Here is a 72,089-nt window from a genome sequence, read left to right as displayed (position 1 = left end):
CCCTTTTTAAGTACTAATGTTGGAAAAAGAGTGTTTTTGTCCTCCTTTTGTATTTTTAGGATTAAATGAGCTCAAATTCACAAAAGAAGCAAAAAGACAGCTAATTCTAACATAAATACAAGAAAAGGAACAAAAGTAGACTGCCCGAACCCTCAACGGCATCCTCCCAAGCAAAGAAGAGAAAACAGAAGCCTGAACACGCCCCGTGCTCAGCCAGCACGGGGCCGTGCCCAAGAAGTAGCAGAAAAGACAAACCTGTAGAAGCTTCTATTGCCCACCACGGGGCCGTGTCCAGTGAGCACGGGGGCGTGGCGAAAGTACAGCAGGCGCATTAATTGTAATTGCGAATTACAATTAATGAAGAGAGAGTGTGTCAGACGGGCACGGGGGCGTGTCCAGCGGACACGGGGCCGTGCCCAGCCTTCTGTTCAGCCTATAAATAGGAGTGCTTGGTTTCATTCCAACTCATCCCTTGGCACACCACCTCTCTCACACTTCATCCACCACCCACCACCACCATAACACCATCATCCACCACCATCATCCATTGTCCATCGTAGAGTGTGTGAGTCGTCTCGGGATCCAAGATTGATCGTAAGAGTTCTTGACAATCAAGGCCATGTTTGCCTAAGTCTCTTACATCACTTGGTGAAGACAAGTGTTTAGTATAATACTTTTTATTTTTAATCTTTTGCACTTTTTATTTGGTTTTGTATTAATGACTTTAATAACTAGTTGCTAATGTTGAAGGTGATCTTTCATTATCGTTTGTCCGTGGTGTCTTGGCATTATTTTACTGTCTATATAAAATAAAAGATTTTCACCATTCATATCTCCACGGTCTATATGGAGGTATGTTGGTTACCTGGTCGGGGGTTAAGGGAACGGTTTGGTAAGGGTCTTGCCCTTGTTCAGCGTTTAGAGGTCCTGTAAGGGACCTGGGTCAAATTTAGTAGGATCTCCTTCAATGCCCGTAGGTATTGGATGGCGGGGATCCAAACTCTTTGACCCCCTCATAAGTTAACTACTATTAATACTATAACCCGGCTATTTAGGACTGTATCCCTGCTGACTCAGACTACTTAGCCGAGGGTAACGTCACCGCCAAAAGCGGGGCCTACCACAATTTGCATTAATAACTTAATTCATTATCTTCCAATAATCCAACCCTTTAGGATTGTATCTTTGCTGACTCAAACTACTGGGTTGAGGGTAACGTCGCCTTCAAAAGAGGGGCCTACTACAATAACTAAGATAATCTCTTAAACAAGTGCAAAAGTGCAAAAATAATCAAAGGTTATACTAATACACGAGTCGGATCCAAGTGATTCATCATGTCTATCTGTTTTTATTTTATCTTTATTTTTCAGCATTTAGTTAGTTTTTATTTTTCTAGTTTAAAAACCTTTTTCTAACTTTTTGATTTGATTAGACGTTGAGGATAAACCGGTACTAAAAGCTCTTGTGTCCTTGGACGACCTCGGTATCTTACCAACACTATACTACGTCCACAATGGGTGCACTTGCCCATATGTGTGTTTAGTGTTAGTAAATATCGTGTTTTATAAATTTAAAACTTGGCTAAAAGTGTAAAAGGGCTTAAAATATATATAAAAAATATAACACACTTCACGCACATCAAGTTTTTGGCGCCGCTGCCGGGGACACAAGGATTTTAAGAAAGTTAGGAATCGACGGCCTAATCATATTTTTATTTTTCTTCTAAATTTTTAGGATTTTTCAAAATTTTTCAGCTTCTGCAGAGCTCAGCACGGGCCGTGCCCGCTGAACATGCCCCCGTGCTCAATCATTGGAACTGGCAATCCTGTTTTAAGTCAGACAGTAAGCTGAACACGGGGTCGTGCTCACTCAACACGCCCCCGTGCCCAAGATTCTCTTACTGAAAACAGAACCGTTAGATCCCGGCGGTTGGTAATTTCTGACATAAACATGAGTGATAGTAATTCTTTTTACTTTCGGCACTCTTATGGTATGTGGTGTCAATTATGTGGAGGCGAACATGAAGAATTAAAATGTTACTTTCTAAATTATAGGCCCCACTATATAGACCCACCAATTCCTTGTAACCTTAAGAGGGGCGAAAGTAAAAATAAGCACTATCTCTCCCTCGAATGCGCCCAACCAGATATTCTAGGGAAATGCTCCTTGACGAGTTATTTCAACTAGAAGAACTAATTCTAAATTGGTCAAAAGAACTTAGGAAGGATTTTATTGATCCGCCCCAAGACGATGACCATGAAGAAATGTTGGAACCGTATTTCGACAACCTCGATGCTCCCGAAAATACCTTCATACCTAGAAAAGACTTGGACGATAGTCGTCCCTGTGCCGATTGTGCCGTGAAGGACTCTCCATCGACTTCGTTCGGTGCATACATAGACCTGAGCGATTCGGCATACACCTTCTTTAACGAGAGCCCGGGAAAGGGTTGGACTTGTCCACCTAGAATGAAAATAGGAATTACCCTCACCGACAACCTCTTGCGTTCTCGCCTTAGTATAGGACAATTAAGGTATCTTAGGCACTTTGGGGTTGTTCCAACCAATCAAGAACCACCCGATATCAATAAGATCCTTAGGGACAACAAAACTCCATAAGACAGCCTCCAAACACGGGGCCGTGTCCGGTCAACACGCCCCCGTGCTCACCTAAAAGATTCTCTGCTGATTATGTCAGAATACGGACAAAAATGTGTCAGGATTTTCTCTGCACACGGGGCCGTGTCCAGCGCACTGTCGTTTTCTTTAAATGCAGCCTGATTCCTGCTCATTTTTTACCACTTCACTAAGACAGAGATTCCTGGGATCTTCACCTATACCATCCTAGGTAAGTGCTAAAAGAAGGTTCCCAAGGACCATCTTGTCCCTTCCACTTTTGTTCATTTCCCCTTCTTTCAAAAATTTTTTTCAACATCTCCTCCATGGAAGCTTGGAAACTCCATGATTCCAGCCTTCTATGTAGAGTTTGTAAGATTATTTGCTACGGATTCTTGTTTAAAGTTAGTTGTATAACTTTGTTTTAAATTATCTAAGCTTAAACCACAGTTAAAAATCATGAAAATAATTTAAAACCCCAAGAATCCTTAGCCAAAAATACTGCAGACAACTGAACACGGGGCCGTGCTCAGCGAGCACGGGGCCGTGTTCGAGGTACTGTTTTGCAAAAATTTAGCTTTCTTCGGTTTCTTTCACAAAAAATGGCCAGCAGAACAAGCGGATCATCTTCAAGAGGTAACCGAAATGGGAGAAGGTCGTCCACAGCAGAAGACTCCCTGGTGAACTACGTTTACGCCTTGAGGGAGGCCATAGACGAAATGACGGGAGTGGAGGAAGCGTTAGTGGACCGTATTAACCATCTAACGGTGGGGTTGGAGGGCTGTCTCAGAGAAGTAAACCTCTTGCACCAGAGGTTAAACCTTCTCGCTTCCCCGCCTTTGGTTCCCATAATAACCCAAAGAGCGTGGAATGTAGTACCCGAGGTCATCATTCCGGCCGAATGGTATGCCATGCACCAAGAGCCTCCGCAAAGGGTGGTGCAAGGAGTCCCGGTGAATGTTCCTCCTCAAGCCACTGAGGAAAATGAAGCCGCTTTCTTCCTTCCAAGGGAGATAGAAGAGTGGCTTTGAACAACATCCGAAGAACCATCGGCTAAAGGTCTTACTACATCGGGAAACTATTCCCGAAATTTTCTTAAAGAAATAGAACCCTTTATGATAACCTCGTGTATCTCCTTACCTATTTAGTTAAGTTTTTATTTTATTTTGTTTAGAAACTATATGTATCTCTCTATGTTTGCAATGAAATGATGGTTTCTAAAGTTTGATGGTTTATAATAAATAAAACACACTCACGGTGGTAAAGGATGAAAAAGGGAACGAGAAAAATGGCCCCATGCATAAAGAACGAAGCAACCCGACACAAATCTCTATTACAGAAGGCTCAACACGGGCCGTGCTCAACCAACACGGCCCCGTGCTGAGCCACCTGCAGAAAAACGCCCAGTTCAGGTAACTGGACACGGGCCGTGTTCACCAGACACGCCTCCGTGTCCAGGCTTCTATCTCATTTCTTTAATTTTTGTTAGTGGCACCTGAACACGGGGCCGTGTCCGGTCCCCACGGGGCTGTGTCCAGACTACCAGTAACATAAATCTTTGCTTTTTAACACCACATTACACATCCAATCAACCTAAAAATTTATTTTTGGGACACATTGAGGACAATGTGTAATTTAAGTGTTGGGGGGAAGCTAACACCTTGAAATTTTGCAAGTCCTAACAACAAGCCTTACACAAAACTCTATTGGAACCGCTAAACACCCCAAATTTTTTTCAAAAATTTTCATTTTTTTTTACTTGTCTAAAGTTTAAGTTAGAAATCCTAAGATTAATAAGGTTATGTTTTTATAAATTTTACAACCGAGAGCATCGTGATAACAAGAACCAACATAAGAAAATTATGAAACGGCATAACAAGTCTAGTTAAAATTTGATTATATATACTTGATCACATTAAAAACCCATTCCCACAAAAGTGAGTTTTGAGCCTTTATTGAGCATACAAATTTACATCCTTAGACTAAATGCTCATTTTTCGTTTCTTGTGTGAATAGCCGCTTGGTTCTTACAACTCTAGAACTTGCCACGACGATTCATTCCCGGTCCTTACCAACTTAAACCCAAGTAAGTAAATGATGGAGGCATTAGGACTAACCATTTTTCTTTCTACACCATTATTTTTCATTTTTTTTTACCACCTACCCAAAATCCCCTTAGTTAACCCCTTTGAGCCTAAACCTTTCGTTTCTTTACCCTAAACCCTTTTTACCCACCAAAAACACTTTTTCTTTTTACCCTTTATTTTAGTAACAAGCTCGGTTTTTTCGCAAGCTCGTTCTTTTGTGTGACATCAAAAAAAAAATATATATATGATGAAGTTAAAAACAAACAAAGCTATGCAAACAAAAGCTTGTTTGGAGAAATACTTCAAAATAAAAAGTCACTAAAAACAAAGAGTTTTACGAAAACAGACGCTTTTTACGCTTTTCGCCCTTTTACTAACCACTAACCCAACCACCCACCTTTAGCCCAAGCCTAACCCTTCACCAGAAAAGTCCTCTTGATATTTACAAAGGTATGAAGTTAAAAAGGAGGAGGATTGATTGCTTGGCAAGCCTATGGTAGGCGTAAGTTCCATGCCGCTCTCGAGTGATTCACTAAAAAATACACCTTCGGCCGAGTGTTGAGTGATTTCTCCCATGAGATATGTGAACTTGTATATAAATGAAATTTTAAAAAGGCATGTTATGCCCAAATAAGTATTTTATCTTATGAAACGTTCTAAATAAATCATAACGAATAGGATTGTAAATAAATAAAAATAAAACCCAAAAAGATCTTGGATTCCCGACACTCTATGACAAGCCAAAAACCTTCTCTTCTACCCATTCCATTTGGGAGTGTAAGCCACATTTAAAGAGTTTTGCTTGAGGATAAGCAAAAGTTCAAGTGTGGGGGTATTTGATGTGTGTAAAATGCAACATATAAATTTCACCAAATGAGGCATAAAACTAACCCTTTTTAAGTACTAATGTTGGAAAAAGAGTGTTTTTGTCTTCCTTTTGTATTTTCAGGATTAAATGAGCTCAAATTCACAAAAGAAGCAAAAAGACAGCTAATTCTAACATAAATACAAGAAAAGGAACAAAAGTAGACTGCCCGAACCCTCAACGGCATCCTCCCAAGCAAAGAAGAGAAAACAGAAGCCTGAACACGCCCCGTGCTTAGCCAGCACGGGGCCGTGCCCAAGAAGCAGCAGAAAAGACAAACCTGTAGAAGCTTCTATTGCCCACCACGGGGCCGTGTCCAGTGAGCACGGGGGCGTGGCGAAAGTACAGCAGGCGTATTAATTGTAATTGCGAATTACAATTAATGAAGAGAGAGCGTGTCAGACGGGCACGGGGGCGTGTCCAGCGGACACGGGGCCGTGCCCAGCCTTCTGTTCAGCCTATAAACAGGAGTGCTTGGTTTCATTCCAACTCATCCCTTGGCACACCACCTCTCTCACACTTCATCCACCACCCACCACCACCATAACACCATCATCCACCACCATCATCCATTGTCCATCGTAGAGTGTGTGAGTCGTCTCGGGATCCAAGATTGATCGTAACAGTTCTTGACAATCAAGGCCATGTTTGCCTAAGTCTCTTACATCACTTGGTGAAGACAAGTGTTTAGTATAATACTTTTTATTTATAATCTTTTGTACTTTTTTTTTGGTTTTGTATTAATGACTTTAATAACTAGTTGCTTATGTTGAAGGTGATCTTTCCTTATCGTTTGTCCGTGGTGTCTTGGCATTATTTTACTGTCTATATAAAATAAAAGATTTTCACCATTCATATCTCCAAGGTCTATATGGAGGTATGTTGGCTACCTGGTCGGGGGTTAAGGGAACGGTTTGGTAAGGGTCTGGCCCTTGTTCAGCGTTTAGAGGTCCTGCAAGGGACCTGGGTCAAATTTAGTAGGATCTCCTTCAATGCCCATAGGTATTGGATGGCGGGGATCCAAACTCTTTGACCCCCTCATAAGTTAACTACTATTAATACTATAACCCGGCTATTTAGGACTGTATCCCTGCTGACTCAGACTACTTAGCCGAGGGTAACGTCACCGCCAAAAGCGGGGCCTACCACAATTTGCATTAATAACTTAATTCATTATCTTCCAATAATCCAACCCTTTATGATTGTATCCTTACTGACTCAAACTACTGGGTTGAGGGTAACGTCGCCTTCAAAAGAGGGGCCCTACTACAATAACTAAGATAATCTCTTAAACAAGTGCAAAAGTGCAAAAATATTCAAAGGTTATACTAATACACGAGTCGGATCCAAGTGATTCATCTTGTCTATCTGTTTTTATTTTATCTTTATTTTTCAGCATTTAGTTAGTTTTTTTTTCTAGTTTAAAAACCTTTTTCTAACTTTTTGATTTGATTAGACGTTGAGGATAAACCGGTACTAAAAGCTCTTGTGTCCTTGGACGACCTCGGTATCTTACCAACACTATACCACGTCCACGATGGGTGCACTTGCCCATATGTGTGTTTAGTGTTAGTAAATATCGTGTATTATAAATTTAAAACTTGGCTAAAAGTGTAAAAGGGCTTAAAATATATATCAAAAATATAACACACTTCACGCACATCAATGATCCTATGAACTCACTACAACTATAAATAGCCAACACCCTCACTTGTTTTCCTTGCTCATTCTTCTCATTTCTCCTCTCTTATCTGCTTTGGAGCTCTCTCAAGCTGATTTGGGACTTGTCTTCTTTGTAGAAAAGATAGCAAGGACTATAGTGAGCACTCTTTCATTCTTTTTATTGCTTTCTTGTTTAAAAAGTCAAACAAGTGTTTGACTTTCAGTTTGACCAGTCTTTGGTCAACGCAAAGTTCGGTTGAACTTTGCAACGTGATTGTAATCATGTTGGTTATAATCCTTAGCGATTATACCCGCTGATTACCACGTTAACTAGGTGTAGTGACGAGTCAAAGTTTCGGTCAAAATGCGTTTTAGTACGCATTTTGAAACGGAACTACTTTAGGGTATCAAAACACTTTGTTTTGATACCAAATTAGTAGGTTAAACATGTTTTGACATGTTTAACTCGTCACTATTAGTTAGTGCTTGTTTAGGGTCGTAAGTTAAGCGGTCTAAACAACCGCTTACACTTCCAAACCTGACCCGGTTGGTCGATCTTTAGGATCCGACCAAGCTTAGTTAGTGATCATAGTTGCATAGGGAATAACCTCAGAGGTTATACCTTATGATCACATAGGATTGGTTAGTCATTTGCTAGTTCGCTTGTATGCCCATAGGAAATGACCAAAATGCCCTTTTGAAGCATAAATCCGTATCTTGACTATGTGAACATATTTTTGATATATAATCTGATTTAGTAACATGTTTAGGGATAATTGGGCATGCAAGACTTGACATAGCACCTAAATAACCATCCGAACATAGTTTTACGCTAACGACGCCTTATAGTAGCTTATGTTACCATAATGTGTCGAGACGGGTCAAAAGCACTTAGGTAGACTTTCCAATCAGAATGTAGGGCCTACAAAATCATACCGTATGAGTTCAAAAACTCATTTGATTTATAGAACCTCATTCTACCCTATCTCCCGATTTAGGATCTGTTTATTAAGATAGTTGCCTATACTAGGTGCCGTTTGATTCCGTGATACTTGGAGCTTAAATTGGTCTTATTCTCAAGACTAATTAACAATCCCAAGTGAGTACATAGTTCCCCTCTTTTACCGTTTTCAAATATTGTCACACCCCCAAAATCCACGTGCGGAGTATCACCGCTTGGGAGCGTGACTGACCGGGATCAAGCCATCAATCATATAGAACAATGTATATGGTTAAAGTAATAGCAATTAAATCAAACCAAATCCATATGAAAGGTGTTTCCAAAACATAAGTAAGTTATCATTGTTTAGCGGAAGCGTATAATCAAAACCTAACATAATTAAGTACGAAATGTCATAAGTGTTTAATAAGATAATCACGATCCAAGCCCACAACGACCAGCTCCTCCATGTGCAAGCTCCATGTATCTAACGACCTGCAAGGCATGTAACAGAGGATCAACAACTAGTTGAGCGAGTTCACAGAAAGTAAATGCGTAATAGTAAGTTCGTATGTAACATGTGGCTCTCTAGGCCGATAGTACGTTCTATTGGTGGGGGCTTCCCATTTTGTATAACCACTAGACTATTCGTAACCATAAGTATCCTTCACAACCGAGGATAGTCGTAAGTATCAATACACGTAGGTTTTACGTGAGTATCCTTCACAACCGAGGATAGTAATAAGTATAAGTACACGTAGGTTTTACGTGAGTATCCTTCACAACCGAGGATAGTAGTAATTATAAGTCTACGTAGATTGTAAGTATGTGTCCTGCACAACCGAGGACAATGAATAGCATAAGTATGTGTCCTGCACAACCGAGGACAGTGAGTAGCATAAGTATGTGTCCTGCACAACCGAGGACAATGGTTTGGTAGTCTAGTATTAGTGTTAGTACAAATCTATTCAATCTCATTCCTTCAATCCCATTCCCAAGCCCTTGGGAATCCCATGCCTTAGTAAGAGTGTGAACTCACCTTGGTTTGCTCGGTATGTTATTGCTTCAAGGATTAATTAACTGTCTAAGTCCGTTACTCACGACCTAGGATACATCGTACGTAAGCTTGATGTGAGTGTTTTTCGCACAATTAGGGTTTACAAGTCTATGATATCAAGCAGTTGTGATCCGTGTGATATTTGTGTATAAAATGATATGATAAAGGTTGTTCGTGCATACGGTATCATCCAGTTAAGTATAGTATCATATAATCTCATACAGGTAAGGGTTAGTGGCATACTATTCCTCATACAGGTTACTGCACTTGACATCATAGTACACAGTCTTTCCACATATAATCAGAACTCAGGGCATGTCACTTAACAGATAACAAAATTCGAACCAAACACTTGTTCTTAAAACTCAGATTAAGACATAACATACAAAAGCTCGGTCCATATGTTTATGATGTAGCAAAAAAACCCGGTCAATAACCCACCCCCTTTTGAAACTCGGACATGGGTGGGGGTGTTAAAGGTCGGACAACATAGGTGAGGGGTAAAAGTCGGACAGGGGCTTGCCCTATAAAAGAACTCGGACAAACAAGTGTGTGTGTGGGGGGGGGGGTTCCTGGCTTAAAAGGTCGGACAAGAGGAAGAGTGTAAAGGTCGGACAAGGAGTTTCCTCATGAAACTCGGACCCTCTACACAAGCTCATAAAATTCGGACATGAGAGATTTCCTCTCACAAATTCGGACCAAAGGGTTCCTTGAGTAAAAAGTCGGACCTAGTGTCCATTCCATAAAAGTCGGACCAGTCTAGGGCATTATCTAGGGCATTAAAAACTCAGACCACTTATGAAGTTCATGCAAAAAAACTCGGACAAACAGGAAGGGACTCTCTTTCTTAAAAGTTCGGACAAAAGGGGAATCCATACAAGCTCGGACACCCTTTTCCTTGTGATCTCAAAGATCGGACCAAGCTTATGCTCTTTAAAAGTCGGGTATGTTAATCATTTCAAAAAAAACTCGGACCTTGTCATATGTTAAAAAAAATCGGACATTTATCATCTTAAAGAAACTCAGACAACATGGCCTCATTAAGTTGGATTTTTGCGAGATGTAAAAAGCTCGGACGTCACATGTACATATCAAATAAGTCAGACATGATTAACAACACAAAAATCGGACTAACATCAATCAACATCATGCGACCATTCAACTTTATTGCAATCGTAACAGTTACATCTTTTCACGTTTTCATGATTAAGAACCCTAATTTCATTTCATATGGACGGCATAAACAAAACCAACCAACCGATGATTAACCACAACAATTATCACAAGAATAATCTATCAAGCATGTAAATCATCATCATAATCACAATTATCCATAATCAAATCAAAATCACAGAATATTATATGAGGAACTAGGGTTTTCATGAACACATAATCAAGAATCAAGAAATCAAGCAATCAATTAGGTTTACAAGTATTACAATAATCGATAAACAGTTACCTTGAATGATTCTAGTGAAAGATGAATCAAAAGTGTGGAAATGTCTTGTGCCAATGATGATGATGGTGATGATTGCTAGAGGATTAGAGAATACAGTACTTTGGGTTTTGTGAAAAGTGATTAGTGGACAAGGAGTTAGGGTTAAGTATAGTTTAATTTTCACTAATTACTCTACATACCCTGAATTACTATATATTACACAAGCACACCATCTCACATCAATTTCACACTTTCACCACCAAGTTCACATATTTACCAAGTCTTTCACATTTAACAAACAACCATGCACAAACACACAATACGATTCATTGCATCAAAACGTATATAATTCCATAGCAATTAATTGTGCAATTAATCAACTAAACAATACAAGAACGTGCAATAAATGCGAAATGGAAATCTTGGAAATTCAAGTTGTCACATTATCCCCAACTTGAAAAAAATTTCGTCCTGAAATTTGGTACGCACTCACTGAGGAAGCTAGGTAAGCTGTATTGTTCACTGGTTTTCCTGGGGTGTCACATCATCCCCCCGTTGATTTGGAATTTCGTCCCGAAATTCCGCAGTAGTAGCTTCAGTCTCAGTAGTGGATGCATTGGTTCCGAATAACTGGGGGTACTTTTCTTTCATTTGGTCTTCGCGTTCCCAGGTGTACTCTGGGCCACGTCGGGAGTTCCAACGAACTCGAACAAGAGGGATTCTCTTGCTTTTGAGGACCTTAACATCCCGGTCCGTGATTTCAGCTGGCTCCTCGACGAACTGCAACCGCTCGTCGATAGTGAGTTCCTTAAAAGGAACTATGAGGGTCTCATCTGACAGGCACTTCTTCAGATTCGACATGTGGAATACATTGTGAACTACACCGAGTTCCGCTGGTAGGTTTAGCTTGTAGGCCACCTTGCCTATTTTCTCAATGATCTCGAATGGTCCGACATACCGCGGATTTAGTTTGCCCCGTTTGCCAAAACGAACCACACCCTTCCAGGGTGAGACTTTAAGTAAAACCCGGTCCCCGACCTGAAATTCCAAAGGCTTCCTACGCTTATCCGCGTATGCTTTCTGACAGTCGCGTGCTGCCGCCATGCGGTGTCGTATCTGTGTAATCTTTTCCGTGGCGTCCACAACAATCTCTGGACCCGTGATCTGACTATCCCCCACCTCTGCCCAACAGAGAGGTGACGGGCATTTACGCCCGTACAATGCTTCGAATGGAGCGGCTTGTATGCTCGTGTGATAACTGTTATTATACGAAAACTCCACCAAAGGGAGATGCTTTTCCCAGCCATTGCCGAAATCAATAACACATGCCCGAAGCATGTCTTCAAGAGTCTGGATCGTTCGCTCAGACTGCCCATCCGTCTGAGGATGATATGCTGTGCTCATGTCTAATCGTGAGCCAAAAGATTTGTGCATTGCTTGCCATAGCTCCGACGTGAATCGTGCATCCCGATCCGAAATGATGGAGGTGGGCACCCCACGCCTCGAAACAGCTTCTTTAAGATAAATGTCTGCGAGGGTGGAGAACTTATCCGTTTCCTTAATAGCCAGGAAGTGTGCAGACTTGGTGAGTCGATCCACGATCACCCATATAGTATCATTCCCACGCTGGGATCTGGGTAGGCCTGTAACGAAATCCATGGAAATTTCTTCCCATTTCCACTGTGGTATCCTGGGTTGTTGGAGTAGGCCCGCTGGTTTCTGATACTCCACCTTGACTTTTGCACATGTCAAACACTTGCCGACGTAAGTAGCGATGTGGGCTTTCATGCTAGGCTACCAATATGTTGTTTTGAGATCGTGGTACATCTTATCTGACCCTGGATGTACCGAGTAGCGGGACTTGTGAGCTTCGTCCATTACCAGCTCGCGTAAACCGCCAAAAAGTGGGACCCAAATACGCCCCGTTACATAGTATGCGCCGTCTTCCTTTTGTTCCATTCGTTGCCTTGAGCCGCGTAAAGCTTCAGCTTTGACGTTTTCGGGCTTTAATGCTTCCATCTGAGCAGTTCGTATTTGTGCAGGAAGACTGGACTGAATAGTGAGCTGCAAGGCTCGTACGCGTCTAGGTAAAGTGTCTTTCTGACTGAGAGCGTCAGCCACAACATTGGCTTTGCCGGGATGATACTTAATAGCGCATTCGTAATCATTAAGCAGTTCGACCCATCGTCGTTGACGCATGTTCAATTCCTTCTGCTTGAAAATATGCTCGAGACTCCTGTGATCGGTGTAAATAGTGCACTTGGTACCGTACAGGTAGTGTCGCCATATCTTAAGCGCGAAAACAACAGCTCCCAGCTCTAAATCGTGCGTCGTGTAGTTCCGTTCATGAACCTTGAGTTGACGAGAGGCGTAGGCAATAACTTTATCCCGCTGCATCAATACACAACCAAGCCCCTGTATCGATGCGTCACAATAAACTACAAAATCATCCGTGCCCTCTGGCAATGAGAGAATAGGTGCGCTGCAAAGCCTATCCTTTAAGTACTGAAAAGCCGTTTCTTGTGTATTAACCCAACGATAGGTAACACCTTTCTATGTCAACATAGTAAGCGGCTGTGCGATCTTGGAGAAGTCTTTAATAAATCGTCTGTAATACCCCGCCAAACCCAAGAATTGGCGTATTTCCGTTGGTGTACGCGGTGCAGGCCAGTTCCTGATCGAATCTACCTTTGATGGATCGACATGAATCCCATCCCTGTTCACCACATGGCCTAGAAAGTGGACTTCACGAAGCCAGAAGTCGCATTTAGAAAACTTGGCGTACAATTGCTCCTTTCGAAGAAGTTCCAAGATAAGACGTAAGTGCTGCTCGTGTTCCTCCTGACTCTTGGAGTAGATCAGAATGTCGTCGATGAAAACGATGACGAACTTGTCAAGATAAGGTTTGCACACCCTGTTCATAAGATCCATGAAGACTGCAGGCGCGTTCGTAAGCCCGAATGGCATGACTAGAAACTCGTAATGGCCGTAGCGGGTTCTGAATGCTGTCTTGGAGACGTCCTCATCCCGGACTCTCAGCTGATGATACCCTGACCTTAGATCAATCTTGGAATAGTAACTCGACCCTTGCAACTGGTCGAATAAGTCGTCAATATGAGGAAGAGGATAACGGTTCTTCACTGTGACTTTGTTCAGTTCGCGGTAATCGATGCACATCCTGAAAGTGCCATCCTTCTTTTTCACGAATAGTACTGGAGCTCCCCAAGGCGAAGAGCTTGGACGAATAAAGCCCTTATCCAAGAGCTCTTGTAGTTGCTTTGATAGCTCTTCCAGTTCCGATGGAGCTAAACGATACGGTGCGCGAGCTATAGGTGCTGCTCCTGGAGCTAGCTCGATTTGAAACTCGACCTGGCGATGAGGCGGTAGACCAGGTAAATCTTCAGGAAACACTTGAGGAAATTCGCGTACAACTGGAATATCCTCTATACTTTTCTCTTTCGAAGCTGCATCAGTAACTAGCGCCAAGATAGCTGTATGACCCTTTCGTAAACATTTCTGAGCCTTCAGGAAAGAGATGATGCCAACCACTGCACCACTCTTGTCGCCTTGAACTTTGAGAGGTTCCTTATCCGAACGAGGAATACGAATGATCTTCTCCTTACATAGAATCTCTGCCTGCTGCCTAGATAACCAATCCATGCCGATGACGATGTCAAACTACCCAGAACTATAGGAATAAGGTCGATGGAGAAAGTCTGACCCGCTAGAACGATGTTACAACCCTTGACTACATGCGTGGCTTCTACGCTTTTACCATTTGCTAGTTCTACGACATGTTTGGTGTTTAGGGGTGTTGGTGTACGTTTTAACAATTTACTCATTTTCAAAGACATATAATTCGTATCCGCACCCGAATCAAACAAAACAGTAACATAAATATCGTCGAGAAGAAACTTACCCATAACGACGTTGGGATCATTTCTGGCATCACCCTGCCCCAACACAAACGCACGTCCCCTTGCATCATTGCCGTTGTTGTTCCCACCATTGTTGTTGTTGTTGCCATTTCCCTGATTGTTGTTATGGTTGTTGTTGTTCTGGTTCCTGTTCAGCTGAGGGCAGTGCCTTTTGAAGTGACCCTCTGCACCACAATGGAAACACCCTTTGTTGCCCTGCTGTTGATTCTTCTGTGCTGGCTGCTGCTGCTGATTCTGATTCGCAGGTCGAGGGCTTCTATAATCTTTGGCCTCATGACCCATCTTGAGGCATCTTTGACAGCGACCCTTGTTACACTGGCCACTGTGGTGCCTGTTGCAGGTGTTACACTTCGGAAGGTTCCCTCGATATCCACCCTGCCTGTGGCTACCTGAAGAGTGCTGACCGGGACTCTGATAACTGTCAGTCTTTCGCTGCTGAACCTGAGACTGAACTGAAGCTGATCCCTTGCTAGAATCCCCATCCCATTTTCTCTTATTGTCACTGGGAGTAGCAAGTGTAGTAGAAGCAGTAGCGGTAGCAGTAGCGCTGATACGTTTTGGCAGTCTGTTCTGATCCACTGCCTGATCTGTGATACGATGAGCGAGGCGTTGAATAGCCTGAATGTTGTCAAGATTAGCCGATGTCACATGGCTCTGAATTTCTGGCGCCAAACCCTTGAGATACAACTCAATACGCTTGTATGGAGGGTCCACCATAGTTAGACACAACACCGCCAACTCGTTCGACCTCTTGGTATAAGCCTCGATTTCTGACCCAACCATTTTCAAATGATACAGCTCGTCTTCCAACTTATGAATATCCTCCCGAGTGCAGTATTCCCTTTTGATCAGTTCCTTGAAATCATTCCAAGGGGTGGCGTTAGCAGCTGCCAACCCTAAGATCTGCACTTGCGCGTTCCACCAAGTTAACGCGATTCCTTCCAATGTACCGGTGGCATATTTCACCCTGCGAGCCTCAGGGCATTCACACATCTCGAACACCGGCTCGAGCTTTTCAAACCAGTGGAGGAGTCCAATCGCTCCTTCCGTGCCACTAAACGTGCTAGGACGACAATCCATGAAGTTCTTAAAGGTACACACAGGTTGCTGAACGTGTTGACCTAATGTGTAAGAACAGAATGAGGTTAAACATAAGAGTTGATTAGGAACGTAGGATCTAAAGATCCTAGAATGAGTTACGACTGCAGGGTATACCTCCTGCGTTTGCAGCTGCAAGTGCCGCAGCAACTTGTTCTTGAATGAGAGCCGCCAACTGGGCTTGAGTCATGTTCACACGTCCGGACATGATCTTCATAGTAAAGGTAAAATAAGTGAGAATGGTTCGTGAGTAGTGCGATGACAGAAGAGTGTAAGCACACAAGTGTGTTCAAGCAATAACAAGTAGTGAGCAATGTAATCTAAGCATACTACGAGCAAAGTTCTATGCAGTTCTACCAAGCAGGTAATAAACATAAACCTTATTACCTAGGATGTTGAGTCTTGCACGTGGAGCGAAGCGTCGTTGTGGATCGTTGAGAGCACTGTTCTGGTTATAGTCTGGTTTTAATAAAAACGTTTTCCCCTATGAAAACCAAGTTCTCTATAACCAATGGCTCTGATACCAATCTGTCACACCCCCAAAATCCACGTGCGGAGTATCACCGCTTGGGAGTGTGACTGACAAGGATCAAGCCACCAATCATATAGAACAATGTATATGGTTAAAGTAATAGCAATTAAATCAAACCAAATCCATATGAAAGGTGTTTCCAAAACATAAGTAAGTTATCATTGTTTAGCGGAAGCGTATAATCAAAACCCAACATAATTAAGTACGAAATGTCATAAGTGTTTAATAAGATAATCACGATCCAAGCCCACAACGACCAGCTCCTCCATGTGCAAGCTCCATGTATCTAACGACCTGCAAGGCATGTAACAGAGGATCAACAACTAGTTGAGCGAGTTCACAGAAAGTAAATGCGTAATAGTAAGTTCGTATGTAACATGTGGCTCTCTAGGCCGATAGTACGTTCTATTGGTGGGGGCTTCCCATGTTGTATAACCACTAGACTATTCGTAACCATAAGTATCCTTCACAACCGAGGATAGTAGTAAGTATAAATACACGTAGGTTTTACGTGAGTATCCTTCACAACCGAGGATAGTAATAAGTATAAGTACACGTAGGTTTTACGTGAGTATCCTTCACAACCGAGGATAGTAGTAAGTATAAGTCTACGTAGATTGTAAGTATGTGTCCTGCACAACCGAGGACAATGAATAGCATAAGTATGTGTCCTGCACAACCGAGGACAGTGAGTAGCATAAGTATGTGTCCTGCACAACCGAGGACAATGGTTTGGTAGTCTAGTATTAGTGTCAGTACGAATCTATTCAATCTCATTCCTTCAATCTCATTCCCAAGCCCTTGGGAATCCCATGCCTTAGTAAGAGTGTGAACTCACCTTGGTTTGCTCGGTATGTTATTGCTTCAAGGATTAATTAACTGTCTAAGTCCGTTACTCACGACCTAGGATACATCGTACGTAAGCTTGATGTGAGTGTTTTTTCGCACAATTAGGGTTTACAAGTCTATGATATCAAGCAGTTGTGATCCGTGTGATATTTGTGTATAAAATGATATGATAAAGGTTGTTCGTGCATACGGTATCATCCAGTTAAGTATAGTATCATATAATCTCATACAGGTAAGGGTTAGTGGCATACTATTCCTCATACAGGTTACTGCACTTGACATCATAGTACACAGTCTTTCCACATATAATCAGAACTCAGGGCATGTCACTTAACAGATAACAAAATTCGAACCAACCACTTGTTCTTAAAACTCAGATTAAGACATAACATACAAAAGCTCGGTCCATATGTTTATGATGTAGCAAAAAAACCCGGTCAATAACCCACCCCCTTATGAAACTCGGACATGGGTGGGGGTGTTAAAGGTTGGACAACATAGGTGAGGGGTAAAAGTCGGACAGGGGCTTGCCCTATAAAAGAACTCGGACAAACAAGTGTGTGGGGGGGGGGGGGTTCCTGGCTTAAAAGGTCGGACAAGAGGAAGAGTGTAAAGGTCGGACAAGGAGTTTCCTCATGAAACTCGGACCCTCTACACAAGCTCATAAAATTCGGACATGAGAGATTTCCTCTCACAAATTCGGACCAAAGGGTTCCTTGAGTAAAAAGTCGGACCTTGTGTCCATTCCATAAAAGTCGGACCAGTCTAGGGCATTATCTAGGGCATTAAAAACTAAGACCACTTATGAAGTTCATGCAAAAAAACTCAGACAAACAGGAAGGGACTCTCTTTCTTAAAAGTTCGGACAAAAGGGGAATCCATACAAGCTCGGACACCCTTTTCCTTGTGATCTCAAAGATCGGACCAAGCTTATGCTCTTTAAAAGTCGGGTATGTTAATCATTTCAAAAAAAACTCGGACCTTGTCATATGTTAAAAAAAAAAACCGGACATTTATCATCTTAAAGAAACTCAGACAACATGGCCTCATTAAGTTGGATTTTTGCGAGATGTAAAAAGCTCGGACGTCACATGTACATATCAAATAAGTCGGACATGATTAACAACACAAAAATCGGACTAACATCAATCAACATCATGCGACCATTCAACTTTATTGCAATCGTAACAGTTACATCTTTTCACGTTTTCATGATTAAGAACCCTAATTTCATTTCATATGGACGGCATAAACAAAACCAACCAACCGATGATTAACCACATCAATTATCACAAGAATAATCTATCAAGCATGTAAATCATCATCATAATCACAATTATCCATAATCAAATCAAAATCACAGAATATTATATGAGGAACTAGGGTTTTCATGAACACATAATCAAGAATCAAGAAATCAAGCAATCAATTAGGTTTACAAGTATTACAATAATCGATAAACAATTACCTTGAATGATTCTAGTGAAAGATGAATCAAAAGTGTGGAAATGTCTTGTGCCAATGATGATGATGGTGATGATTGCTAGAGGATTAGAGAATACAGTACTTTGGGTTTTGTGAAAAGTGATTAGTGGACAAGGAGTTAGGGTTAAGTATAGTTTAATTTTCACTAATTACTCTACACACCCTGAATTACTGAATATTACACAAGCACACCATCTCACATCAATTTCACACTTTCACCACCAAGTTCACATATTTACCAAGTCTTTCACAATTAACAAACAACCATGCACAAACACACAATACGATTCATTGCATCAAAACATATATAATTCCATAGCAATTAATTGTGCAATTAATCAACTAAACAATACAAGAACGTGCAATAAATGCGAAATGGAAATCTTGGAAATTCAAGTTGTCACAAATATTTTGCGGTGATACACATGTACATACGTGTTACTTTCGTGCATTTCATGCTTTTATGACATAAACATGCTAGTTTCACCTAGTACACTTATAGTACATGTTTTCCATTGTGTTTTGCTATGTATGTCAAGCATGCTAGCGTATTGATTTATTACACATTTGTTTCATATGTTTATTTAGCATATGTACACATTGTTTTACATGACATTTTTGCTATGCATGTCAAGCATGCTAGCACATTGTTTTACGTGAACATTTCTACTAGGCGTGTTTATTTAGCATTCCTAGTATATGGTTTTTATAGCATGCTTACATTGGTTATGACATTTGGTATGTTAAATCAGGACAATAATACATTCATTAACATTGATCACACCGCTCGGACTTATGTAATGGTACCAAAGGAATTGACAACTCCCGTTTCCGACTTCCTAGGTTTGTTTGGAAGTTGGGAATGACAGAATCCGACTACATAATTTAGATAAACCTTTAGTTTGTTTAAAGGGTTGTCGCCACAGTCGCAAGGCTTGAATGTATGCGATTAGCATCACTGCATAAATGTTTGTAATCATAAAGCATTGTTTTTCTGCAAAGCATAACATTTGATTTAAACTTATGTTTATTCAAAAACCTTGTTTTGTACACTTTTCCTATGGTTGAGTAATTATTTGTTATTCACCATACATGACATTTGTTTCACATTGGCATCATCGCATAGTTAAGTAGATGATTTCCTACTTGCTATGCATTCCATTGGTTATACATGATACATGATACACATGACATTAAACATGGTTTATGCGTGAACAGTTTGACATTAAACATGACATTTTTGGTTGGTTGTTGATAAGTGATTTATGTGACGGGGCTATGTGTTATATGATAAAAGCATGGTGGATACGCCGATGGTACTTCCTATATATAAGTGCTTTTATTGTATTATACATTGTTGCGTTATCTAAACCACTTAGGAAAGACATGAAACATTTTATACAAAAACATGACATTGTTTTACAAAGTATACATTTTTATACAAATTCACTTTTACTTGGTTATTCATTTAACCATGCATTGTTCTTTCATCATCATTGATTTTCACATCGATTTTCATATGATTTCATAAAACATTTTACGAGGTTCATGACTACATTTTTGTTAAACACTTTTCAAACCACAAGTCATGAATCCTGCATAAACAAAACCTATGTATCTCACAGGCATTTTTATGCTGACGTACCTATTTTTACATGTGTTTCAGGTGCTAATGCATGATGTGTGTGCTTCACTTAGGCGAACTCGGGCCTTAGTGACGTAAAAGACAGTTATTATGTTATTTTAGTTTGAACTTAAAGACAATGTAACATTAATCTTAATAATACAAAACTTTTATTGCCATGGTTGTTGAAACAATAATTCTGTCGCAACTCACCTCCCCGGCGTTTCCGCCGCGGGGTTTTGTTGTTTTAACGCGGCCGGGGTGTGACAAAAATGAACCGTCTATCTTAATTAACTATACCGAATTCTCAGAATATTGAGTTAGGCTATAAGAATCCTCTATTTTAAAACTTGCTTAATCAGGGTTTCGATTCTTCCAATGATGGTACTAGCCATCTTGGAGATTTCATAATAATACAACCCTAAATGGGATGTAAATCTTAACTCTACTTGCCTCTCAGGAGGTGAACATGGTAATCTTAGGAGAAGATAATCAAGATACAAAGAGGATACAGAGATTTTCCAAATCTCAGGCTCCAGTTCATACATCATTGCTTGTGTCAAACAAGTGACACATTTATGTTACAAGTCCACGAATTCCTTATTCGGAGACATTTACTTGGAAACTCCCATTCTGGATATCTTCTTTGAATACCGTTAGCTGACTTTAGTACCATATGACTATCGGAATATCTTTGTGGTCCCATGTATTAAACCTCCATACTGATCAGGCATGGAAGCAATCTATGGAACATATTAAGATACACCAATCCTTATACGGCGCTTTTATCATACCATCTGGTATTCGCAATCGATAGAGATTGAAGAGATAACAACTATATATGCTGACGCACTTCCTCTTGAGAGAGGATACTTCTAGGATTCTATGACTGAAGGTTTCTGAAAGGAACAAAAAAATGGTTCTTATGATTTCGCCTATAAGTTTTACCTTACACTTAATATCTGGGGTTCTTACGGGAAAAATTTCCAAAAGTTTGCTAAGCTTATGGTTTTATGAGAGATTTAGCAGCACCTGAAATCGAACATAACTCTTAGCAATAAAATCACAATAAGGGATTTATCTAGTGTCATTATTAATGTGTACTGCCTCTAGTTATTCATCAGGAGGGTTAAACGCCTCCATTCTTAATCCTTTTAAACTTAGTTGTAGAATCTTTGACAAATTTTAGGGCAGAATCTGCTTTGACTGGTTGTTTCTTAATCTAAATAACGTGAGTAGCTGAGGTAGATCCATAACGGATTTATAATCAGCAGACTTTGAAATCTTAATGTGCCCTCTTGTTGCCGATGCTAACCACCAATAATTATCTGCATTAAGCTTAGATTTTTTGGTAGACTGAATAGGGCACTATTTCAATTAATGGGCTAAAGTTTGTATCAAACTGTTGACAGTCTAGATCCTTTATGGTGAGAGTCAGAAAATTCTTATTCCATCTTTTTCCATTTCGTGATGCGGATAATAGGTTTCTAATAAGGTCCTTAAAACTTGGACCATCCTTTAATGTATAAGAGGATCTTTCTTGTGGACTTCATTAATGTCCTCACTAATCAAGGGTATTGCCCTCGAACGACCGAGATGCTTACCTCACCGTGTCCCTTCCTGCATAACCGTTGATACACCTAATGGTTTCTACTTCATCTAACAATTTCTTGCAATCGATGGCCCCTTTTTATTATTGAAGTCTCTTGACTTCCAAGAGATGAAGTACTTTTAAGTACATCCTAAAAAGAAATGGGGTTCCTTGCCATATATGATTTTGTTTGGTCTATTCTTCGCATTTGAAGTATGAATATAGCTCTTCTCATGAGCAGCGACATGTGTTTTAAAGCAAGCAGCATTTGGCTTCTTGAACCTTTTCACGACTTTTCTCATAGCCTTTCTAACAGCTGTGTTAATTACAGTTTTGGAGTTTAACTCCATTAACATTGAAGTTCACATTTGATGCATCATTAACATCTGTCGCATTTCTAGCATCGCGACTGTTGTTTATCTCTTCTGAGTTTTCCATACTCGAAGCTTTGGTGTTAAATACCAAAGTCAACAAATGCTTAGGCAATCCATACCCAGTGTCTCCTTGAATTTTCAAAGGCTCATCATAAGGAGTCTTGATAACTACTTGCTTCTTATCACGTACAATATGGGCTTGGTTTTAAGACGGCCAATCCATTCCTATCATTATATCGAGTCCCTCTTATTTTAACGGTAACAAGGACAGTGGAAAAGAATGATTCCTAATGGATATAAAACATCCGTCTAATATTGCTGAAGTAGTCTCTGAGGTACTGTCGGCCAATTCTACTTTATACTTAACGCTTAGAGTTTTAACAGGCAGATTTAATAATTTACAAAATCCATTGTCTACGAAAGACTTATCTGAACCTGAATCAAATAATACTCTAGCATGGGCGTTATTGATAAAGAAATACCTGTTGTGACATTGTCATCCTAAATAGCCTCTTGAGCATCCATTTGAGAGTCCCCAGCTTTGTTCTTCTTAGCCTCTCCAGGCTTCTTGGTTTTATTTGGGCAATTAGTCTTGATATGCCCCATTTCATTGCAACCATAGCAGGTTGTGTCCTTTATATCTTGGCAATCTGAAGTCTTGTGCCCTTCTTTATTACAAATTCCACAAGGCCTAGCTCGTGACTCTAAAGTGCATTTCCCTTTAGTCGCCTTCTTTGGGCAGCGGGTCTTTATGTGCCCCTTCTCGCCATAACCATAGCATGTGGCATCCTTCAAGTCCTTGCATTCCTGGGTCTTGTGATCCATCTCTTTACAGATGCCACATCCCCTGGTCTGTTCATAGAAACATTTTCCAAAGTGCTTCTTCTTGCAAGTTTTACATTTGGGTTTTGCCTCATTTGGCTTGGACTGGTTTGAACCAGCCTTACCCTTTTTGTAACCCTCATTTGGGGTATTATCGCACTTTCACTTATGATCCTTTAATACTCGATCCACAACTTTGTTTACGGCTGTATCTATCATATCCTGTAACTTGGTGCCCGTTAAGTTCAGTCTTGCATCAACCTTCTAATCAACTGGATGATTGTGAGCTTCAGAGGAGTCAGCCATAGTGAAGCTTGAAGGTTACAAACCAAGTAGTAATAATTTGTTTAATTATATAGTGAATTGTCGAACTTGATGATTAAATAGCCATGGTGTAAATCAACCATATAGGCCAACAGATAGTATTAAATTTATTTGATTATGTTTTGCCTAGGTTTTTAAATAATCCATCTTTGGCACTTAAACGGGATATAATCCTTCATATTTATTAGACAGGGGACATAAATCACGACTGTCAATGTCATACCGACATTTTATATTGCACAAGGGCTTGTTCCAAAGGACTTTTGATGGCACAGAGGCCTTGTCACTAAGGAAATTTTAAAACATAATCAATGATTACTTTGGATCGGAAAATTTCATAGTTCATTGTCTTGACAAGAAGTTATGAAATAAAACTATCTTTTTCATATATACATCTTTGCCCACAAGTATTCATCCCAATGGATGTTTTGATGTGTACATCATGTTCGACGTTTATTAGCCATGATTCCTATTGATCATTTATGCTAAATAAGGGGTTTGGAAGTTCCTAATATAAAGATGACAAGTGTGATTTTATCGCATCACCTGTTGTCAGGAGAGTTAACATGTTTTCAGATGTTAACAAGGATTCGAATCTCTTTTAAACAGGTTTTACCATCGTAGCCAGGTCTTTAATGACATTCAAGCTAGGTTATACCTTTTAAGATTCCTTTTTAATATGTATACTGGCAGGAAAGGATTGATATTTATTTTATTCAGGATTTTCATTATAATTATCCTAAATTTATTTAAAATACGACCATGGCACAAAAGGCCAAGTCACAAGGGCAACTTTAAATTATACCATATTTTGTAGAATCAAGGTATTTAGGCTTGAACGTCGTTCATTGCCTTTTCTTGATAGGGAGTTGTAGGCTACGACTGTCTTTTGTCTTATATGACAATGGATATGGCCTGTAAGTATTACATCCCTAATGGATGCTTAATCACAAAATAAGAAAGGATTTCGGGAGAATCCAGTAGAAGGACGATTTATGCGGTTTTATCGAACCACGTCTGCCAGGAATGTTAACATGTTACAGATGTTAACAAGGATTTGAATCTTTTGAATAGGTTCTACCATCTTGGCCTCATCTGAAATGACATATAGGCTAGGTTTACCTTTAAGATTCTTTTTAGTATTTAGCGCAGGACAATCCTAAATTTAGATGTTAATAAGGATCTGAATCTAATTGAGGAACTGCCATCTTGGCCCTATTCTTAAAATGACACATGGGCTAGGTCTAGTCCTTTTTAGATTTTTTTGCCATTTTATTATAATGGTAGATCTTATACAAGGAATGTTATTTTTCATTAATTTCATATTTCATGTTTAAAATGTAATTTTAAATTTAATCATTCCACTACAAAAATTAAAAGTACAGGTTTGCCCTAAGCGAGACTTGAAAGGAATAATGTTGTCCTCGAAGGGACCCAAAGATAAGTATGTCCTTATAAGGACTACTAAGGAAACGATCTTCAGCAAAAGGAGTTTCTTCTTAATTTTATTTCTGAATGTTTTCTCCTTGGTTGCACGTTAATCCTAGTCGCAGTACGAAGCTCGGCCTTTCCTAGGCTTCATATGGGGAGAATTTCCATTACGGCTTCTTTTCTTGGCGACATATTAAATTATATAGAATTGAAAGCAATAATTTTTCGAATAGAGATGAGAGTATTCCTATGTTACGTCTAGACTCAGAAGGTCAAGGAATGTGCTACTGTGTCATTGAGATTAAACACAAATGGCTAGTGTTTAATTCACTCAATGTTGGCTCTGATACCAACCTATCACACCCCGATATTTCCACATATTACCGGTGGGCCCGGTGGGGAGTACCGTGACGTAGTTGATATCATCATAGTCAAACAACACAATTTAATGCACAGCGGAAGAAAAAGATAAATATATTACAAACCGATATAAAGTAATATCAAAGTATTACGAATGGAATGTAAAGGATCCACAGGCGGATCAAGTAAAAGATAATTGTTCAACAGATTTTAACATCTAAGCTTGCAAGACTCTTTATTGATGCTAGGAGTAGCCAGCCTATTCCGATTAGTACCTGCACTTAGCTTTTTTGGGAAAATACGTCAGTTTACACTAGTAAATACAATTTAACTGACTCATTTTGAAAATGTTTAAGAAAATTGATTTGAATGAACAAGGCACAAAAGATTTTATAAGTTCGGATAATTATTTATATATAAACTTGTAAAAGAATTACATGTTTCTTATGCGTTCAATAGCCCGGGCTGAACACCGGGTTAAAGATTAATTAACACACCACATGATATAGTCCCGTGGCGAGTTATTCTCGAAACCGGTGGTTATACCTTATTATTTATAATTGCACTGTCAGGTGTACGCCTACACCCCGTGCTAAGGTCGTGGCCATTTCTGTGAATGATGCCAAGGATATCCGGGACATGGTCATTAAACCCCCAAAGGCTTTAAGCAAACAAAACAATTTGAACGGGTCATCTCAATGAGTTTAACCTTCATACGATTAACAATTCAATGCCCAACCAAGCGGTATTTTATATACCGTACCCCAAGCCCGTATAAGCGAAAATAAGTTAAAAGTATTTACCTGAGCTAAATATAAATTCAATCCCAGCCGTATCAAATCAGCAAGTACAGATAGCTTTTACTGGGCTCCTAAATCTGGAACGAAGGTTTTTAATAACCTATTAGATTTCTAACGGGTCTTTAATTAAGCCTATGATTAGACGGGTTAGTTTTAAAGGAAGATACGGTTCAAAATGCATGATTATGCGAAGACCGGATTAGAATGTGGTTTAGACCCGACAAGCTTGCATACTTGTTTAGTATGGGTAAACTAAACACATTCTGGATTTTGAGATAAAAATGATATGGTTTGACCCGTTTCGGCTAATTTATGCAAACTAGTTACATAAGCTGATCCGAACGCGAAAGTGTGTAACGGTAACTCAAAGAATAATGAACAGGTTTCCTAAGTTAATATGCCTTAAATATGTTGTGATATCAGTGGGATACCTTCCATTATGCCCAAAGCGAATTTGAAACCAATTTATGCCTCGTAGGGGTATTTTGGTCATTTTAAAGGTTATAAGAGAGGTTAAGTATTATTCTGAGTTCCAGGTTTGATATAATCAGTAATAATACTTAATTTAATAAGTTATAATAGTAGGGTATAGCATATATGTGAAAAATTACTATTTATAACCAAACTATGCACCGTAGGCAGTGTTGCAAAAATCGCGATTACTCGGCGATTAATCGCCGACTAGTCGCTAGTCGGCCTCCTAATGAGTAATTTTTCACTAATCAGTCAAAAAATCGCTAGTTGGTCAAAGCCGGTCCAAGCCGCCCTAGTCGGCCCAAGTCGCCCTAGTCGGCCCATTTGAAATCCTTACAAAACAGGCCCAAGATTACAACTTTAGCCCATTTTCCTTATCCCTTACCCTAATATGCCGAAGAATTTGAGTCAAAGAAAGAGGATGAAGTAGACGTGGAGAATGAATACGAGTCGGATGGTGTCGAAATCATTGAGCACTACGGGGATGACGATTACATTTGAGCTATTTGTTAATGTTTGAATATTAAGTACTGAGACTTGTTATGTTATGACTTATATGTAAGTTTAGTTTGTATTATGAACTACTTTTACCTTTTAAGTATTATATTGATATGGATGTGTGAGTATATATATACATATTAATAAAAATAATAAAATTTACATATAAAATTCCGATCCGATTAATCCTGAGTACTCCTGAGTAATCCCGAGTAGTCGTTAGTCCCCACCTCACCGGCCGACTAGCGACTAACGAGTTCTCCAACCTTGACCGTAGGGGCATTTTGGTAATTTCACATAAGCTTAAAAGGTCAAAACTGGAAATCTGAGTTTAAAACTTTTCTTTACTGTTAAAATATATAAATTTACTTAAAATATCAGTAGGTATTAAGTTTCATATGCCAAAATAGTTTTAACTCATACTATGCGCTTAAAACGTGTAAAAGTCGGTTTTAAGCGATTTTCGGGTTTAAATAAGAAATCTAAGTTTTTGATCAGTTTATAAAGTTCAAAATACCTTATTTATGATATAAAATCAGTAGCAAAAAGTTTGGTATCAAAATATTATGTAAAACTCATTTTATGGGCCAAAAGGGCAAAACCGATAATTACCGAATTAAAGCTAGAACTCTATGTTATGCTCAGCCTAAAAATAAATAAAATCTTTAAAAATCCCAAAATATTATTTTATATTAGTAGGTAAAAAGTTTGGTATCAAAAATTGGGTTTAGATAGGATATACGCTAATTATGCCGTTTAATAAATAAAAAGCTTTTTATTTATGCTAATGAGCATAACTCCTAATCTAAACCTCAAACTGATGTCAAATTTTAGGGACAAGTTTATAAATCAGTAATAAAGATTATTGTCCTCTCACATTTTCAAAATTCTCGTTTTAGGGTTAAAAGGGCATATTGGTCAACATTTAAGCATTTAACGGAAACATGCATGAACTAGGATTTCTATGGAACCAAGTTGTATAACCTCGGAGGGTTATACTAACCTAAAATATGGTCTGAATGGAATCCTAAGGCATATTTAAACTATGCTAAATCGGGTCAGAACTGAAAGTCAAAGAAAAAGTCAACTTTTGCGACTTTCGGTTCCGAACCGAGCCTATACTTAGAATTGTCGGGTTGAATCATGCTTAGGCATGTTCAACTAATATTTATCAAGTTATTAAAGTGAGAAAACTGATTTTTATGGTTTCTTATATTAATAGTTATGAATTTATTTAAAATTAACCCGTTTGACTTTCATTTGACCCGACAATTTAACTAAGTAGACGTGGTAATTAGGAGGTGCCCTTTTTAAGGGTTTAACACCTACCTAATTACGGTCACGTAGCCATGTTTGTTGGGAATAATGACTTAACCGTTTAAAAGTCAAAGCGTTTATCGCAAACGTTTGACTTTTCGGCTATAAACGCTAAATAATTTAAACTAAGCACGAAGGATACCTACAAAAGGGTCCAAAGGACTGAAGGAGGTTCTCAAGAAGCTCAAGATCCTCCAAGAATTAGAGAACAAGCAGATTTGAAATGAAGGTGCAAATGAAAGCTAAGAACAAGGGGCATTTATAGGTTTTTGAGGACCGTTAGGATCGTTCCTCGGTAAACAGGATTCGATCTCAGCCTTACCAGTGTGCCCCATGTTTAATAAAACTATGGGTATACAAAAACCAGCCCCTAGAATCAAAAGTGTGAGACAAGAAGCAAAACCACAGCTGGTTTTTAATTATTCCGGAACTGGGCACTATATACGGTCCGCAAGGGACCTGGTATACGGTCCGTAAGACCAGTACAGCATACCAGAATCTTTCATTGTTGACATATTAGGCCCCTGCACTTGTTAATTGCCATTTCCGACACATCTAAGGCCCGTTAAACCATTTTTAAGGCTCTACAATGATGCCTAAGCATAGGGAACATGAAACATGCTCAAAAATATGCCGAATGTCAGTTCGTTTGGTCGTACGGTCACGTTGTTCGGCTAATTACGACGAAACACGGACGGACGCGAAAAACGAACCAAATTACGTGAAGAGTGGAATTTTATCAAGCCAAACACTAAAATAAAATATTTTAGTGCTTACATAAATTTTTGGGTGCCCGGAAATATTCAGAATGTGAGATATGCGTGAAAATGCAAACTTGTGCACTTTTTGACACTTTTAGTCCCTGTATGACTTAAAAGTTTATTTTTGCGCGCGAAACACCTCTAAGCCTATTCCTAAGCCATATAAAGGATAATTAGGGTATGTTTAACTCATGGTCATATTCTGGAAGGTCCGATACCCTATGAATCGACATACTTTTGCAGTTTGACGCAATTAGTCCTTTAATTGCACAAAGTAGCGCGAAACGTTGTTTAATAATATCCAAGCCTTTCATGGCCCATAATGGGCATTCCCAAGCATATAGTTAAATATTACTACACTCCCGTTCGCTTAAATGGTCACCAAAAGGCGTAGATGCAAAAGTTGACGCTTTAGGTCCCTTGTGACAACTCGAATTTCCGAGATTCTACTTTCGCATTTATTGCACCTTCACTGTTTGTTTAGTTGTTTACTTGCACAATTTGTTGCTTTGTAACTATACACGTTTTGATTTAATAAAGTGTATTGTAATTGTGCATGGTTATGTGTTAAGTGTGACAAATACATGAACTTGGTGATGAAACTGTAAAGTTATATTGTGATGGGTGTTTTATGTAAAAGATGATACTTAGGGATGTATAGAGTCATTAGTGAGATTCTAATCATTCTTAACCCTAATCCCTTTCACTAATCATTCACAAGAATCATCACACGTACTTTCGCATTCTCTTCTCCTCTCCTACAACAATCTTCTCATCATTCTTGGCTTCACAAGTTCTTTTGCATCAAGTTTGATTTTCCAATCCATCTAGAATCAATCCAAGGTAATTGTTTAATGATTGTTTGTTGTTATCAATTCTTGATTATATGATTCATGTAAACCCTAGCTCTTCACATACTAGTTCTGTATTTACTGATTAAATTCTGATTGTTGTGAGATGATGTTGATTAGTGTGTAACAATTGCCTGATGTTAAGATACATAATATGTTAGAATCGCTGAATGATGATTGGATTGCATATGAATGAATTAGGGTTATCTGATCGTGAAATCAAAAATGTAACTGTTACAATGAAAGTTGAATGCTCGCATGATTTGATTGTTGTTTGTCCGAACTTTTATATGGCTTGCATATGGTCCGATCTTGTTGCTTGAATATAGTCCGAACTTTGATCATGTAACATGTAGCTCCGAGTTTTAATCCATGAAATCTTGTCTGACTTTTTGTGATGTAACTTTGTCCGAATTTTATTAATAAAGCAAGGAATCCGACTTTTTGAAAGACTTAAAGGAGTCCAACTTTTAATAAGATAGAGGGTCCGAACTTTTGTATGGTGTAACAAGGTCCGAATTCTTTTATACATCACAAGGAGTCCGAGTTCTTTTAGGAGTTGGTGATGTCCGACCTTTTGACAAGGAGAGAGAGAGCCTTGTCCGACATTTGTGAAGGGGAAGCCCCCTTGGTCCGACTTTTTGCCAAGGTAGTGTGTGTCCGAGTTCTACATAAGGCAAGGGGGGTCCGAGTTTTAAATGGGGGATTGATGTCCGAGTTTTGTTGTGGGATGCCCCTTGTCCGATTTACTTTGAGGTGCCTTGTCCGAATATGTAACTTGGTGATGTTCCGACTTTTGTTTATGATGCATGATTGTCCGATTTTTGATATACAAAGAATGTAGTCCGAATGTGTGAAGATGATACTAATCCGACTTTTACATGCTCAACATGATACCTTATCTGAGTTCATGAATAATCTGTTGTCTGAGTTTTGATGGAATGTTTTACGGTCTTGTATGAAGAACAACATGCTACTGTATGCTGCTGTATATGACTTGTATATGATTGAATGATACCGTAAGTTATTGGATGAACGCGAGATAATTGTTATGTGTTACTTGACGATGATTGCTTAAACACACCTCGTGATATATATTGCATGCGAATCAATGTGATGCTGAACTGACTGTGTGTCAATGCATTACCTTAGGCCTTGATTGATTGATTGATTGTTTACGAGCACATAACTTAGCATACCGAGCAAACCAAGGTGAGTTCACACAGCCAAGGCATGGAATTCCCGGGTTGGGAATTGGGTTGGAAGATTTGAATTGGATTATTACTCGTACTTACGCTATTGCTAGACTATATACCATCATCCTCAGGTTAGTCAGGACACTTACGTAAAACCAACGTAAACTAGTATCTACCACTGTCTCCCGGGTCGGGAGGACACTTACGTAAAACCTACGTAAACTCATACCTACTACTGTCTTCCAGGTCGGAAGGACACTTACGTAAAACCTACGTAAACCCCACGCGTACCACCGTCCTCGGGGAAGGGCACTCATGTAAAACCTACGTGACCTTGTACGTATTCCTGTTCTCGGGTTAAGAAGAACACTCATGGTTGCAAATAGTCTAGTAAGGATAAATATGGGAAGCCCCCATTAGTGATAACTGTAACCACGGGAAGCCCCCACTAGTATTACATACATACATGGGAAGCCCCCATTAATGAACATACGAATTACCATTACGTACTTACTTTCTGTGAACTCGCTCAACTAGTTGTTGACTCTCTGCTGCATGCCTTGCAGGACCTTAGGTACATATGGAGCTTGCACAGGGAGGAGCAGGTCGTTGTGGAGCATGGATCGTGGATGCCATGTTAAACTTTATAACACTTGAACTTATTACATACATTGGGTTTTCATATTATGCTTCCGCTACTAATATTACGTTTGGTTTGAACATCAATTGTATTGAGTTGGATTTTTATGAACTACTTTAATTATTATATGCTATGTTCAATATGATTGGTGGCTTGATCCTGGTCATGTGACGCTCCCAAGCGGTAGTACTCCGCGTGTGGATTTTGGGGGTGTGACATCCCTCTATTGCGCAAACTTGCGCATCTCATCTTTTAATAGCATTGAAGCCTCATCTAATCCATATTAGGCATTCTTGAAAGTATTATTAACCATCACGATGCTTCGGGTTCGCTAAAAGGTCATTCAGAGGTATATTAAACATATTGACACTTTTAGTCCCTCTAATTTGCAAAGTTGCGTGTAACTTTACTTATAGGCATAAAAACCTTAGACGGCCATTATTTGGCATTCCAGAGAGTAAAATCAAATATCATGAAGCCCCCGGTTTATTAAAAGGTCACTCAGAGGTAAGAATTAACATGTTGATACTTTTAACCCTTCATTGCGCAAACTTTCAATTAATTACACAAACGGCTACACTCGATCAACAAGTGGCTCATTTGTGAATATAAATACCATACGAGGTTATTTAGAAACTTATTTTAGGTATGTTAACACTTCCAGTCCTTTCATAATCAAAGTTTTCGATTTTTTGAAAAATTAGTCCCTTAAATTCAATGTTGGACTTTATTAGGGTTTATTACACGTGTCAATATATCATTGGACGTGATTTTATGAGGTGTTACACCTATGCATCATTTCCTGAAACACATATGAAAATAGGTACGTCAGCATAAAAATGCCTGTGAGATACATAGGTTTTATTGATTTAGGATTCATGACTTATAAGTTTAAAGAAAATGTTTAAGAAACGTTAGTCATGATCCTTGTAAAATGATTTCTTTTATAAGTCATTTGAAAAGCGATATCAAATCAGATGATATGTATATATAAAAGAATAATGTATGGTTAAATGAATAACCAAGAAAAATGAGTTTGTATATATTAAGTCATTTGTAAAACAATGTTTAAGTGAAAATATGTTGTATGTGTAATATGTCTAAACTGAAATGATTTAAATAACGCTACTATATGTAATACTATAAAAGCACTTATATGTTGGAAGTACCAGCGGTGTATCCACCATGCTTTTATCATATTACACACATACCGTTACTTAAATCACTTACCCCAAACAAACCATCAATGTAAAATGTTAATGGATAGTCAAATGTCAAATGTTTGTGTGAAAACCATCATATGTAAATCATGTAATGGGTAAACAAATGTTATGTAGAGTGAATAAAAGCATTTATTGATTAAAAGCATTTATTCAACCCTATAAGAAAGAATGTACAAAACAATGTATTTGATAAAAATATAATCAAAAGTTATGTTTTGTAAGATAATGCATGCTTTGCTGATACAACACTTATGTGGTGAGTTAAACGCATACATTCAAGCCTTGAGACAGAAGGATAACCCTAGAGTAACGGTTATCAAAATAATGTTTTCGGATTCAGTCATTCCTTTCATCCAAACAAACCCAGGATGTCAGGAACGGGATTTGTCAAGTCCTATGGTACCATTACTTACTACCGAGCGGCGTAGCTAATGTTAATGAATGCATATAAGTCCCGTTTATACAAACCAAATGTTATACCAAATGTAAACATGTTATATGAAAATAATGTACCTAAGATGCTAAGCGAACATACAAGGTAGAGATGTAAAACAATGCGTCCATATGTTACGAGAACATATGCAACAAAGATGTAATGTAAAGCAATGTACTAGGTATGCACTAAATGGACATACATAGCATAAAATGTAATGTAAAATAATGTGCTAGCATGTTAAGTGAACATACATAGCAAAAGAAGATGTAATGTAAAACAATGTGCTAGTATGCTAAGAGTGAACATACATAGCAAAACGTAATGAAATCATGTACTAATAGTGTACTAATGAATATAGCAAGTATACGGTATGAAAACATGGAAAGCATGAAAGTAACAAGTAGGCACATGTGTTTCACCCCAAAACGTTTGAAAAATAGTAAAGAGGGGACTATGTACTCACTTGAGGGTGCTTAGAAGTCTTTAACAACAACCAAGCAAAGCTAGAGGGATCACGGAAATCAAACGGCACCCTATATAGATAACTACATAAATAATCGGACCTAAATCGGGAAAGCGGAGAGTATGAGGTTTCGTAAACCAAATGAGTATTGGAACTCATATGATATGGTTTAACAAAGCCTACATATGAAAATGAAACCTAACCTAAGTGCTTACGGCCCATTACGACCCGTTTAGGTAGCTTATGCTACTTTAACGCGTCGTTCGCGTAGAATGCGTTTGAACCGCTTAACTAGTCCTATGACAAGTAAAATATGCCTTAACATGTCTAATATAGTTACCTAATCAGTTTAGATGTCAAAATTTTGGTTACATATGCTTAAAATGAATTTATGCGTAAAAAGGGCATTTTGGTCATTTTCCTAAGGCATATAAACTACCTATCATACAACTACATAAACGAAGTGACCAAAAGGTATAACCTCGGAAGGTTATTCCCTCTACAACTATGGTCACCTAATGTGTTTGGTCAGATCCTAATGATCGACCAAACTGGTCGGGTTCGAAAGTATAAGCGATTGTTTAGATCGCTTACCTTTACAACCCTATATAAGCACAATTCTAATAGTGACGAGTTAAACATGTTAAAACATGTTTAACGAGGTTTGAAAACAGGTTTGGTATCAAGACAAAGGGTCTTGATACCCAAAAGTAGTTTGGTTACAAAATACGCAAGAATACGCATTTTGGCCGAAACTACGACTCGTCACTACACCTAAACAACGTGGTAATCAGTAGGTATAGTCACTAAGGACTATAACCATCGTGATTACGCTCACGTTGCGAAGTTCAAACGAACTTCGTGTTGACCATAAACTGGTCAATGCAATAAGTCAAACAAAGTTTGACTTTCACGATAAAAACGCGTAAAAGAACGAAAGAATACTTACAAAAGGTCCAAGAATGGAGGTTTGACCCGATTATTCTCAGGTATGAGGTGAAAGCACCTCATCTTAGAGAACCATCAGATCAAATGTGGGTTTTGCAATGAAGTGGGTTGGGGTATTTATAGTTTTCGGAGAGCCGTTAAGATCGTTCCTCAAGAAACGTGCTTCGATCTCATCCGTATGCCCACTGATTTGTGAAACCATGGGCACCCAAAATAGCCCCTAGTATTGCCCAAAACCATTTGCAACACTTGGAAACAGCTGGAACAAGCTGTTTCACACTTTCAGCTGATTTGGGCATTGCTTACGGACCGTAAGCATGTCCATACGGTCCGTAAGGACCTCTGGTGCTAGCAGAAAGTTTGGCAAAATGGCAGAACAGGCCCCTGTGACTCCGAACTTGGTTTTTGATGCGTTTTGACACGTTTAAGCCCCGTTAAATCATTTTAAGGCTCCAAAATGAAGTTAAAGTGTAGAGAACTTAAAATATGCTCAAAATTATGTCGGATGTCAGTTCGTTTGGCCGTACGGTTTCGTTGTTCAGTTAATTACGACAGAAGTTGTAACGGACGCGAAAACGATCCAAGTTATGCGACGAATGGATTTTTATCATGCCAAACACTAAAATAAAATATTTTCATGCTTACATAAATTTTTGGATGTCCGGATGTATTCAGAACGTAAGATATGCGCGACAATGCAAACTTGTGCACTTTTTGACGCTTTTAGTCCTTGAATGACCAAAAAGTTTATTTTAGCATACCGAACACCTCAAAGCCTATTTCTAAGCTATATTAAGGATATTAGAGTATGTTTAACTTATGGTCATGTTCCGGAATGTTCGTTACAGTATGAATTGACATACTTTCGTAGTTTGTCGAATTTAGTCCCTGTAAGCGAATAAACTTGATTTCGGCATACCAAACCCTCCAAAACTTATTTCTAAGTTATGTAAAGGTTATTTCAGGTATGTTAAGCCTATGTCACTATTCCGGAGTGTTTGTTGCATTAAACTGGTTATATTTACGCATCAGTGCGCATATAACCTTCCAGAAAGCGATTTAAAGCCCGAAATCGAACAAGAATTGATATGTGCAAATGATACACATATTTATACAAATACCAAGTATGAAATACAATATTTAATTGGTTTGGTATTTTTTTGATGGCTGTGGAGGCACAGGTGTCACACGAAGTTAGAAATCGACAGATTTCGCACTCACCAAGTGTTAGATCTAAGTGAAAACCATTCAAAACATGATTTTTACACAAAAACGGACCAAACCGACACATATTTTGTTCACTGAATAGTGGGACGAGGTGGTGTCGAAACCGTCATGAATTGGACTCGAAAACACATCCGATTCAGGTGAAAACCCATCTCCGAACGCCAAGAACAGCCACGAATGCTAGTTAGACTGTTTTTTTGCGAAGCCCGGCTTCGTTCGAAGGCACTGCCTTCGTACGAAGGCACTGACTTCGTGCATCACAGCCCGATTCTCATCCGTGACTCAGACAAAGCCCTCTCCGACTCAAAGTTTAATCAGTAGCTTAAGGTTGGAGGGATGAACACTCGATTTTCCGAAGATAGACGTGAAGAACACTCGATTTTGGACAACGAAAGCATCACTTGTGCGAAGACCCACCTTCGTACAAAGCCTCTGTTTCCCACCGACACTTTGATTTTCGACCGTTTCGGCACTTTGGAGGACTTACGCTTTTGTTCCCGTACGCAGGCTGATCCGGCGTTCCCTTCAATCCATTTTCAGATCGTGTTTATTTGTTAGACATGCACTGTGAGTATACACGAACCCGTTTTCGTTTAATGCACTTTTGGGTGTTACATACGTTCTCTATCAAAAACATAATGCTTAACACTTTTATAAACGTTAACCGCTCCCGCATGCTATACGTGATTAGTTTAATGCTTGTTGCTATGCTTACATAGTGATTACTTGTCCGACCGCCTTTTGGAACGATAGTACTATAGTTTGGACTCAGCACCTGTTTGTTTAGGGGTTGCTAAGGATCACATACTTTACTTCACGTGTTCGCTTTGGTGAACATGTGTCGCGCATACTCTACTCGCAGTCACGTGGTTAGGTTGTATCATTATTGATAGTTGCTTGATTTACCCGTTACGTGTTACATGCTGGTTATGCGTAAACGCTTTTTATGCTATGTCTACGCAAACTTGTGTACTCACCTTTACATCATTGTAATGACTTTATTTTAACGTATGTGACAGGTTGATGATTATGTATTACAAATGAATAGATAGTCTAGAAACTCACCAAATAAAATCTAGGTTGTCGGACTTGTTTTGTTTGAGAGATGTGAACTCCGTTATGACTGTTTATTGAAATATTTGTTTATTAGTATGGGATAATAGACCTTTTAAATATTGTCATTAAATAGTTGTTATGGATTTTCTTAATCAATCTGGTTCGCCTAGTGCCGCGCCCCGATGATTCCGCCATCGGTTGGGGTGTGACAGCGACAAACTTAGTTTTAATAAGTTATTTAAAATTAACTGTCCTGATAGATGAAAGAGTTCATCTCTGACAACTGGCACAAAACCGGTAATTTCCGTACTCTTTATTTATTATTTATTATCTGTAATTATGTGCTTAAACGTCAACTGTTAGTGCATACATCTGTCGACTTCGTCTTGTATCGAGTCTTAGTCTTAGAATGTTAGATTAAGGCGCATTGTACGAGATTTCCCGACATGTCCATATAAGTGAAACCTTATGAGAGGTTCCGCTTATTCGTACATGTCCGTATAAGTGAAACCTTATGAGAGGTTCCGCTTATTCGTACATGTCCGTATAAGTGAAACCTTATGAGAGGTTCCGCTTATTCGTACATGTCTATAAATACCTCTTGAGCGAAATCATTTGTAATGTTCTTGTTTTACATACCGAGGTGCTGCCGGTGTGAGAATTGGTTGTAAACGCTGTTATATCAATCAACAAAGTGATTTAAGTGAAGATCTAGCTATTTCTACGTCAGGTACTTGTTTTCCGCACCTGTATCTGATCAAAACTCCTCTGATAGACTCGTTCGGGTCAGAATCCGATCCTACAAGTGGTATCAGAGCTTCAGGAGGAGGAGTTCTACAAAGATTTGCTGGATTTCTTCATAAATTCTTACTTCTACACCTTCTTTCTTCATCAGAACGAGATTTTACAGTCGGAATTCGCTCAAAATTTCACAGATTGTGTGTTACTGATCATTGTCAAATCCCTGAAAGTTTGAGCTTAAAATTCACACTAAAAGTGGACCAAATCACCTTCGGATGTAGTTTCGCTTATTTGTACAACGTGTGGTTTCGCTCATAGTTCCACCTAGTTTCGCTTCAGTGTCACTTTATTCGATAGTTTCGCTTCAAAAGTCATAATTTAAAACAAGTTTCGCTCATTTGACCTAATAAAGTTTCGCTTATTCGGTCCAATAGGTTCCGCTTATTAGTTCAAAACAAGTTTCGCTTATTTGACATCAACAGGGTTTCGCTTGTTTGTCACAACAAGAGGTTTCGCTTTTGTGTCAGTTTGCACGAGGTTGTATCCGTTGATCAGATTTTGTATGTGTTTACATCGTTCCTAGAGTTAAAGTTCATGGTCAAATTCATGTGACATTAACTTGTCGGGTCTCGTAAATTGAAGCTCAGGTGCTTGGTTTGATAATATTTGTCGGCCACATTTAAAAAGATATCGATCAGATCTTGTAGTTTATCAAATATAAATTGAATTGTCATATAAAAGGTCCAATGAGCATTTAAATGACTTAGAAATTGTCGGCATGTGATCATTTAGAAAATCAGGTTGCATGTGAAACATTTAAAAGGGTATCATGATTTGAACTGTAGTATTGTCGGTTAATGGAATTGGGTGGCCCAATGGGAGTTGTTTAAAGAAAAAATAATAAGTTTGAACCGGCCACGTTGAATAAATGTTCATAATAGCAGCCCAATCATTGGTGTTAGTTAGTGGGTTTATCGGCCCAATCAGTTGTCGATTAAGTGGATTGTGAGGCCCAATCACAAGTTTGAAATTTAATTAAAATTGTTCACTTTAATTGATAGCACATATCATTCACAAGGGCCGAGATCTTCAAATGATTACTTTGGACCGTGTGTAAATTTTCATTAATATCATAATTATCAGACATCATTTGCATAAATCAAGAAATTGCTTATTAATTTTTAAATTGTCGACCATTAAATCAATTTGTTAGTCAGGTAGGGTGGCCCAATCAGTTGTTGGTTTAGTGATTTTAGAGGTCAAATTGAAAGAGGTGAACGGTCATGTGACTTAAATGTGTAGGCCCAATCCATGTGCTAAAGGTTTGAGGTCTAATAGAATTAGAACAACATCAGACATTAAAATTTGCATGTATTGTTGTGAGGCCTATTGATTTTTATGGTATACAAGTCTCAGCCCATCTCGGCCCATTGAAGTTGGTCAAAATAGTTTGAAGGTAAGTCAGATTGTGTTGTGAGTTTTGGGTCAGTTTGCACCAAATTCAAGTCATATCAGTCTCATTCGCACAAGGTCGCTTGAAATTGATTTAGTTCGTTTGCGAAATTAATCAGTCATTTAAATTCAAGCTCGGTCAAGGTTGTGTTACCAGGTCAATTGAGAGTGAACTCAGTTTGCACGTAGTGGGTCAGGTTGTTTGAATTTGATCCGGGTCATAGCAGTCCGCACAGTTTGTCAACCTTCAGTCCGCATAGTTTGTCAATCTTCAGTCCGCACAGAATATTCATCAGTTCGAGTGATTCAGTTCGCACAGAGTATCAGTTTGATTCAGTTCCTTTGATAAGTGTTTTAAACTGATTGTGTTTTGTTTGTTTGTGTTACGTCAGGTGATACAGGTGTGAAACATGGATACTGAGTTTTACAACGTGTTTGCTACAACCCCTGCTAGTCCGTCTGACATTACAAAGACCATGACAATGGAGAATGAAACTGGAACAATGCAAAAACCTCCGAAACTTATGGGAATTGAAGATTATCATGGATGGAAGAAACGATTTGAAAATTGGGTGCAAGCGAATCATTTAAAAGCTTGGGAGAGCATCGAAACTGAATATGAGAGGCCAAAGAATTCAGTGGGTGTTGATAAAATCATTTCAGAGTTCACTGAGCAAGAGAGAGAGAGTTATAAAGCAGAAAAGATGATGATCAATTTGCTACAACAAGCTGTTAAGGAGGATATATTTGTGTTGCTTCAACACGATGAAAATGCTTATTCTATCTGGAAAGCTCTTAAAAAGAAATTTGAGGGAAGTACTGAAATGTTACAAAGTAAAGCAGCTTTATTGAAAAAGGAGTTTGAACTTTTTACGTGTATGCCTGGTGAGACGACCAAGACTCTTATTGAGAGATACTGTCATCTTGTTTGCACAATGTCACTGTTAAAGATTACAAAAACTCCAGCTGAATGGGTTGAAAAGCTTGCTGATGCATTACCGCAAAAGGAATGGGGCACATATCTGATGATATTGAAGAATTCCGGACAGTTTAGCAGGCTATCTATTGCACAGTTTATCGAGAAGCTGGAGGCACAGGATTTGGAGCAACAGAAAATTGCTAGAATGAACAGTTCTACTCATCAACAAGATATTAAATTGTACTATAAAGGAAATGTTCAAACTGCTGAAGCAAGTCCAAAGATACAAACTGCATTTAGTGCTGGAAATCAACCTACACTAAGCAGTCAAGGATCAGTCAACTCTAGTGGTTTTTCAACGGTGAATCCTCCAAGTGTTCAAAGTGCATCTGCTGGAAATGGACATTCGATTCAGTGCAATGTAGCTCTACATCTTCAAAATGGTCAAAATTATTCTGAAGAAGTTGTAAAGCATTATATGGGATTATTGGTCACTGCATTAGATTCTTATGAAGGGTTGATTGCCGGAAGAATTGGTAATCCAATGCTCACAAAGGAAGATTATGACCAAATTGATGTAGAGGAGCTAGAACTGATGGATATTAAATGGGCCTTAGCGAGCGTTTTGAGGAGAGCAGAAAAGTTTAGATTGGTTACAGGGAGAACTGATTTCTTGGATGCAAATCTTTCTAATCTTGGATTTGATAAATCTAAAGTTGTCTGTTTTCGTTGCAGGGAGAAAGGTCACTTTAAAAGGGAGTGCAAGAACCAGGAACCGAGAGGAGCAAAGGAGTCTTCTGGAAAAGATGATTATTACAGGAAAACAATTTATCAGCAAATCACTCATCAACCGCATCAACAAAAAGAACCTCAAACGGCACATGGAAAATGATCGAGGATGCAAACAGGAAAGCTTATTATGGCATTGTTGATCAAGATGATGAGAAAATGGCTGGAGGATTTAGCTGGGACAAATACATTCCAGCTGATTCAAATGTTCATGCTTTCATTGCACATATTGTTCGAAAGCCAGAAATGCTGAAGGAATGGATGGTAGTGTTATCTGATGAAGAGAAGAGTGAAGATGAAGGATCTGTTTCTTCTGAAAACAGTTCATCAGAAACAAGTGATGATGAAGAAATGGAACAGATAAATTTGGGAAAAATTCATTTATCTTCTGACACTTTTGAATTTTATTTTGCAGAAAAATTGAAGAAATTAAAAGAGAGGAAAGCTGCAAAGGAAATTAAGGAAGTCAAAGTGATTGAGAAGATTGTGGAAGGTGAAAAGATAGTTGAAGTCGAAAAGATCGTTGAAATCACAAAACCTTGTCTTACATGTTTAGAGTCTTGTAAACAATGTATAGAAAAAGATGAGAGGTTTAGTGAGTTAGAAAAGTTGAAAGAACAATTGTTGTTTCATGTAAAGAACTTGAAAAATTCGTATGATGTATTGAACAGGCATGTGAATAGTCTGGAGAAGACTAACTCTGAACGAGAGAAAGCTTTGAAGATGATGAATGCTACAATGATGACAAAGCAGAAAGAGATCAACTTGTACATAGAAGAATGTGCAAAATGGAAGAAAGAGTTGGATAATGAAGCAGCTGAGAATGAAAGAATCAGAAGATTGCTGCAAAGTTACAAAGGTTGTGACTACATAATCGATAGAATTTATCCAACAGTAGAAGGTTTTGAAGTGTTTAAAGATGAAGAAACAAAGCCAAAGAAGAAGAAGGATACTGGTAAGAAACAGGGTGTCTGTTATAATAAGTGTGCGCCTCCGATTTGGGAAGGGTACTCGCCTAGAAAACCTAACGAGGAAGAACTAAAACAGGCGGTCAATATTAAGTTAGAATCCGAGATAACCGATGTTTTACCGGAAAATATTGACGTCACGTTCACAGCGTCCGACACAGATCATGAGTCCGAACTTATAAAACGAGTGGTCAATCAGGTGTTGGATAAGGATGAGGAGTCAGAGTCAAAGTCAAAGTCCGAGTCCGAAAGTTCGTGTCAGTCAGTCGGGAGTTCGAGTTTGTCTGAAAAAAGTTCAAAATCATCGGGAAAACGGGTTTACAGTAAAGAGTTTTTGTTGTCAAAATCTAATTTGAATGATGAAACATTTGAAGTTATATATACTTTGAATGGTTCTGACAAATTATATTTTGATAAAGAGTTACCAATAAGAGGTGTTAAAAATGAATTGATTAAAAAGGTTTTCAAACTTACAGAAATTGATATTTCTGAAATAAAAGATTTAAATCTTACTGGAAAACCTTAAAATTACACCTCAAGAGTACAACAAAGATTAAACAAGAAAAAAGGTTACAATTCTAGTTCTGGTTTTCAAAAGAAACCTAACCAAAATCGTAGCTACAAAAAGAAAGGACTTGGTTTTACTCCAACAGAAAACTATAAAAATGAAAAATTTTCTAAAAATACAAAATTTGTTTCAGGTACAAGCTCGGAAGAGGAAGCAAAAAGCCCATTCTGGAAACAATCTAACCAAGAATTTCTTGCCGAGAAGAGAAAGAATGGAGCTTATTTGAAGAAAGAGACAAGAACCTGTTTCCGATGCAATGAAGCTGGTCACATTACATGGAACTGTCCGAAAGCGACAAACACAAAACAGGGAGTTTCTGGAAAACTGAAACAAGTTGTTGTTGATAAAACCGAACCACTGACTGAAAAATTTAACGTTTTCAAAAATTCAACATTTGAAGTTGGTGAGTGTTCGAAGAGATTTTACAGGCGTAGTGTGAAACTTGACAACCAAAAATGGGTTCTTAAGAAATCTGAGGTAAAATCTGGTGATGAATCTGATTCCACAAAATCAGAGGAGCCACAGTTTGATGATAATGATGAAAACTCAGTTCCATCAATGGATGATGAGAATTTCCACCATTGAGGACTGAGAATTTTAAAAGGAAAGTTGGAAAGTCTACAATCTCAAATCAGGGTTATTCTGAAATGGATAATTTTGATGTTGAAAAAGCATTTAATGGGAAAGTTAAGAACATTTTCGGAAAAATGGTTGATGGGAAGGTGAAAGGGGTAAAAGACTTCTACGCTACAAAGAAAGCAACTTACACCCCAACAAAATCTGAACTGAAATCACCCAAGGCTGGTCAGGCTTGGGTGGACATTTTCTTTGCTTGAAAAACCTGACTTGCCGGAGATCCCAAATTTGTAATCGTGGATCAGGAATCGGCATCTTTCATGTTTAATAAGGTTGTTTTGAAAGTTCTTAAAATTGTTAAAACTTTACAGGTTAAAGGACTACGCCGGAGCTTCCAGGTTGGTAAGTGCGAAGCAGGAATCGGCATTCTGATTGGTAAAATGATTTGTGTAGAGGTGACATACCTACAAGTGGTATTGTTTGATTATTTTTACAAAGTGGTACATGTTGATTAATTGCTTAATGGTAAATCAGGGACATTAATTTGTACTTGATTTACTAACTCGTGATAACACAAAGAACAAGATGATGAACCATATCCCCAATTTTAACAAAGTGATAAACCTACAAATGGTTTTTATCTAAACAAACTTATTTTCCGGAAAAATCATTTTGATTAAAACAAACTTAAATGTTTTGAAATCTCAATGAGAAAATGGTTTGTGAAAGGGGGAGTTCAGATTGTTTATGCCTAGTGAATGGCGAATTGAGGCGATTTGATATCGGTTGTCATGTTTTTGTACAGTTTGTTTTGAATTTTCTTCAAGTAGGTCAAGAGTTTAGTTTTGTTTTTCAAATTTTTCGTTAATATGTTTGCATTTTAGGGGGAGTAGAAATTTCAAAAAATCCAAAAACATTATAAAATTTGAAAAAGCCAAAAACATGATAAAATCAAAAATGAGTTTTGTTGTATAAAAGAGGAAATGATAGTACATCAGTGGACTGTCACAACATGCTAAAGAATTGGAGAGATAAAAATGTGATAAACAATCTCACTGCGGATATGCCAGTAGGTTTTTGCACATTTAGTAGATTGTGACGAGATATAAACCTAAAAATTAAAACTTGCTTATTCTGTGGGTTAACAAAACTGCTTGGATATATAGGTAACCCCTGAAATCTTGTTTGAAAGGTCCCTTATTCTGAGATACTAGGTATTTATGCTCAGTGATATCTGGGGTATTATCCCGGGACTTCTGCTGTATGGAAGTACTGACCTAGTCCCCGGATAATGCTTTTTGCTATGCTTTGAAACATAAGCGCCGCCCTCAGCAAGCTGATGAAACAATAAAATTGATAGTCGCTGCTGTTGAAATCAAAAGATCCTCTAAAGGGGACACACCGAAAAGTCGAAGCCGTCATCTCTCTGCGAATACGGAAGTATCGACCTGAGCTCTCACGGCCCTCGCATTTAACCCCTGAACAGATATCATCTGTGGTATACTCACCTGTAAGACTGAATATTGGGATCTAGATACGGGAGTATATACAAGAAGTGGGACACACGGATAAGTTTAAGTCATTAAGACATTAACATCGTATCACGGAACAATTGAACTTTGTGTGAAAATTTAAGTGGACAAATATACTGACAATCTAGGTGAATTGTTTAGAACTTAAAATGAAATGAAGCTTAACGATGTTGGCGACCTGTCTCAAAAACTGATATGATCCTCTTACACGAATTCACAAAAATATTGATTGTAAATATTTCTTTACTGCATTACATTTGTCATTATTTCAAAATCCAAAAAGATTTTCAGTGTGTTTTAGCATAAAATGTTGAAAACTCAAAAAGATTTTCGACAACTGATATTGAAAAGCTGATTTTCAAATTTTGAGTGCTAAACATGATGAGTATCATTTGAGGGGGAGTTTGTTTTTAAAACTGATTATTCTTAATCAAATCTTCAAGTGGTTCATCAATACTGTTACTGATAAAGTTTCAGTTTGGTTTGAGGGAGAGTTTGTTTTAGTGCATACACTTTTATTCTAAATTGTAAAACTTATGTTTTGGGTAGAGAATTTGCAGGTGATCCAGTTGCAGGTGATCCAATTTGTGTTGTTTGAATCTGTAATAAGCCAGACAACGATCATAAAGCTGATAATGCTGATGATCTGAAGAAATGTCAGCATATCGCAAGGAGGAGTCTGAAGACCTGCGAGAAAAGATTGAGGATGAAGCCCAGAGACAGATCAAGACTGAAGATGCGAAGACTCTACACTTAAGACTCGTCAACATCTGAGGGGGAGTCTGTTAGTGCATACATCTGTCGACTTCGTCTTGTATCGAGTCTTAGTCTTAGAATGTTAGATTAGGGTGCATTGTACGAGATTTCCCGACATGTCCGTATAAGTGAAACCTTATGAGAGGTTCCGCTTATTCGTACATGTCCGTATAAGTGAAACCTTATGAGAGGTTCCGCTTATTCGTACATGTCCGTATAAGTGAAACCTTATGAGAGGTTCCGCTTATTCGTACATGTCCGTATAAGTGAAACCTTATGAGAGGTTCCGCTTATTCGTACATGTCCGTATAAGTGAAACCTTATGAGAGGTTCCGCTTATTCGTACATGTCTATAAATACCTCTTGAGCGAAATCATTTGTAACATTCTTGTTTTCCATACCGAGGTGCTGCCGGTGTGAGAATTGGTTGTAAACGCTGTTATATCAATCAACAAAGTGATTTAAGTGAAGATCTAGCTATTTCTACGTCAGGTACTTGTTTTCCACACCTGTATATGATCAAAACTCTTCTGATAGACTGGTTCGGGTCAGAATTCGATCCTACATCAACATTATGTGTTTACTCGCTTTACATATGAATTCAAGCATGTTTTATACTTCAAATATTGCATGGTGCATTACATTAAGCGTTACGTCAGAAAGACTAGTAAACTCACCGGTAAGACACGCTGTGTCAACACTTCCGCAGAAAGCAGTCAGATAATAGATTTAGGGCCTAGGAGTAGGTACAACATCAAAAACATATTAAAACCCAAGTGTGGATACAAGGGTTAACATATACACTTTCCGGAAACTAAAATATGCACTAAAAGCCACCCGAAACTCACCTTAAATGCTGAATTCTGCAGAATTCAGCAGAAAACTGCAAAAACAGCATTTTAACACCAAATTATTATGCAGAATTGATGTTTTAGTGTTCAGAATAACTTACAAAGTGTCAGGAATTAAAACTGTCACACAAGGTGCTTCATACCTAATAAAACTGCGCAATATAGCACTTTAACGAACTGTTAACCGAACGAATAACCGGACACTACCCAAAACATCAAAATTAGACTAGAAGTATTGTTTTTATGATATTAAGCTAGTATTGGTGATAAAACACCTTAAACATCATAAAAACACCTAAACACACTTAAACTAACTTAAACCTTCTAGTTTACATTTAAAACCCCCAAGTTCCAAATTTGTGCACTTTACCCCCCCCCCCCACCATGCATAACCGGCCCCAAGGCCCGCATTTCTTTTGATTATAATAATTCCCCATGTTTGCTAGATATTATAAATAAAAACCTTTGTGTAACAAGGTGTTGGAGGATAAAAGGAACTTGAACCATAAGACTTCTCCATTATCATCTTCATTCCAAAAAATTCACATCTTCCTCCTCTCTTCTCTCCTTGTTCTCGGCTCACCTACAACACACACACACATCCACCATTTTTAATCCATTTCAAGGCAATCTAAGCATATACAAAGGTGTATGGAAGCTATCTAAGGAAGCTTCAAGCACTAGAAGTTGAAGGACGTCTTTGTGGAGCTTTTAACCTCTCATATACTTTATTCTTCATCTTCATCCTTCTTGTGCCACTTCCCTAGCCAATAGAGCTAGTAGTAAGCCTTCTAGACACTATTTTAGTTCATGTTTATGTTATGTACAATTCACACCATCTAAGAAACTAAACTTTAAAAGATGAAGAAGTAAAGATCTAACATAATCAAGAGGAAAACAAGTGATTTTAGTGTTATTTGGTGTATGTGATGAAGTTGTGGTTGTTGAATCTTGTGTATATGTTTAGATCTATCATGTTAAGCTTGTTAGAAGCTTAGATCTAACAAGTTTAAGCATGGATCTTGAAAGATCCATGGTTAAACTTGAAGATGAACTTGTGAAACCTTTATGTGAACTTGAAAAATGATTTTTGAAGCATGATCTTGTGTTCTTGAAGTAACTAAATGTATGTAAAACTAACTTTTGAAACTAAAATCCATGAAAAGTTTTTTAAAAGTTCATCAAGAAGCTTGTTTATGAAAGATTCAAGGATGTTAAGTATCACTACAAAAAAAATGCCATTTAGTGGCACACGCTTTTCATGGCATATACATTTTGTGCCGCTAATTTAGGTTTTTAATGGCACTTTTTGTATGACATACTTGTTTAGCACTCCTTTTAGTAGCATTTAGTTTTTATACCACTAAATAGGTTTTTAATGGCACTTTACATATGACACTATTCTTTTTTTTGGCATTAGAATCTACATCAAATTTTTCTCTTTTTGTCATTAAAATAATAAAATATTATCTTCAATCATTTCTCTCCCTGTAGAATTTATTCTAAAAAATCATACGGCAATGTGATCACGAGTTTCGCTTGATGAATCCTAGGCAAACTTTAGTACTCATATAAAAATGTTCTTAATTTTTAACGTCTAACATACTAACGCTTGTAAATTTTGATTCACATATTACTATTTCTATACTTTTGTAATCAAGTATTTTTTTTATTTAACACTTAGTCAGTAAAATTTAAAAAATTAATTTCCCTCTTAACTTTTCCCCGAAATACATCCAGTTCCCTCCTAAGATTTTTCAATCTAAACCAAATCCCGCTTTCGATTCAAATTCCCCCCAAATTCAGTACTTTCACCGTTTCTAATTTCTAGTTTTGGAGAACAAGGGTCGTAGGTAGTTTCTAATTGCTAGTTTTGGAGACCGAGGTCGTCAGTAGTTTAGGTGTAAGACATAGCTCCAACAGGGATGCGATAAAATTCTCTAATTTTTCTTCTTCTTCATCTTTTCTTATCATCAGCGTCAATCCACAGGTTCAGGTATCACCTTTTAACCTTTGTATCTTTGATATTTGTCACTTTCTTTCGTCAAACCCTAGTTTTTATCTGGAATTCGAGTTCAAGTTTTTAACTTTATGTATGGTTGTTGACTACATATCTTGTTAAAGTATGTCTTGACTTATGTTTGATTGTATTATTGGTATTTAATTGAATGTGTGTTGGCGGTTGCTTTGTTTGTCTAATTTAGGGTCTTTTTTTGGGGTGTTATGGGTTTTAGAGATCCATGTTTTTGCGATATATTTTGGGGGTTTGTAATGGAAAATGGTCTAAGGTGGAACTAGTGAAGATAGAAGTAGAGGAATTTGATAAAGATGTCTCTGGGGCTTTTGAGGAGATAAATGGTGGGGTTGAGAGTGTATTTTATTACTGGTGAGCTATGTTTGTTATTTGTATTTTGTTAATAAGAAGTTTGTTTAATTCATTAGTTGGTGATGTATGCAGATGGCTGATGGGGAAAGTACCTCTGGTAATACAACCAAGGATCAACCCATTGTAATAGAAAGTAACATGCGAGATGAACCTCTGGAAAAAAATGCTTTAATATGGCGGATGCTAGTGAGGACAGAAATGCATCAGACATGTGCGGTCCATCGGTCTCATGTATGTAATTAACCCTGCTGGTTTGCCATCGTTTAGCTTTTGAGCAAGTTTCATGGTGTATGATCATGGAAAATGTAGCTTGCTAGCAAAATCTTGTTAAAGGGTGGATGTAATATCTGGATGATGATGTTTTGTAGTTCTTTTTGCTCGCTCCAACGATTTCAAACTCTGAAGAATTGATCATGTTTTCAATATCGCTCGCTTTTAAACAAGAGGTGATCGACATTTGGTTTATCCCATTGGAATCATAATGTGTCAGGTGTGAAGGGCATGCGAAGTTTTTAGAACACTTTTCGTGGTTAAAATCGTCTTCAGTTGTCCAATATTCTTGTGGTTCTAGTTTATCGTTTTTGGTCTCTCTCTCACATATAATAGCTATAGCAATGGGCTGAACCCTACCTACGGACTGGAAACCAGGTAATCAATTATAATGTGTCTGTACACACAAACTTACTCACTCTTCAGGTTAATATAACAATGATTATTGGTACAGGTTAACATAAGGGTAGACTTTGTTGCAGTGGGGAAATTAATTTTTAATCTTACAAGTTTTGACAAATCAAGTATATTGATGTTTGGTAACCCTATTCATGATACGCATCATTGGAAATTTGGAAACAGAGAAATGGAGCAAAATCATTAGAAATTTGGAAACAATTGTTTGGAAGGGCAATTGACGGTGGAATCGTCCAATGGATCGCAATGTAATGGCCACATTTTCCCCAATTTTTGCTTCATAACTGATTTTTGTTATCATCAACGATCGACAAGTAAGTTAATTTGCTTGGTTCTTAGCCATCATCTAGTGGTCTTGTATTATGGTTCCAGCCCCCCATAAAAGTGGTATGAGTTCAATTTCTTGCAAATGCAAGGTTAGGTGGAATAGGGGTCTAAAAAGTTATTCAAAAACATTAAAAAAAAATACTTAAACCTGTTCTTGAATATTAATTAAATTGTTAATCAATAATCTGTTATTTTGTTTTTTAGGCTAATGATTATTGAATGTTTACGCTAACTGTTTATTCAGATGCTGCAAAGATTACTAGATTAGATACTACACTTGGACACTTAGTGATACTTGGCTTCTTTTTTGTGATGTTAAGAGAGACTTGATTATTTAGGTTCGACTGTTGTTATAAAGACTTAATTAAATTCGGTTGTTAATTTGGGTCTGCACATGTTGTCTCATTCTCATAGCACCAAGAGTTGTGGTAATTCGGTAATGGATTTTTTGATAATAAGCGATAGTTTTTATAGTAGCATGTAGTCCGTTGAAAATAGGGATGACAAAAATATTCGACCCTGACGGGCATACTCGAAACCCAAAGCATTTGGGACATGTATACCTGATACTCGACAGGTATTGGGCCGGGCATGGGTATGGAAACAAAATATTCATGTTACTTATTGATTAAAACAGACTGTAGGTACCTGTACTTGTACTTGAATGAAATTCTACACGAAAACTAAATTTGGACACAAATAGCATTTATGATTGATTAACTAGCGTAAAAATTAATATTATCTGTGAGGTAATAAGTAGCTTTGGGATTAGATCTACTTAGAATATACATTTTCACTAGGTTAGAAGATCTTAGATCAGTAAGGTAATCTTGTTCTTTTTCTTTTAATTTAATTGTCTGTTTCACCAGTTTGAGTTTTGAGTTTGATCTGGTTTAGATAAGTACATAAAAATTGACACTTTTAGCTAATTTCATTATATTCCAACGTGTTAGGATTGTAAACAAAATATATTTTGGAAAAGGGCCCCAGATTTTTATGTTGCTTTGTGCTTCCAAAATGGTTAATCCGCTCTTGGTTGTTTAGGTTGATTCCAATATTTCTGTCAAGCCATCTCATTTAAGTATCTCTCTTGCCCAACTTACAAAGAATACAAATGAGGTAAGAAGTGCCCATGCTGAATGCTAAGTTATTTTCAGACGTTTTGATCTAAATAATACTTTCTTTTTTTCTTTCTTTTGGGTTCAAGCAGTTCGTCCTCGAATAGCAAGGAAGCCTTTGCAGCCAGATAACAAGAAGCATTTGGATGATGACGACCCTTGTTCAGTAGAATCTTTTAAGGATGCTACCAGGATGCTAATTCTCTCTTTATTTTTATAATTTATGTTCATTTTACTTCACTTTTATTCCAAAATAGAAGAGAAGCAACAAAACATCGGAGGCGGAGAAAATTAAATGTGAGGCAAGAACTATGGTAAAATATCATCTTGTCTTTCTTAGCAATGTGAACATAAAGGTACTTGCATGTACTACTGTTTGTTCTCTTTATAGTTACGAATTTATGTACTAACATATGTTTTCAGTTATATGTATAGGTCCCTGGTATTGTTTCTTCAGTCCCTAACAACCCTTTATCAGTTAACCATATATCATTTGAAAGAAGCCATAACGATAATGGTAATTACTTTTATCTTCCCAGTTTTTACATAAGTAGTGGACAATATTTTATTATTTGCACATCTAATAGTTTCCTCATTGTTTGCATATTAAAAGGGCTTTACTTTTTTTAGCAGGTATCCACTAGTATCATTGCTAAGAAAAAAGGTTAACATAAAGATCATTTTATTCACATGAAGATTGCGGAAAAAGAGGTTCATGATTGCAATGAAGTTTCATGTTTTTATTTAATTCTGAAAGAGGTTCATGATTGCAATGAAGTTTCATGTTTTTATTCAAACATTTGTTAGTTTGTGTTCTATATGTTTGGTATTTACTAAACTGACACTTATTAGATGCTTGGAATATGTCTGGAACATGATCTAACTTTTAATTGAAGTGATGATATTACAATTTCTACATTTTATAGTTTTATTTTTATTTTTATTTAATATTGTAAATAAATAATGACTTTAGTTAATTACAGTTAACATGATAAATGACTATAGTGGCATTTAATTTGATGTGATTTTGGTGGCAAAAATTAGGTGTCACTAAAAACCTTAAAGTTTGTAGTGGCATAAAAAAAGTGCCACTAAAGATCCTATTGAAATGTGCGACACAAAAAAAAGTACCACTAAAGGCCTTATTAAAATGTGCGGCACACAAAAGAAGTGCCACTGAAAGGCTTTAGCGTCACCGCTTCTAGCGGCACTTTTTGTGTGTGCCGCTCATTCCAATAAGGGCCTTTAGTGGCACTTATTTGATTTTTTGTGGCATTTATTGTGTGTCACTAAATGGCTTTTTATATGTAGTGTATGGATCTTGAAAGATCCATGATGAAACATGGTTTTAAACATAAAGATCTTTTAAATGAGCATAAGAATGATTTTAGAACATGATTTCCAAAAACTCATGGATGGTTTGGTTAGTAAATTAAAGTTTCATAATTTTTTTTTAAATTTACAAAAACACTTGATTTTGAAATATCATTGTATGTAAAGTGTAGATCTAAAAGACTACACGTTTCTAGCAAAAATCAAGTTCATCATAATGCTTTAAATGAAGTAATTAGTGTATGTTACTTGTAAAAAAATGTTGGAAATTGTTTTTGGGGATGAAAAGAAAATAAACACATGTTTTGAAAACATGGGAAACCTCCATTTTTAAGGGAAATTATGCCAAAATTTTTATAAAATTTTGACACTTAGAAAAATATAAGTTTTGGTGAAACTTATTCCCAAATAATTCATCTAAAAATACTTATTAAGGTTTCCTATTTTTTGTATAAAATTTCAAATTAAGAAATAATGATTTCTTCAAGTTAAAATTAATATTAAGTATGTATATTTTTAGGAAAAATATATATATTTAGTGATCACCAAATTTTGTGCTAAGTGTATATTATGTGTATTATATGTAGTATGTATTAGGAACTTAAAAAAAATACACTGAATACTCCCAAGGAGTATAAATACCAAAATACACACACAAATACATAAGGATACTTAAGTATACGAGTATACAAAATTCCTCTCAAGAAGGGTATATGGACAAATACAAGAAAATATATTTTTATAAATATATTAATAAAAACGTTTATGTTTGTTTTTGAACTAAAGTTGTAAACTCTTCAAACAATTAACTTATGTCATGTTGTGAACTCAAAACTTAACTTTTGTTTTGGATGATGAACTATTAATGGCATTATGGAGTTATTTTACATTCATGTAGTATATTCACCTGTTGTATGCAATGAGAACCTTTCAGGATCACACCTCGTGCTTCCGCCTTAGAAAGGGTGTGACAGATTGGTATCAGAGCTGCGATTGTACTGAACCAGGATCCCTTCTCGAGTCTAGACTACAATCCTTAGGATCCTCTCATGAAAACAATTTTTTTCAAAAGTTTTCATTGCATAAAACTTTCCGCGACATCCACTACCTGAACTTGTTTTTCAAATAGTCAAGTAAGGACACTACGAGACTTAGGGTGCATAGGGGTATCACTTAACTTCAACTAGGGACTACTTGCTTATTTGTGTGTAACTATATATATATTAATTAAGTAGTAATAATTAATATATGTACATATGCTATGATTCTTATGATACAGGTACGCATGTCTTCATCTGAGAATAGTGGTTTATCGGAGGAGCATGATCCCATGGCTATTGTTTCCGACGAAGAGATTGCCCCAGCTTCTGAGATCTTCACTTCCGACTATGAGACCGATCCCGAGCTTATGTCTGATGACGACGATCCTGATGATTTCCAGCCTTTCGCTTTACCCGACTTTGGTGACGACATCCCTTTCGTTGATGACGTTCTAGCTTTTCCTCTACCCATTCACGATGTGACCACCGTCAAAAAAATCCAGGTATTCGTACAATTAATTAACCATGATTAGTGCTTAATGACTGTGCTGAATTACAATTAACTACTTTCTGATTATTGTATCATACTTACATGTGCATCAGATATTGCATAATGTCACATCATTATTGCATGCAAGCCATATTTACATAAATGATGCACAAAGCACAGTTAGCACAGTTAGCGGATGACTCAGAAAAATGCTGACAGAACTCAGCACATAGACAAACAGTGTTTTGAGACCCAGTATGGGCCAGAGACTAAGTACTACACTAGTATGGTGTGTAGGGAAGTAAGGACCACAAAACTGCATTCCTAAGTGATAGTTTAAGTGTCGGAAATGCCTAAAACTCACCCAAAGTGCTGAATTTAGCAAAATTCATCATAAATCAGCTTTTTAACACATAAATATTATGCAAAAACATGATAAAATGGTCCTGAATGCTTTCCTAAGTGTCGGGAATTAAAAGTGTCACAAAAAGGGTACATAAAGAACACTAAACGGTATAGTTTAGCACTTTAACGAACCAGTATACAACTGAACAACCGGACACTACCCGAAACACCAAATTACACTAAAAGCATTGTTTTAACATTACTGAGCTAGTTATGATCCCCGAACATCATAACATACCCTATAAACATATAACACATATAATGCACTAACTAAACATTGGATTTTAACCAAATTCTCTAACTTATCATCACCTCCCAACTACACACCCCCCCCCCCATGGTGGATGGTTACAAGGTGGGCCACCCCACCTTGATTTTCTTATTTGATTAGTAGATTTGTTATGTACTAATGAAATACATTACACATTGGGTAAGCACTTTTTGGAAGATTATAAGAACAACCTAAGGTCCATTACCATCATTCATCTTCATCACAAATCAACACCAACTCTCTCCCTCCACTCACAGCCATGAGCCACCACCCCCACCACTATCATTCTCACCTCTAGTTCATCCATTCCATACTCATCACAAGGTGTAAGAAGGTGTACAAGTAAACTTGGAACTTTTGGAGATTGAAGGACCTCTTTCAGTTGCTTTTATCCATCACATTCATCATCTTCATCTTTGATTCTTCCCTAGCCCTTGTGCTAGTAGTAAGCCTCTTGTAACTTGAATTTACTTCTCATTTTGATGGTTAAAAGGTTATGTAAGATGTTAATCATGAAGAACACTAATGAACAAGATGATGATCTCTAACATAAAGCTCAAAACCATAAGAATACATATTGATGAGTGATGTTTTGCTTCTTGATGATTGATTATTTGTGTTTGTGATGTTAGACATCATATGAAACTTACTAGATTATGATTAAACACATGATCTAGCAAGTTGAGGTGATGATCTTGTGAAAGACCAAGATGATCATACTTTATGTTTCTCATGAACTTGAAAATAAAAATGATTTTATGTATGATGAAGTATGAAGCATGTTAGAAGTCTTGTATAAAAGTAATTTTAAACATAGTTTTCTCAAGTAACCAAGTTCATTTGCAAGATTTACATAATCATGGATTTTAAAGAAACTAACCATGTTTTTAGTGGTGAATCAAGTATAGAAATACATTGTTAACAAGAAAAATTCAAAAGAATGATTTTTGGAAGAATCATCTTGTAAGTTGTAAAGGACTTAATCTTTCAAGAAAGGGATTTACAAATAAATAACCAAACTTTAAAGGGTAACTAAACTTACTAAACACACTAGTAAGTTACTACAAGTTTTTATAAAAGTTCAAGTTCATGTTGTTGTGTAAATTGCATCATTTTGGCACTTAGTAAGTGTTGATTGAATTGTTGATTGTTGGGATGATTTTTACAAAAGAAAATGATATGCTTGGAAGCATGGAAACCTCCATTTTTAAAGGAAAGTATGGCAAAATTTTCTAAAAACATAAACACTTAGAAAAATATTCTTGAACAAGTATTTACAAGTATATTTTTAACCATGATTTTCATACAAAGTTTGCCATGATTTTTATTACAAAAAGTATAAATATTGGATGTTGGTTTTTGTAAATAAAAATGACTAAATATGTATTTAAAAGATATATATTTAGAAGACACATGTGTGTGATTATTTGTATACTTTGTGTATTAGTTATAATATTTAGGATTTGAAATAATATAACTTAACAAAATACCAAGAAATTACAATCCAAAATATTACCAAAAATCTCAAGGAATAAATATACAAGTTACACATAATATTGTGAAACCGAACGAAAGAATGTAACTTACAAAATATTCCGGAAAATACATATATAAATATATTTTTGGTAAATGATATTTTGGACACAAAGAAATAAAAATATGATTTTTATGATTGTCACAAAGTTATATCATATTTTGACAAGAAGGAAATATATAATTTTTGGCGATTAAAAATAAATATGTTTTCTTGGAATTACTAGGAAGTATAATATTTTTGGGAAAAATATACATTTTTTTGGATAAACTTGAAATACATTATTTTTGGATAAAAATAAGTTTATATATATTTTCTAAAGTTAGACTTGAAAATATATTATTTTGGAACTACAAATATTTTTGCCAAAAAGGAAAAATTATAAGTAATTTTTCTAAGTAATAATTCTTAAATATATATATATATATATATATATTGGAAAATATATATATATTAGGGGATTTGTATTAGAAATAATATTCCGGAAAGTTTAACACAAAATTAAGTATAAGAATACTTAACGAATACAAGAAAATACGTATTCTCATATGTATAAACCCACACCAGAATACGACACCGATACATGGCAAAAATATACAAATGCAAATACAAATATACCCATCCTTGGGAAGGAAGTGCAAGTATAAATGTGACACCCCAGGATAACCGGGAAAACCTTGCAACTTAACTAGCTTCCTCAGTGAGTGCCATCAAATTTCGGGACGAAATTTCTTTCAACTTGGGGATGATGTGACAACTCGAAATTTAGAACCTTTCGTCGTGACTTGATGTAACAGGTGTGTACGTTATGTGATTAGTTGACATGTTTGGTGCAATGATATATGTGAACATTTTATGTGACTATGTGCTTGCTTGTACGTATGGTATATATGTATGTGTGAACCCGACTCGAGACCATGAGGTCTCGAGTGAACAGTAACCGGTTTGGGCCTTTGGCCGGTTGGGCCATTTGGGCCGTAAACCCCTTAACCGATTTATAAACCCATTAGGGTGCACCTTGGGGGAACTAGTATTTATACCACACCTCTAGCCAACCTTGTCACTCTTTGGGCAACCACACTCACACTCCTACACACACACTCTCACTAAAACCCTAAGAACACAAACACACATCATTTTCGGATCCAACCGGTTAGCACTAGGATTTCGACTCAAGCTTGGGAATCGACACTTGGAGTTCACCTTTCCTACCTCTTAACCGGTTAGTGATTCTTATTGTGTTTGTGCTTGGATTGATGATTATGACATTATGGTTGTTTGCTAAGTTGTTGCACATGAAATGATTGTTTATGATAAAAATGTTACTTGAAAGGAAATAGCTACTTGTTGAACAAAGGATGATGTTTATTGTGTTTGGATATTAGTGTTACATGATGTTCTTGATGTATATGATGATTCTAATGTGTACAATGTTGATAAATCGGTTAACATGTCTTCATTTCGGATATATGGCATGTAGAGTTATGATATTTGTGTCTAAATGAAGCTTAAACCCCTAGATGTTGATGTTCATGAAACCGGTTTACATATGTCATAGAATCGGCTTAGTATAGAACCGAGTTTGTAGTGTTCGGTTAAATGTGTTGATTTGTTATTCATGACTATGTTGGTGATTGATGCAAAATGTGTTTGAATAAGGGTTGTTTATGATTTGAATATTTGAAGAACTTGATGAATGTGCTTTGAATATGTGAAGAACAACTTGAATATGCAATGAAGGGGTGTTGAATATTTGAAATCTGCATTGTTTGATCCATTTTGAGTAAATATTAGACAACAAAGCATGTTTAGTGGATAGTACATAATTCTGCATGAATTCTATTGGATAGTACGATCTGTGCAGAATCAGCAACTGTTGGGGAGTCGAGACCCCTGGTTGCGACTCGAGATCTCCACGTTGCGACACCAGTTGCGAGTCGAGGACACCTGGTTACGACTCGCAACCATAGCATGACAAGCCGAGACCACAGGTTGCGAGTCCCGTTGCGACTCGAAACCTTAGCATGATCAGCCGAAACCATGGTTGCGACATAGGTTGCGACTCGCAACCATCCATGATTAACACAAACAGCATGACTCGAGACCTTGGTTGCGAGTCCGGTTACGACTCGCGACCAAAGGCAGCATAACCCGAGACCGGGGTTGCGAGTCCGGTTGCGACTCGAGACCACGCTTATTGGACTTGCTTAGTTACGGGCCATGGTTAATGGGCCGGCCTTGTGGACTTCTGTGTTAACTGTTTAATGCGTTGTTTTGGGCCTGTTATCACGAGCCCAACTGTTAGGGCCTCACACTTAGACTTTGGGTTGTATATGACTGTTAAATGTGAGCTGTTAATGTTAAACGTGTTTGCCTTGATCAATACCTGTGTACAATACGTGTTGAACATTCGTGCACTGCTTGGCTTGAATCTGATACGAAAAATATCTGTGATAGGACCTAATTGATTACCTGCAAATTGATTGACCTTTCTGTGTTACTACCGAGCAAACCAAGGTGAGTTCACACCCTCTACAAAGCATGGGATTCCCTGGGTTGGGAACGGGGTTAAGGAACGTGGGTTCCTCGTCCTCCTTGGGTAGGACGGCAGTGGTTCAGGAATGTGATTCCTCGTCCGGATGGACGGATAACACGTACTAGACTAAAACTCTATCACGAAGTCCCTCCTTTTTGTATCGACTAATCGCCGGGCCAATGGCGAGCGGGTCATTAGTTAGATAGCGCTATTTAGGTCTGACAAACCTCACACCGTGCCGCAGAGGACGGGCATGAACTAATGGATCTGGGGCACGTCAATGATGATAGACATTGATGTTTTCAGGGCACATAAACATGACTACAGTCAGCAGTCGATATGGTAACGAGTCTAGTGTACGCATGGGGTAGCCCCCACGGCCGAAATGCCTGATAACTAACATGGGGTAGCCCCCACGGCTGGAGTGCCGGAGTAACTGGGAATGAACAAGTCACGTTTTTAAACTATGGGGTAACCCCCACGGCAGGATGCCAGATAAAGGAAACTGTTTTCGAAACAACTAAAACGAACACCCACTGTGAACTCACTCAACTAGTTGTTGACTCGTTACTACATGCTTTGCAGGACCATAGGTACTCAGTTGGAGCTTGCATGGAGGAGAGTCGTTGTGGGACACGGATCGCTGCGTACCTTGTTAAACTTGAAAACCTTTGAACTTATGTTTTACTTTTGAGACTTATGATTCCGCTTGCAACTTAAACATTGTTTGTTTGAAACACCAATCGCATTGGTTAAACTTTTATAACTATTTATATGCTTGTTCAGTATGATTGGTGGCTGGATCCTGGTCAGTCACGCCTCCAAGCGGTAGTACTCCGCGGGTGGGATTTTGGGGGTGTGACAGATTGGTATCAGAGCCATTGGTTATAGTGAACTTGGTTTTAATAAAGGAGAAATGTTTTTGTTAAAACCAGACTATAACCGGTTTAGTGCTCAACGGTCCACAACGACACTTCACTCCACATGCAAGGCTCGACGTTCTAGGTGATATGGTATGTGTATATTGCCTACTTGATAGTTACATAGTACATTGCCCATGGTATGCTTGATTAGTATAACTACTGTTGTTTGAAAACGTGCGTGCTTACTCTGTCCTACTATCGTACTTTCGCGAACCCCTCTCACACGTATTACTCTTGTTATGAAGAATCATGTCTGGACGCGTTAACATGACATAAGCCCAGTTGACGGCTTTGATCAACGAACGAGTTGCCGCAGCACTCGCAGCTGCACACGCAGGAGGTATATCCTGCAGCCCGAACTTATCCTAGGATCTTTAGGATCCTACTCTCGTGAACCAACCTTGTGTTAAACTATGTCTTTCTTTCACCTACCCTAGGTCAATATGCTCAGGCACCGGTGTGCACTTTTAAGACCTTTATGGACTGCCGACCCACTACTTTTAGCGGAACTGAAGGAGCAGTAGGTCTCCTACACTGGTTTGAGAAACTAGAATCTGTGTTCGAAATGTGTGAATGCCCTGAAGCGCGCAGGGTGAAGTATGCTACTGGTACTCTCGAGGGTTTGGCCCTCACGTGGTGGAATGCTCAAGTGCAAATGCTGGGGTTGGTTGCTGCCAACGCCACCCCATGGGAAACTTTCAAGGAAATGATCAGGGAGGAATACTGCAGTCGTGATGACATTCATAAGCTGGAAGATGAGTTCTACAATCTCAAGATGACGGGGTCAGAGATTGAAGCATACACTAAGAGATCGCATGAGCTTGCCTTGTTGTGTCCTACTATGGTGGACCCTCCGTATAAGCGAATTGAACTCTATCTCAAGGGCTTGGTGCCAGAGATCCAAAGCCATGTGACTTCAGCAAACTTGACTACTATCCAGCAGGTTGTTCAGTTGGCTCACCGACTTACTGATCAGGCGGTGGAGCAGAACAAGTTACCAAAGCGCATAGGTGCTGCAACTACTTCTGGTACTTCTAGTGGGGACAAACGGAAATGGGATGGAACTTCAAGCAGGGGTTCAACTTCTGTGCAATCTCAGTCTCAGCAGAGAAAGACTGACGACCACAAGAGCCCCAGTCAGCAGTCGTCTGGTGGACAAAGTCATGGTGGGTACAAGGGGAATCACCCCAAATGCAATCGTTGCAACCTACACCACAGTGGGCCATGCACCAGGGGCAACTGTCATCGGTGCAACAAGCCTGGCCATGTTGCAAAGGATTGCAGGAGCGCATATCCCGCCAATCAGAATCGCCAGCAACCTCAACAGAATCAGCGACAGCAGCAGGGTAACAACAAAGGGTGCTTTCAGTGTGGAGCTGAAGGCCACTTCAAGAAAGATTGTCCCCAACTGAACCAGAACAACAACAACAACAATCAGGGGAATGGTAACAATGGGAACCACAACAACAACAATGGTGCTAGGGGACGAGTGTTCGTGATTGGCCAAGGTGAAGCAAGGAATGATCCCAACGTGGTGACGGGTAAGTTCCTTCTCGACGACTTTTATGTTACAGTCTTATTTGATTCGGGTGCCGATACTAGCTACGTGTCCCTAGAAGTTAGTAGAATGCTTAAGCGTATTCCAACACCCCTGAGCGACAAGCACACTGTAGAGCTAGCTAATGGTAAGAGTTTGGAGGCCTCGCACGTAGTCAAAGGTTGCCAACTTATTCTCGCTAACCAGACCTTCTCTATTGACCTCATTCCTATCGTCTTGGGTAGTTTCGACGTTGTCATTGGGATGGATTGGTTATCCCAACACCGAGCAGAGATTCTTTGCAACGAGAAGATCGTTCGTATTCCTGGTTTAGGTAGTGAACCACTTATGATTCGTGGCGACAAGAGAAGTGCTGTTGAGAACATCATCTCTCTTCTCAAGGCCCAGAAGTGCTTACGAAAGGGCCACACTGCGATTTTGGCTCTAGTTACTGATACCATAGAGAAGGAGAAGAAGCTGGAAGATTTTCCAGTTGTACGTGACTATCCTGAGGTATTCCCTGAGGAATTACCTGGTCTTCCGCCCCATCGCCAAGTTGAGTTTCAGATTGAACTAGCTCCTGGAGCTGCGCCTGTAGCCCGTGCACCTTATCGTTTAGCTCCATCAGAGTTGGAAGAACTCTCCACGCAACTACAAGAACTCCTGGATAAGGGTTTCATTCGTCCTAGCTCATCGCCTTGGGGAGCCCCAGTACTATTTGTGAAAAAGAAGGATGGTACCTTCAGAATGTATATCGACTATCGAGAACTCAACAAGGTGACTGTGAAGAACCGTTATCCTCTACCGCGTATTGACGACTTGTTCGACCAGTTGCAGGGGTCGAGCTACTATTCAAAGATCGATCTGAGATCGGGATATCACCAGCTGAGAGTTCGAGAAGAGGATGTCTCTAAGACAGCCTTTAGAACCCGTTATGGGCACTATGAGTTTTTGGTCATACCGTTTGGGCTGACGAACGCACCCGCAGTCTTCATGGATTTGATGAACCGAGTGTGCAAGCCTTACCTGGACAAGTTTGTTATAGTCTTCATCGACGACATCCTGATCTATTCTAAGAGTAAAGAGGAGCACGAACAGCATCTACGACTTATTTTAGAACTCCTTCGAACAGAACAGCTTTATGCAAAGTTCTCGAAATGCGACTTCTGGCTTAGAGAGGTCCATTTCTATCACACCCTGGCTTTGCGGAAGCGTGGTTAATTTGTGTGACTTCTTAATACCATAGCTTAATCATAACAAAGCTATATGAATTTAAAAACCATGCAAGTCATCCATTAAGTTTTTTTTTTTGAAAACATCATAGAATACCATTGTTTTTAACATGCAACCATAACCTTGTTCAGTAACATTACAACTTATAACAAAACATAAACGTGATTTAGGGATTGTGTCTTGTCCAGGTAAGAGACACAACCCTAAACCCTGATGACTTCATGACCAGTGCAGCGGAAAACATTCCATACCGTGCTAGATCCGTTTAATTTCCTGAAATACATGTGAGTTGAAAAATCAACAATAATGTTGAGCGAGTTCACGTGTAGGTGAGTATGTAAAACATTTGTGAGTATAAAAATAGTTGTGGTATGTAGCAGTGTAAGAGGACTTGTGATCATCAATGGTTTGCAAGGCCACTGACATATGTGAAGTGCAAATAGGGAGACTCAAACCTAGCAGATTTCGCCACGGCAAAGTATGTGGACAAAGTCACCCCACGGTCCGTTTCTAGTTTGGCCGGGGGCTGGGCTCGCTACACCCAGATATATCTACCGCTCCTGTCCCTCGGTCCCTCCATGAGGACTAATGGCCCCATGTTGTTCCTATCCACTCACATGATCGTATAACACCTCCTTACGTTAAACATACCGTTGTAAAGTACTCGTAAATCATAGTAACATGTATTTCACCCCCGCAGTTAAGTAAACTGAAAACAGTTAGAGAAAAGGGGGACATGAACTCACAGTGAATGCGTATCTCTACCAAGTAATCCGAATATCCGAAGCTGTGCAACGACCTACAGGTGCTAATTCTATTAGACGGATGGCCGTGCCTTAGCTTTATAACTTACATTTTTAGGAGACGGTTAGACAACCGTTTCGTGTACATACTTGGTATTTTACTTCCCTTCCCAAGGATGGGGGATTTAAATACATGTGTATTTATACTATCTCATTAAGTCCCACTTAATATATTTTTATTTCTCTTTCCAAAATATAATTATTTTTCTCAAAAATAATATATTTTCTCTTTACATAATACTTTCCAAAATAATACGTTGACAACATACGTGTTGGTGAGTATTTCCGCGTAATGCGTAAGTTACGTTTTAATGATTAGGTGGTAATAGAAATTACCGTTGTAACTTATATTCTTGTCGTATAAGCGTTTGTATTATTTTGGGTTCGGCAAAGCTTGTAAATATTATTTTTTTACTCTAAAAATAATATTTATATATTTTCACAAAATAATCATAAACAGTGTGATGAAAAATTTATTTATCGAATAAATATTTATCACGTTTAGTTTTGTGAAAATCCCACCTCCGATTATTTAATAAATAAAGTCATGGCGAAATATAGTTTGAAAACATCTCAAGATAGTTTAACACTTGTAAATAATCCTAAGTGTTATATTTTTAGAAAATTTCGCCAGAGTTTCCCCTGTAACTGGAGGTGGCCACGCTTTCAAGCGTATCATTTTCTTTTACAAAATCATTTCAACAATTCTTCAAATCAACCAAATTATTTTCCGATACTTCAAACTAGTTTCAACACATTAAACTCGTAGACTAGTATGTAAAATCACAATATTACATGAACTTGTAGTTTTTCTAAAACTATTATGTAGATCTCGTTATATTTAGTGGATCTATGTATAAAATAGTTTAGTCTTGCAAAAACCCCGTTTTTGGAACAAATCACTCTTTACAACTTCCGACAATTTTATAAAAAAAATTGTTATCTTGTCGGATCTTTCGTTTCACAAGTGTTTTTACACTTGTAGTTTATAGAAATCGTCTTTTATTAACATGTTATCCACTTTTGTAAAACATGATTTTCTCGACACCCGGTTCTACGAATATACCACTTGTACATACGTAGATCGGCTCGTTTTAAATACTATTTTTCATGTTAAAACACTTTTACACAAGTTCATGTTTCCCGTGTGGTGGAGTTTCATCTTTTAACCCTTGTACAAAAGAAACAAGTGTATGTCAAGATTCGGGATCTTAACAAAGTCGGGTTAAACGATGATAAGAGCCACCACAACGTAGATCGGGCCTTAACCATCAACATATTCAAATACTACGACATTTACACGCGTTATGACCTTTTATCCAACGATTTTCATGTTTTAGTAGACTTTTTAGATTCGAATAGTGGGTTACCGACATTTAACCGATAAAAATCCTTTTAACCACTTTTGATACGATTAAAAACGAGTTTTAAATGATATACCTCTAGCTCGGGGCTAGGGAAGATTCTAGTCGAAAACGGCGTGGATAAAAGCAACGTGGCGAGGTCCTTCAACTTCCGTTTGTTCCAAGCTTTGTTGTACGTGATCCTCAAGACTTGTATGCACTTGGAACTTGCAAGACGAAAACCGAAGATGGGTGGTTGGGTGTGGTGATGTTCGGCCGAGAGGGAGAGCACAAGGGAGAGAGGGAGTGAGTTGTGATCTTGTGTGTGTGTTTAGTGTGTGAGAGAGTGAGTGTTTAAATAGAAAAAGTTTCGTTATCGTCCACCGGTTCTCCATGCTCTCTAGATATCCGCAATTTCTAATAAAATACTAAAAGTTGTACCACCTAGTTCCATCTCAATGGAACCGGCCCAAAGGGGTGTGGGGTCGCCCGGTTGGGTCTCGATCGTGCAGTTACAGTTTAGTTTGGTTAAAGTCGGTTACTTTAAGGTCTAACCCCGTTAGTTGTTTAATGTGTTATATTGCGGGTGTTAGGGTAATCAGGGACCCTAACTGGCTCAGAAAAATACCAATAATAATCCTGGCAATATTTTTATGTTCCGGGTATTGTCCGGTTGTTCGGTCGGATAGGAATCCGTTAAAGTGCTTAAGATATCCTTTAAGCGTCGTAAGTAATATTTTTAGCGACACAATTTATTCAGCAAAGTGTCGGGAATAATTCTTTGTATTTTGGCACTTTATTAATTAGCTAGAAGCTAGTGTGTAAATAAAAGTGCTGTGTTCCGTGCTTTAGGTACGTTTTAGGCACATCCAATCTCTGTATCTTATTCCTAGAGACGCAATTATACAACCCTTGTATCTCTACACACACTATGGGTGTAGTAAAATAATTCTGGCTCATTCAGGCCTTTAGAGGCAGTGTCTGCCTGATGCTGGTTATATCAGCATGTTCAATAGGTTATCCGTTCAAATGCTACTGTGCTTTTGTGCATCATGTTTGTCACTAGAGTTCAGTAAATAAATAATGTAGTGACAGGAAAAATCAAAGTATGATGCAGACATGTACATGTATCAACAATCAAGTAGCAGTTTATCAGAAATCTCAGTTAAGCACAGTAATTAGGCAACAGTTAATAGCTAATTAAGTCGTACGGATACCTGGTTTTGTGAGGGTTGTCACATTCTCCCCCTGTTTAATAAATTTCGTCCCGAAATTTAAGTTCTGCTTGTAGATGCAGAGTTTTTAGGAAATAAGTGGGGGTATTTCTCTTTCATCCGGTCCTCACGCTCCCAGGTGTATTCAGGACCATGTCTGGCATTCCAGCGAACCTTGACGAGTTTGACACTGCTCCGGCGGGTCCTGTTAACTTTCCAATCTGTGACCTCGACAGGTGCTTCTACGAAGTGGACCGTGTCGTCAACATGAATCTCGTCGATAGGAATGGCAACGTCAACTTGAGTTGGACTCTTCTTTAAATTGGATACATGAAATGTATCGTGAACACCATTTAGTTCAGCAGGTAGGTCCAACTTGTATGCTACGGTTCCAATTCTTTCTAGAATTCTGAAAGGACCAATGTAGCGTGGATTTAACTTCCCACGCTTCCCAAAGCGTGCCACCCCTTTCCAGGGTGATACCTTTAATAACACCATCTCTCCAACTTGAAAATCCATATGTTTTCGGTTTGGATCCGCATAGGCCTTTTGTCTGTGGCGAGCGGCTTCGATGCGTTTAAGAATCTGCGCAATCTTGTCTGTCGTCTCTTGGACGATTTCGGGACCGGCAAGCTGCCTATCACCTGCGTCAGCCCAACATAGTGGTGATCGACACTTGCGTCCGTAAAGGGCTTCAAAAGGCGCGACACCAATACTGGTGTGGTAGCTGTTGTTGTATGAGAATTCGACCAAAGGTAAGTGTTTATCCCAGCTACCGCCCAAATCCATAGCACATGCTCTCAGCGTGTCTTCCAAAGTCTGTATCGTTCGCTCGCTCTGGCCGTCAGTTTGCGGATGGAACGCAGTGCTCAGATTCAATTGTGAGCCAAAAGCTTCTTGGAAGGATTGCCATATCCTCGACACAAACCTTCCGTCTCTATCAGAGATGATCGAGAGGGGTACTCCATGTCGTGCTACGATCTCTCTCAAGTAAATTTCCGCAAGTTTACTAGTACTGTCTTTCTCCTTGATTGGCAGAAAGTGTGCGGACTTTGTTAGGCGGTCAACAATCACCCAAATCATATCATGGCCTCTTGGCGTTCTTGGCAGTTTTGTAACAAAATCCATTGAGATTTGTTCCCATTTCCACTTGGGAATCTCAGGTTGTCGCAGAAGTCCCGAGGGCTTCTGGTATTCCGCCTTGACCTTAGCGCACGTTAAACATTTGCTCACGTAAATAGCAACGTCGCCTTTCATCCTAGGCCACCAATAGTAATTTTTGAGATCTTGGTACATCTTATCCGATCCCGGGTGGATAGAGTACCGTGACTTGTGCGCTTCATCGAAAATAACTTCCCTTAATTCACCAAATAGAGGAACCCAAATCCTTTTCCCAAAACATAACGTTCCTTCCTCGTTTGGCACCAATATCTTCTCCATCCCACGGAGATACTCTTTCTCAAGGTTCTCCTCCTTGAGAGCTTCTTTCTGCGCTGCACGAACGCGCGAGGAGAGATCGGTTTGGATTATCATTTCCATAGCCCTAACCCTTAGGGGCTTGATCCTTTCCTTACGACTTAAGGCATCGGCGACTACATTCGCCTTCCCTGGGTGATACTTTATCTCGCAGTCGTAATCGTTCAATAATTCAACCCATCGTCTTTGCCTCATATTCAACTCTTTCTGGTTGAATATATGCTGTAGGCTTTTGTGATCTGTGAAGATTGTGCACTTCGTACCATACAGGTAGTGTCTCCAGATCTTTAGTGCAAAAACCACTGCGCCTAGCTCCAAATCATGAGTGGTATAGTTCCTTTCGTGCACCTTCAGTTGGCGTGATGCGTAAGCGATGACCTTTTGACGTTGCATCAACACACAACCCAATCCCTGACGCGATGCGTCGCAGTATACCACAAAATCGTCGGTACCTTCTGGTAGAGCTAAGATTGGCGCGTTACAAAGCTTATCCTTTAATATCTGAAATGCTTCATCCTGTTTGATTCCCCAATCAAACTGCCTTTCCTTCTGCGTGAGGAGCGTCAAAGGTTGAGCGATTTTCGAGAAATCCTCGATGAACCTTCGATAGTAGCCGGCCAAACCCAAGAATTGCCGAATCTCGGTTGGCGTTTTTGGCGTTTCCCAATCCTTAATCGCCTCGATCTTGGTTGGATCCACGTGGATTCCATCTCCGTTCACCACGTGCCCAAGGAATTGCACTTCTCGTAGCCAAAACTCACACTTAGAGAACTTGGCGTACAACTGTTCCTTCTTTAGCAGCTCCAGAATGGCTCTAAGATGCTGCTCGTGTTCATCCCTTGACTTGGAATAAATTAGGATGTCATCGATGAATACAATCACGAATTTATCCAGGTATGGCTTACAAACTCGGTTCATCAAATCCATGAACACTGCAGGTGCGTTTGTTAAACCAAACGGCATAACTAGAAACTCATAGTGCCCATATCGAGTTCTGAAAGCTGTTTTCGGGATACTTTCCTCCTGTATCCTTAGTTGATGGTATCCAGATCGAAGATCGATCTTTGAATAGAAGCTTGAACCTTGAAGCTGGTCAAACAGATCATCGATTCTTGGCAGGGGATACCTATTCTTGATTGTTAGCTTGTTCAATTCTCTGTAGTCAATACACATGCGGAAACTTCCGTCCTTCTTCTTGACAAATAAGACCGGAGCTCCCCAAGGCGAGAAGCTTGGTCGGATAAAACCCTTGTCTAACAACTCTTGCAGTTGTGTCGACAATTCCTGCATCTCAGACGGAGCAAGTCTGTATGGTGCCTTAGCCACAGGCGCAGCGCCTGGAACTAAGTCAATGTGAAACTCCACTTGCCTCTGAGGTGGCAGTCCGGGTAAGTCTTCTGGGAAGACTTCGGGATACTCCCTTACGACAGGGATGTCTTCGATCTTCGGCTCAGCAGCCTTCTTATCCACAATGTGTGCTAGAAAAGCAACACATCCTTTCTTCAGACACTTTCTTGCTTTCAGGCAACTAATCATCCTTAACGGTGTCTCACGCTTTTCTCCATGAACAACAATGGTCTCACCATCGTCGGTCGGAATACGAATAACCTTCTCGTGACATACTATCTCTGCCTTGTTCCCGGATAACCAATCCATTCCTACCACCACGTCGAAGCTTCCCAACTGGACTGGTAGTAGATCTAGAGTAAACTCGCGTTCTCCTAATTCAATCACACAGCCTCTGATCACATCATTGGCTTCTACAAATTTTCCATTAGCCAATTCGATTGCGTAGGGAATGTCTAACTTATTAGCGGCTAGCCCAAGTATATTCTTAAATTCTAGTGATATGAAGCTATAGTCGGCACCAGTATCAAACAGAACAGATGCATAGCGTTGATTTACAGGGAACGTACCAGTGACAACGTTGGGATCCTGGCGTGCTTCCCGTGCACCGATCTGGAACACCCTTCCACGGGCTTGGTTCAATCCCGGGCAATCCTTCTTGAAGTGCCCAATGTCACCGCAATGAAAACATCCTAATCTTTTTCCACTTCCCGCACCGTCCCCAACTGGCGGGTTGTTTTGATTGGCAGTTCCGGCTTGATTTGCATTGTAGCCTCGGTTATTCCCTTGTGGGCGATTTCCCAAACCACCACGATTATCGTTTCTATTCATATATCTTCCCTGGCCTCCCCGGCCTGCACTAGCCCAACATGATTCCTTTGAGTGGCCCGGTTTTCCACAAGATTCACAAACTTTCACGTTACAATTGCCAGTATGGTGGCGTTGGCAGTTGTTGCATTTGGGCTGGGTGCCCTGGTACCCTTTCCCTTTCTTGGTACTACCAGCTGATTTTCCTTTCTTTACTGCCATACTGACGCCTTGTTTGAAGTTTGAAAACTTCCTTTTGTTATCTCCTGAGGACTCAACGTGAGTCTCTGTCTTCTTCGCCTTGACTTCATCAAACTTGTTTAAACGAATTGCCTCCTCAGTGAGAGCCACGCTCAAATCAATGGCTTCCGTAATAGTTGCCGGTTTGGAGGAGGTCACCATGCTAATGATTTGGGGAGCTAATCCCCAAATGAAGCGCTCGATTCGCTTGTATTCAGGCGTGACCATATAAGGAACCACTTGAGATAGGTCATGAAACCTCTGGACGTATTCTGCAACCTTTGGTCCATCCATCTTTAGGTGCCAAAATTCAGTCTCCAACCTTTGAATTTCTGCGCGGGAACAGTACTTCTTGCGCATAAGCTCTTTCAATTCGGCCCAAGCCAGGGCGTAGGCGGCAGCTTCGCCTAGTGTTTGCACTTGTAAGTTCCACCAAGATAGGGCTCCGTCTAGAAACAGCCCTGAGATGTAAGTGACCTGCTGGTCGAGCGCACATTTGCTCATGCGGATGGTGGAATCAGTCTTCTCTGCCCAGCGAACGAAAGCAACAGCACCACCAGTGCCGTCGAAGTTGATGGGCTTACAGTCCAAGAACTGTTTGTAGGTGCACCCATGAGGAGGATTTTGGTTGCCGTTAATGTTCGAGCTACTTCCGCTCGGTCCTCCTTGCGAGGCAGCGTATTGAGCAATGGCGCTAGCGATAAGTTGTTGGAGTTCTTCATGAGTCGTGGGCATCGGCTGCGGTTGACGTCTTGGTGCCATCTTCTACAGATGCGTACGTTGATTAGGTCATTTTAACATACGTATAAAGTAATAGTATATAACATCTCATGTTATCAATATATCACACACAACATCCCATGTCCCAACATCCCATGTCACAAATATCATATACACAACATCCCATGTCCCAACATCCCATGTTGCAAATATCATACATATAACATCCCATGTCCCAAATCATAAATAAGCAATCATGTGAATCAGATATGGTGAGAATACAGCGATTGTTATATATCGAGACCATAAAGTGTAGCAAGTGTGTCAGCACGTCACTGTATCATACAATCACAAATCAAATAGGGGCTACATCACCCCTGTCAAAAACAGCATCACATCAGTGTCACATACAACCAGTACATCAACAAATAACAACAAAAAACTGTATCGTCGGCTGGTCTCCAAAAATCTGTGCAGTCACAATCGCGGTCGTCTCACCATCGCCTACCACTATGGTACCAATGAGCCCTATGCGGATGGGGGTGGAGGAGGGGGAAAGTGAGTGTAGAGCAAGCGGCGTAAATGAAGCCAGTCCTCCTCCATCGCCTGCTGAGTGTGAATAACAGATGCAATCTGCTGCTCCATAGTCGTAAGTCGGGCAGCAAAGTCAGGAGGTAATGATCGAAAAGACTGAAAAGATGAAGATGTCTGACCAGGATATGGACCAAAAGATAGCTGAGCTCTCTCGAGCTCCTGGAGTCGCTGTGTATGAGACTCGTGCTGGTGTACAAACGACATCAAAAGATCCTCAATAGTATGGCCCAAATGAAATGGGTGGTATGGATCTGTAGGTGGCATGGCAGATGGGGTCGACCAAAGTAGTGGCGTGCTGGTAAGATCGATAGGTGTAACAGAAGATGGGATAGATGCTATCTGAGGCATGAATGGCATGGTCATCGGTACATGACCGAAAGGGTGGGCTGAAGAGCCCTCTCCAGGCCCCGCTGGAGGAATAAATGATGGGATCTGAAATGAGAAATCAGTATGATGTGTGCCAGTGTAATGTGGGGGAAACGGTGGAACATCCTCGTCCGCCGGTATCCACCCGTGCTGTGCCTCCTCATCTGGAGGATCCATGTGCTCAGCAAAAAGAGCGTGCTCGGGCTCGATGGGTAAAGGATCGATAGGAGCAATAACGAGGTCAACAGGTGCAATATCAGGATCGACAGGGTCAATAACAGGATCAGCAGGTATGTCACCAACGGGTAAAGGAACAATGGGATCAGCAGCAACATGATCGCCCTCGATCACAGGAACATCTACAGGGGGATCAGCATCAACAGGCTCAAGAGGAAAATCAGCATGAACAGGGTCATGCTCAGGTAAAGGGTCAAAAGCAGCTGCCTGCTCTGGGGCTATGGCAGGCTCAGGGTCGTCGAACGCCATGTCAAAGTCAAAATCTGGATCAATGGGACCGATAGGATCATCAGGGTCCTCCATATGCTCATCCATAGGAATATACTCGATATCATGGTCAGGATCAAATCCTGGAGGGAAAACAGGGTCAGAATCCTCGATATCATCATGCTCAAACGCGTAGCTCGGAATGGGGGCAGCTGAAGACGCCTGATCAGGGTCTGAGTCGTGAATAAACTGCTGCGCGCTCGCCCCGCGAGATGATACAGATGCCACAGACTCAAAAGAGTCTGGGACTGGTGAGTGAATGGGCGAGTCTCCAGCTGGAACGTCAGCTATCATCAAGAGACCGCCAGCAGGTAGAGGAGCTACGTCAGGATCCTCGTCCTCAAATGGCTCGTCCTCGTAAAGCTCGATGTCGCCGTCGGCATCGGCGTCTGGTAAAAGCTCATACGCAGGGTAAGAAGCAAGAGGAATCGGTGCCGGAATCGCAACAATAGGGAGGTACCCAGCAGGATCGCCATCAATAGGCTCATAGGCACCCTCGGGTAAAGCGAAGGGCAAGGAGTCATCAGTGTGCTCATCGGCGCCGTCGGGTAACGCGAACGGCTGGAAGTCGTCATCGTCGGTGCTAGTATGGTCTGAGGTGTGCACCTCATGCTCCGAAGACATAACATCGTCTGACACTAACGGTAGAGGTCCAGTGGTATCTGATCCACCTGTAGCTGGTGAATCCATGGGTCTGTAACATAACACAGAATAAGCACAAA

This window comes from Helianthus annuus, chromosome 5 (genome assembly GCF_002127325.2).
Source record: "Helianthus annuus cultivar XRQ/B chromosome 5, HanXRQr2.0-SUNRISE, whole genome shotgun sequence".
NCBI lineage: Eukaryota > Viridiplantae > Streptophyta > Magnoliopsida > Asterales > Asteraceae > Helianthus > Helianthus annuus.
Note: the sequence above shows the minus strand (reverse complement) of the source record.